The sequence below is a fragment of the Mustela erminea genome, chromosome 17, assembly GCF_009829155.1.
Source record: "Mustela erminea isolate mMusErm1 chromosome 17, mMusErm1.Pri, whole genome shotgun sequence".
Classification (NCBI taxonomy): domain Eukaryota; kingdom Metazoa; phylum Chordata; class Mammalia; order Carnivora; family Mustelidae; genus Mustela; species Mustela erminea.
The window spans coordinates 24,814,222-24,886,310 of record NC_045630.1 but is presented as its reverse complement, the minus strand read 5'-3'; the positions used below and the strand labels follow the sequence as shown (position 1 = coordinate 24,886,310).

Here is a 72,089-nt window from a genome sequence, read left to right as displayed (position 1 = left end):
TCCCTCTCTCTCTCTGTCAACTAAGTAAATAAAACCTTTTTCTAAAAAGAAAGTTTAAAAAAATAAATAAAAAATAAAAAGAGGAAAATACTAAGCACTGTATCATCAAACAACTACCAAAGCTAAAAGTTAACTTCACCAAAAGTATATGAAGACCTCTATAAAGACAACGTAAAACCCAAAGGACATCAAAGACAAGATGCTTACAACAAATAAATGAAGGGATTCCCTGCTCTTGGACAGAATGATTTAATAGTTTATCACTATTATATATTAATATTATATATTATTATTATATATTACATATATTATAATATATATAGATGTTATCTCTGTTATATATATATATAAAGATGTTATCTCTGAATTAATATATAAAGTAAGGCATTTACTTTGTTATCTCTGAATTAAAGATGTTATCTCTGAATTGATATATAAAGTAAGGCAACTGAATTAAAAAATTAAGTCAAATTTCCGTGAAACACAATAATCATACTGTAACATGGATACAGAAAAATAATTCTACTGGGAGATAGGTCATCATGAAAAGAAATGACTAAATGGGAGGGACTTTCTCTGCAAAATAGTTATAATAGTTTTAAAAATGTCCTACACAGAACATAGACACTATGCTTAATATTACTGTCCTGCATATTTGAAAGTTGCTATGAAAGTAAATCTTAAAAGTTAAAAAAAAAATTCCTGGGGTGCCTGAGTGGCTCAGTCGTTAAGCATCTGCCTTTGGCTCAGGTCATGATCCCAGGGTCCTGGGATTGAGCCCTACATTGGGCTCCCTGCAGAACACAAGCCCATGCTTGTGCTCCCTCTCTCTCTGTATCTCTCTCTGTCAAATAAATAAATAAAATCTTTTAAGAAAATTCCTTATGGTAGTACATAAAACAGGAAATAGACCAAAGGAATTAAAACTCAGAAATCTATGACATGATAGAAATATACAGTAAATTAGTACTATAAATCATTGAAGAAAGAGAACTATTTAGTTATTTGCCAGAAATTGATCCATTAGAGTAAAATAAAACTGTATCCCTGATTAATACCACACAGAAGAAATATGGCTGAATATCACAGTGATATAAGAGTGTAGAACTTTCTAAATAAAATTTCCAAGAGAAGTCCTAAGACAATAATAACTCAATGAATTTTATGGCAACCAAATTTATCATTTCTGTGCACTGAATGACACTACAAGTTAGTCAGAAGACAGATATTTTCAAGGTTTAAACCTGTACAAAATTATTATCTAGAATCTAGAAGGACTACAAATTAACATCAATGAGAGCATCTCCATTAGAAAAATGGGCAACTAATATAAACACACAATTCATAAAGAGGAAATCCAAAACCTGAAAAGCATATCAAGAGATGCTCAAACTCATCAGCAGTCAGAAAAATGCAAATTAAAACAACATTGAGACTTCACTCTTAGCAATTAGAATAGCAAAAATTAGAAAACTGGATAATGCCAAGCACTGAAGCAGGGAGTGCAGGTATATTGGAACTGGCATTGTCAGGGGAAACAGTCAGGCACTATCGACACAAACTAAATGTACATACCTTATGACCTAGCATGTCTCTTCCTAGATTACATAGTTAAAGGAAACTTTCACCTAAGTCCAAAGGGGAGGTGTTCAAGATATTTGCTGTAAGGGAGTCTATACAAATGTCAGCTCCTGCAGTGGGATAGGTGACAACCTTGTAGACTATGAATTTGGTCATCCGTCACTGGAAGAGCGTGTCAAATGAGGGGTGGCCCACTATGTGGTATCAGGCAGCATGAGATGCAACAGACATTTATATACACACCAACACGAGGAGATCATAAAGTGTAGTTCTTAGTGGAAAAGTCAGAAATATGATGAGATACATGATGTAATGTAAGACACATGCTTCTTTCAAAAACTAAAACCACATGCACACAAAACAAAAATAAGCATTTTTATAAGAACACACATGTGCTCGACTCTGTCCCTGTAACAACAAAGGAGCTCCAGAGAGCATGTAAAGAACAAGCATGGGTGTGTTCCAATAAAATTTTATTTACCAAAACAGGTGGTAGGCAGGATTTGGCTCATGGACTATAGTTTGCTGCATTAAAGGATTCTTTGTTATGAAGACTTTGTTTACAGATACAAAAATCTTGTTATGTGGCCTGAAAAATTCCAGTGTACTTTAGTGAGCAAGAGAATAAAGAACAAAAACCATCTCAAAAAACCCTTGGGTTTAATGTCTCAGACTCCAGGCAAGAAGAGGAGATAGAGTTGAAATGATCGCTAGGTAGAGTTATTCTTACTGAAACTTCACTAGTTTTTTAAATTGCTACTTCCATGGGAGCTACCAAATCCAAAAAAAGAGGCAGAAGCTGGTCAGAGTTCTATTATTAGAATTCTTATATAAGCAGAAAATGACAGATACCAGGATTCCATATTATAGTCCTACAATCCTATAAATACCATTTTCTTCTTCTGGGAAGCATGTCTGACCAAACATATGAAACAATGTGACAGGCAAGTAAAAGAGAATAGAGGTTTAAATGTCAGCTAAAACAATGTTCATTTCCATAACAAATATAAAATAAAATCATTTGCACAACTCTTTGAGCCACCAAGTGAACCTCTTACAGTTTGAAGTTCATCCAGAAAATACTGTTGCAAAATATTTGCTTAAACACTGTAATATAGGAATTGTAAGAGATTAAGGTTTGTTTGGTTCCTCCTCCCTAACACCTTCCCTGAACCGACTTCCACAGCCTGGTAAACCCATGTGTCTGAGGCCCAGATTTCCAAAATCAACATAACACACTCCCACTCCCACCAAAAACTAAAATGTTACTGAAATGTCTGTCTTATAACTACAGTCTGCTTCGGTGAGAGGCATCTGGGTGGTTCAGTTGGTTAAGCGCCTGCCTTCAGCTCAGGTCATAATCCCAGGGCCCTGGGATCAAGTCCCACATCAGGCTCCCTGCTCAGTGGGGAGCCAACATCTCCCTCTCTCTCTCCCTGCCAACCCCCATGCTTATGCTCTGTCAAATAAACAGGTAAAATCTTTTAAAAAAATAATAATAAAATAAAATAAAATCTGCTTCAATGAGTAGACTATTGGTCTGGCAATTCCGTTTGCCCCCAAACACTCCCAACAGATCCTCTTTTGTCCTTCACTTGTTCTGATATCTGTGAGATCCCTGCACTGTAGTGTTTCAAACACAGTATGTAGCCGGCCCTCAAATCACCACCAAGCTCAGCCACTGGGGCTCACAGAGGGAACAGCTGTGTGGCAATGACCCCCACATACAATGGTTCAAAGAGGGGAGGAAGGAGTGCGGGCGGCAGTGGTCTGGGGACATTCCTGGAAGAAGCCCACCTTTCTGTGGACAGAACGTCCTGGAACAAAGGCATCAAAGTATGAGTAGACGTCTGGAAGGGAAAAAATGGAATGATGGTTTCATTTTAACTACAACAAATTAGAAGGTGCACAATACCCCTGTTTAGGACAAAGAATTTTAAAAGTCTTCAGGATTTCTCACCAGCTACTTACTAACTTTTGTTTTTATCCACTTTTCTCACAACAGAAACCCCTGTCACAAGCATAGATGTTGCAATCATATTATTTACCAGTCAGGTATTTTAAAAGTAAAAAGGATTTCAGCTTTCTTAAACTGCCATGTCATCAAATTTTACAGCCTCACCCCAGCCACTGGATTCCCACTGACACTTATCCTATGTGAAACACACCTGGGTCTTAAAATATATAAACCAAATCTTCTCTACTTCATCCCTTTAGCCTCGGCCACATTGTTTTCCACAAAACTTTTCTCAAATACGTATAATGTATAATGGAGTACCTTTAATGTATAATAGAAACTGCATTCAAATACACCAAGTGTGGAGTTAGATAATGAGTCTACAAACCCAAGTTTTTCCATCCCTGTAACTAGACTTGAAGGTTGCCTCGTGAAAACAGTAGTCATTCATGTGCATATGAATGTGTTGCATGAATGTCTGTGTAACAATATGTAGAATAAGATTCTGCCTTCCTTAATCATCGCCTCAGCCACCTAGATGCCACCTCCATGTCCCAACTGTCTATGAAAGTGGACAACCACGAGGGGAAGTGTGGGAGCAGAGAGAACCACCAGAAACATAGCATGGACACTATCATGGTGGTCACTTGTGCAATCAGTGGAGCATTTCTGGATCTTCTCCCTTTCGGGCATACAGTATGTTTGCACGTCCTGACTCTGTAATCAGGGCAGGACCATGGGACTAGTTGTAGATTATATGGCACTTCTAGGTCAGAGTGGAAAATGGCCAGTGGGGGGCCTCCCAGAGTTTGTTCTCCTCTCTCTAACACAGCAGCCAGCGCCATTCAGAGGGTAGCTTCTACTCACCAATGATAAACGTCCCTACCAACTAGCAATGGACAAGTAAGTTAAACAAGATTTTTTCTGTGTTGTTTTTAGCTCCCAAGACTTAGGGGAATTTGTTACCGCCAAAATGTAGCACATCCTATTACAGTAGAGGAAGGAGTACACTATTTTCTCACTTCCATCTTATGTTCTTATCATCCTCCAAGCCAAAAGTGGGGGCTCAAAGAGAAGTATTTTTAGAGACTGAGAATACTAGCAAAAAGAGAGAATGGCCTCTTTTTCTCTGTTAGATTAACTGCTTATGTAACAGATTTGATGCCCATTTGACCAAGTGAAAAAATGAATGAGAAGTAGACAACAAGGAGGAGTAGAAGTTCAGTAGACTAAACAGCCACAGTAATGCCAAGGATGGGAGAGGTTCCTACTGTTGGGCCAAAGAGAAGACCTTCCAAGTTACCTGGGCTTACTCTACCTAAGTGCAGAATGTCAAGACCTCTGCATAAGCAACTGTTCACCTGGGTGTTCACATATGATGCCAGCTGTCCCTGCATGCAGACTCTCCCAGTTTCTATAATTGATTATTTGGGGCCCTCTCCTCTACTGTCACCAAAATAACTTCATTTGGCTGCATGGGATGGTAAGCAATAGTTAAAAAGGAGACATGTGTGTCCATTTGTTAATCTTGGCCATCTTTCCAACACGCTAGAAGATAAAAGGAATGCTGAAGAGAACCCTGCCTCTTCCTCACAGAAGATCCCTCCACCATGGTCAGTCCAGGAAATGGGACTAGCAAATTAAATAAGAATGTACTGGACCTTAATAATTGAAAGTGACAAAAAAGCTACAGGAAAACATCTATGATATCATTCTAAGAGAGAAGTTGGACAATATTGTCAAAAGCAGCAAGCAGAGAAAGGAAAATTGCTTCATGCTTGTACTGCAATGAGTCTGGAATGTTCACTAATAATTACATATTTAGCTGAAAATAATGATTAATTTTTTCCTAAAGCACTCAAGAACTCATACACCCAAATGAGTACTGTCATTCAAAGTAATCTCCAAGGCTACAACTCTTCATCCAGTAATGTTGCCATTGCTCAAAACATTTTTGAAATTGCCTTCAGAGTCAGTTTATGAACCAAAGAATAAAATATCTCTTTATAGCCACAGCTCAGCCCTCCTTGGATTATTTCTTTATTTGTCCTCTCTCCCTCTCTTCTGACTTTATGCAGCCTAACTCCACAGTTCTCTCTCCTACTCCATCAAATAAGGCAAGCGAATTTCATGCTTACTCTACAAGAGTAGTAGGTTGGGGGGATATAAAGGGTTAGAGAGATGAAGCAAGGAAGCAGAGGCAGTTTTATGAGGAGCAGCCCATTTGGATGTTGCCCACAGGAAAGCAGTAAATTGCTAACAAGGGCATTGCTGGCTGACCATCACAAATGTGATCCCAAAAGTTTAATTCCTCTGATTTTAAAAAAGCATCCAGAGCCATAAAACAAGTCTCAATAAATTTAAAGGGATTCAAATCATACAGAGTATGTTCCACGACCACAGTGGAATTAAATTACAAATCAACAACAGAAAAATATATAGAAAATATCCCCCAAACATTTGGATACTAAATAACACAGTTCTAAACAACCCATGGGTCAAATAAGAAATTAAAAGGGAAATTAGAAAGAATCCTGAACAGAATGAAAATGAAAACCCAACATACCAGAATTTGTGGGATTCTTCTAATATAGTATTTAAAGGAATATTTATGGCAATAAACAAACACCTATATTAGAAAAGAAGAAAAGACATATATCAATGACCTCAGTTTTAAATTCAATAAACTAGAAAGAAAAGAGCAAATTAAGCCCAAAGTAAGCAGAAGAAAGTAAATAATAAAGTGAAAACAGGAATCAATGAAATAGGAAACAGGAAAACAACAGAAAAAAAAAAAAAAAGCAATGAAACCAAAGACTGGGTCTTTGAAAAAAAAGAATCAATAACATTGATAAAACTCTCGTAACACTGATCAGGAAAAAAAAAAAGAAAGAAAGGAAACACTAACTGCCATATTGGGTATGAGAGGTGACATCACTATAAATTATACAGATAACAAAAAAATGATAAGAATATTATCAACATCTGTATGTCCATAAATTCAACAAGTTAGATGAAATGGACAAAATCTTGAAAGATGCAAACTGTGAATCTCACTCAAGAGTAAATATGTAGAGTATAATTCATTAGAATAAAAATGATAAAGCATAAATAAATATGTAACCTGAATAGACATATTATTTTTAAGATTTTATTTATTTATTTGACGGACGGAGATCACAAGTAGGCAGACAAACAGCAGAGAGAGGAGGAAGCAGGCTCCCCGCTGAGCAGAGAGCCTGATGTGGGGCTCAATCCCAGGGCCCAGGGATCATGACCTGAGCCGAAGGTAGAGGCTTTAACCCACCCTTAGACCTATTTCTATTAAAGAAATTGAGTTTATACTTGAAAACCTTCCTACAAAGAAAATTCCAGGCTCAGATAACTCCACTGGAAAATTCTAACAAACACTAAAGAAAGAAATAACATCAATTCTAAGACAAACTTCCTCCAAAAAATTGCAGAAAGGAAATTCTTCTCAATTCAGACTTATGAATCCCAGGATTTTGGCCTTTAAAAAAAAAAAAAGTGTCAAATGTCACAAGAAATTCCAACAAAAGAGACATCAGCCTAGCCATTTAGGTTTGATATTCAGGAGATCATTCATAGATTTTCATAACACTTTCAGTAGACGGATGGGGATAATAGAGCTGATGGGTCAAGAGGGAAACATCACCCAGGAGTAAGAGATCACTGCTATTTCTACACAATCCCCAACCCCAACCACAATCTGTGACAGAAGAGGAATATTTCTACCCCATTTCCTATCTGGATATAAACCGCAGCAGATAAAATATTCTGAGCTTTGAGCCTATATAAATTCAGTCTTGGTCCTACATAAACCTCACCTATACTTATAAAGTAGCTTACTGAAAAATATTCTAAAGAAAGTCTCAGCCACAAATGGTCTCTCAGAACCTAGAGATTAGGGGAAAAGAAAATGTGATGGTCAGGCAGTAGATGCTAGAAAGACTTAATTGACAAATTTAGAAACAAATAAATTACAGAGAGTAGATGGCACCCACCCAAGGGTCTGATGGAACTCAAGGATGAAATTGTGAAGCTGTTGGCCTCGCAGTTACAAATGGCCACATGCCATGGGAGTAGCAGACTGCCAGAGTGACTTCTCTGGGAGGCCTCTGAGGGGACAGAGCGTAGCCCAGGGAAACAAGCAACAGCTAGAAAGTGGGAGAATCATTGTGCTGTCGGTTCTGCCACTACCAAGACTTGTAATAACCCTGTGTCTCATTTTCAACTGCAAAATGGGGATAAAATCTAACCACAGAAAACTGTTAGGAAGTTGAGAGGTGGGAACAGAAATTATTATGCTTTATGTTAAAAAAAAAAAAAAAGACTGTGTCCATCTGTGGCATTCGTGTATTAAGAAGGATAATAACAAGTATTCTGTTCCACTAAATGCCTACAGGAAAGGTGCATCTCCAGTGAGTGCTCCTCTGCCACAACACTGTTAGCCATCTGCTTTTGTCTCTCCTCTCCCCCTGATTGTCATTACCTTGCATGTATCACCCTCCACCCCCTGCTACTCTTTGAGATACCTGTTTTCTACCTGAGACTCAATCCTATGTTCTTTGGTTTTATTCCCAACTTAGTGTCTCCACCACATTTCCTTGTTTCTGCTAGAGGTACAGCAGACTTACCCATGACCCAGACCTTGGACCTTCTTTTCTCCTCCACTAAACTCACAAGTGTGCACACACACACACACACACTAAACTTTTTGCTAATTCTTGTCAATTCACTATCAAGGTGCCTCTGGAAACCACGCCTTCGTATGATTCCTCCTGGGGCTAAACTCATTCAGCTCCTGCTCTCTCAGTCATTCTCTGAGAACTTACTGAGACCCTTCCATACGCCAGGTATCACAAAAGATGCTGAGGATGTGACAGTGAATAAGATGTAAGTCTTGCTCAAAACTCATAGTTGAGAGCTGTTGGTTGAGGCTTTCTATAAAAAGGAGATTGATCACATTATGTGGCAAGTGTAGTGACCAAGGTAAGAAGAGGGAACTGAGGATAACAGAGGAACATAGGAGAGCCAAGACATCTCCTCCAACACAAAGTAGTCAGAAGTCTCCTAGAGGAGGAGCTTCCTGAGCAGAAATCTTCCAAGTGGAGGATGTGGGGCCGTAGGTATGCAGAGGAGACAGGAAGGGGTGTATGATGGAAAGAATTCCTGTCAGAAGCTGCAGAAAACAGCATCAGTAAGGACGAATACCCACCATTTGCATCAACATGGGTGGAACTGGAGGAGAACACGCTGAGTGAGATAAGCCAAGCAGAGAAAGACAATTGTCAATGGTTTCACTTATTTCTGGAACATAAAGAACAAGAGCATGGAGGACACTAGGACAAGGAAAGGGAAAACAAAGGGAGAAAAATTGGGGACGGGGGAGCCAAATCATAAGAGACTATGGACTCCAGGTAACAAACTGAGGGTTGCGGGGGGATGGGTGAGCCTGGTGGTGGGCATTAAGGAGGGCACCGATTGCATGGAGCACTGGGTGTTACGCACAAACAATGAATGATGGAACACTACATCAAAAACTAATAATGTACTATATAGTGACTAACATAACATAATAAAGAAAGGGAAAATATAAAAACTGCAGAAAAAGAATAAGTAAATACATAAATAAGAAGCAAAAAAAAAAAAAACTATAGAAAACGTTCAGAAAACCATAAGCATCTGAGGATGGTTGAAACACACCTTGTGAAGGAAGAGGCAAGACAGAAGTGTTAAGAGGGAAGCAGGAGCCAAATGTCTGGAGGGCTTGTACACTGTGGTATAGTACTTTCACTTTAGGAAGAAGAGAGAGGTTCTGTGCTTGAATGTGGCATGCATTTTTTAATTTTTATTTTTTTAGTGCACTCACCCTGTCAGAGCCAAGCCCCACATCTCGGGGCCTGGAATCCTGCCTCAAATGCTCAGAGCATGTCGCCCACCCACCTCTGTCTCTGCATCCAGAGCATCCCAGCCTGCTGAATGCCTCTCCACCCTGTTGCTGCCCAGAGATGGAGCCTCCCTTTCAGGCCACAGATGAGTCCTGGGGTCCAAGATGCCCCTCTACCTTTAGCAGACTGTCAGGACCTCTTGCCTTGGCAACTGTGCAACCATATGACTCTACCTTCTTCAGTTGAGGGCCTTAAGATGGTTCATCCTCTTCTTTTCCTGTATTTCCGAGGAACTCGGTGTTGCTTCTCCCCTGATCCAGCTTCTGGCACTCCCATTTCTCCTAAATCCTTGCCCCATGTCTCTGAAAGTTCCATTCCTTTGATTTTCCTTGCACCCTCAATTTCATCAAATATCCCTTTACTCCCTTATCTTGACATGCTTGTCTCCTGAGAACAATATTTCCCCTGTAACCATCTCAAGGGGAGGCTTCTTGTTTGTCCAACACCCCATGCCATTCAAGATTGGTAGCCAGGTCCAAAACCCTGTAACCAGCAAGTCCCAGATCATCACTCTATCCTCTTACATAATTAAGCCCAGCTCCCTTCCCTGAAGCAGCTAAGCGGTCCTTAGCCTGGTCATCCACTGCCCTCATGGACACTGCATTTCATTCACTGAAATCTGTAGGACCTCCCCCAAGTCTGCCACCAACCTAACCAGCCCCAAACACCCTGACTCCTGAGTAGTTCTTTGACTTTCTAACCTCCCAAGAACTTCTCTATCTAGTATCTTATCTCCCACCAGAAACTTTTTTATTTCCAAAGAGAGTACCTTATAATCATACAGCATGCCATCCGCCCAGTTCCTCATGCAGCGACTCCCATTCTACCAGTTCCTCTCCCTCACTGGGACGTCTAGTCCACGGACCTTGCTAATCTCTCAACTCCTCCCCACTCCCCATGCATGTTATACTCCATAATCCATTACGTGACTCACTCTTTGGCTGGCATGTTATTTTGAGTCTTTGTAGAATCAATTCTGTTAGCATTCCCATTTTCAGAAACCCACGCCAAAATGCCAAATGGGTTATTCCTCTATTATCAAAAGACTCCTAACCAGTATCTTCTTATCCTAATATTCTTCCCACCCTAAAACATCTAGTACCTCATTTCCTAAATCACTTGTCAATGGCTGAGCTTTGCTTACTCTACTATTCCGCTCACAAATTGTCAAGTGACACCCATTGCCTAGCAAAGTAACTTTACCCATCTGAGACCCATATTCTAGAACCTCCCCCAACCCCCCCCCCCCACCTCTCTGGTCTTCTCCTTCTCCGCTATCCATTTTTAGTATCCTCTAATCACCCTGATCTCACTTCCCACCCATGTCTCCAACACACCACACTTTTCCTCCAAAGGCAGGGGCGTGTGTGTGCACGTGTGTGTGTGTGTGTGTGCACATGCATGTGTGTGCATGTGTGTGTATGTGTCCTGAATTACTGCCATGCAGCCAGCTCAGTGCCATGCCTCCAAAGTCTTTCCAGCTTCCCCTGGAAGAACCCAGGGATACCACGACACCACATGGTACAGCCAGTGCCTAGTCTGCTGTCCTGCCCCAGTTCTGCCCACAATGTTGGCAACGTGCACCACATGCTGACTCCTCCCCCAGCGACACTGCCATTTACCCTGTGTGATCCCACCCAGAGACTTCTTCTGCCTGTACCACTCTGAGCTGCTTCCTCAGCTTCCCTTCTCCCAACATACCCCAGGGAACTGTGATCCAAATTTGTAATCTTATAAGAGAGTTTTTGGGTATTCCCAACATTTCACAGAAGGTTTGTGTGAAATCCACATTTCACTTTCTGCTTGCAATCTCTCTTCATAGGAATCAGCCATAAGGCCATGGAGACTGGCTGACAGAGAAAATCCACACCAAGTTTTTCTCTGAGCCTTTTCCCCACCCCCACTCCCCATCTCTGTCACCACATCTCCCCTGGAGCTGATCACACACCCAGTCAATAAATGGCTTTCTTTTCACGGTAAAGTTTTCTGTGAGGTTTGGCAGAAAACTCTAGTCAGTAATCCAAAGGCCAGGCTTCACCACTGGGGCTCTCAAGAGAGCCACTTGGCTATTCGGAGGGGTGGGCCTCCACTGCCTCGTCTAGACCAGAGCTGTTGTGAGAACCATCCATACGACAGAGTGAAAATAAAGCTGTAAATCGTCAAATGTTACAGAAACGCAAGCCTCTTAAAGGCAGAGATCTTGGTGTCTAGCCTAGAGCAAATTAACTTTCCATACCTCGTTTTTTCCATCTGTAAAATGGGCTAATAATGACCATCCCATAAAGGCCACTTTGAGAATGAAATGTACAGGTGAGGACTAATAGCGTTTCATAAATCTAGATATGGTGTGATGGCCATGGTCATGGTGCTATTCCGTGAGAGAAGATAAAGATGGTAGCCCTACTGCACACCTAATGTAACACCGTATGTTAACCAGACTGGAATTAAAATTAAAAACCTAATTTTAAAAAAGATGATAGCTCTATCTTGAAACTTGAAGGTTTTAGCCTGCTTATATAAAAGTCCAGCTGGCTCTTCACTGATTTGCTGATCTTACCCAAAAGAAACAAAATACCAATTAGTACTAGAAATCCTTCAAAGGGAGATTTCTTGTTACTTAGAAAACATATGAAGACTTCCTAGTAAAGGAGTTTTACAATTCATCTACATTGTAATATTATCCAATATCCATAAAATATCATTATATGTAATGGCATATGTAATTTGAATGTTTCAAAATCTATTTAAGATATTACAAAAATTCTATTGCTATGAAAAATATATCTGCAATGTTGGCGTATTATACAGACATACTTTTATAACATCAGTATAATTGTTCAGGGCCAAGTTTAACTCCTTTTTTGTCTGGTATATTTTTGCCCAAGATTTAATTTGGGGAGGAACGGTCCGATATAAACAGAGCAGAAAAGGCACCACGTGGTAATTTCATATTTTCAGCACATTGTGTCTGGCCATACATTTTTAATATGATAAAATTGGCTTGTTCTGTAATATTTTGATTGGAGATTTATTCATACTGTTGCCATATTCTTTAAACAGATGTGCAGTAAATTTGATGAAAAAAACAAATCTCTTCCTCCTGCAACTAGGGCACTTGCTCATTTAAATAATATAGAACAATAGTCACTGTGGATGTTTTAGAAACACAGGGCATTCTACAAAGTAGAAGGCTTCAAAATGTGTGGTCACGGTTTTATTCCCAATTCACTGCAGGTCTTCGAAACATCCAACTGATGTATACTGCTCTATTTTCTACAGTGGTCACTCCTACTTGTATGGTCTCATGGTCAGTAGCAATACAAAATATCAGGAAGCAAGAACACTGGTCCTCTTAGTCAGTAATGGCAGCCCCACAGAGGGGGCTAAACAGACCATGCCCAGGGCCTAATCGAGGCTGCACAGAACAATGGAGAGGGCCCAGGCTTTGGAATTAGACATCAAGGTTCTGACCCCAGTCCTAGAACTCACTGCCTATGGAGCTCTGTTCTCCTTCAGTTTCCTCAGCTGGAAATAAAACCTACTCTGCTTCATGCTGTAAGAGTTTGATGAATCTGCCATAACGCCTCCAACAATGCAGGGCACACAACAGATTCTCTGTAAATTGTATTCAGTATACTTGGTATTTTGTTACCATTATCTTGCTAGTAGGTGTCCCTGATCTAAATGAGCCTCAAGAGAAAGGTGAAAGGATCTTTACAAATCCCCACCAGGTACTAGAAAAACAACAGTAACCACCACCACAACACGATGCCCATTCCTTAATGGCAACAGATCTTACATGCAGAACAATAACTGTATTAAAAAAGTCTCCCCAAAGGGATGAACAATGAGAGACTGTGGACTCTGAAAAACAATCTGAGGTGTTTGAAGGGGTGGGGGGTGGGAAGTTGGGTCAGCCTGGTGGTGGGTCTTATGGAAGGCACGTATTGCATGGAGCACTGGGTGTGGTGCATAAACAAGGAATTCTGGTACGCTGAAAAGAAATTTTAAAAATTAAAAGTTAAAATAAATAAATAAATAAAAGTCTCCCCAAACCCACCACTGTCATGAAATTTTCTTGCAAGATATAGTTGTAAGTGGGCTTTGCACACCATTCTGAACAACCTTCCTAATTCGAGACCATACACTCTAAAATACTTGAACTAATTTGTATATTCTGTATGATGTTTTTATTCAATGCTCTATCTGTATTAATCCACAACTAATCCCAAACCTCATTTAAATGAGTTGTTTCCAACTCCTCCCCAACTGAGGCTTTTAGTAAATTATTTCTACAACTATCCAAAGGGACTGATTCAAGTTCTTTCTCCTCTGGTGAAGATGTTAATGAACACCGACAGTCAGATGCCAAAACACCAAAGGGAAACCAGGGAGTTTGGATTATCTGCTAAGGATAGATAATTAAGCACAAACTATATTTTAATTTTATATATTACTTGGCCTTAGCAAACTTTACATCTGGAGTGAGTCACTCTGTCAATCAAACCCTCCTTTATCTCACACCCCCTCCAGTGACCACTCCATTTCTCTGCCCGCTTTGTAAGCAAAACTCCAGAGTCCTCTGTCTTCATTATTTTCACTTTCCCCTTCCCTTTCACTCTCAAACCCACTTCAATCTGCTTGCCCAATAAATGCTTCACTGAAAATGCTTTTGTCCTAGTCACAAATGACTTAACATATCGACAAATTCAGCAGTTAAATTATTGTTTTTCTTTTCATTTAGAATTTCTTAGGCAATATTTACACTATGCAAAAAATATAAATAATTCAGTGATTATCTGTGTACCTACCACCCACCTTAAAAAGCAAAATATTACCGATATTGCTGAATGCCTCCTGTGCCTCCCTCCTGAATCACTTTCTCTTCTCTCACTCTTAAAATAACTAGTATCCTAAATTTCCTACATTTTATTTCCATGTATTTCTTTGTACTTTGACTACATAAGCTCCTCTAAGCAATGTTTGTTCTGGATACTTTAAAGTCTAAGTAGCATTGAACTGCTCATATTCCTCAACATCTTTCCTCACTACCATGTTCATGGGATTCATCCACATGATTCTAGCTCATTCATTTTTCAGCAGAATAAAATTCCACTGTGCAAACATAGCACAGTGTGTTTACTCATTCTCCTGTTGATAGACATTTGGGAATGCTTCCAATATTTTGCTAAAAATAAACAGTGCTTCTATGAGCACTCTTGTATGGTTCTCGTATTGACCCCAATAGTCAATTCTCATTGCTCTCCTTACTTGACCTCCTAGAGACATGTGATGTGGAGATCACTCCCTCCTTAAAATGGACTTCTAGGGGCGCCTGAGTGGCTCAGTGGGTTAAAAGCCTCTGCCTTCAGCTCAGGTCACGATCTCAGGGTCCTGGGATCGAGCCCCGCATCAGGCTCTCTGCTCAGGGGGGAGCCTGCTTCCCTTCCTCTCTGCCTGCCTCTCTGCCTGCTTGTGATCTCTCTCACTGTCAAATAAATAAATATTTTTTAAAAATGTATTTCTAACAGAATTTAACCTTAACTTGACTTTTAATTTGACACCACATTCTTTTCTTCCAACATCACTGCCGTTTCTTAGTCTCCTTCATTGGCTCCATCTCTTTCCAACCTCTAAACACTGAGGTGCCTCAGGACTGAGGCTTTATCACTCTTCCTTTCTTTTCACTCTCTAATCACATCCACTCCTACTGCTTTAAATCCCATTTCTGGATGATGATTCCAAAATGTAGATCATTAGCCCTGTCCTCCTCCATGACCCTCAGGCTTCTTTATTCAACTTCTTATTCAATACCTTGGGGTATTCATTACCTTGAGATATCTAAATTTAACATATCCAAAATTGATGGATTTCTATCAGTTGTCTCCTCAAACCTTTTTCCTTTCTGGGTTTTCTCCATTTCACTGAATTAAATCATTCAATCAGTTGCTGCAGTAGAGGAGAGGAAAAGCTCTCTTCTTTTCTTCCTGGACACCATTTCAAACACTTCAAATCCACCCAAAACTCCTATGGAATCTACCATCAAAATATAAACCAGTTCTAATCACTGCCACCTCTACCAAACCACCATACCCTTTTACCCAGACTATGTAATAGCTTCCTGCTCTGCTTACTTTCACTTGGGTCACCCTGCAAGCCACAAAAAAGCTTTAAGAAAATTAAATGATCTTTAAGAAAAGTAAATGATATAAATCATGTCTTTCCTGTGCTTGGAACTCCCCAGCGACTGCCCATAATCCAAAAGCCCTGCCATAGTGGAGTTCTAGGAGATCTGGCCCCCTAAATTCTTAGCTTCCTAATCGCCAACCACTTCCCTTGGCTCCTATCACCCGGGCCTCTTCGCTGTTTTTCAAACATACTTAACATTCCATACCTCAGGTCCTTTGCATTTGCTATTCCTTCTGCCTGGCTGCTTTTCCTCCACGTGGATTAGCAAAACTTGGTTTCTCATATTCACATCTCTGCTCAAATGACTCTCCCTGATCATTCTATAGAATATTTCTCCTCTATTACTCTCTATTCTCTTATCCACACCACTCTTGTGAATATAGTCTAGATTCTTTTGGAATTCCAAGTGCTCTGACTGCATTTCAGGTGTTTGGGAATCAAGGTCAAAGCAGAATTTTTCAGTATTTCATTTGACATTTGCATTACTATGATTCTTCTCATGGGTTAAAAAAAAAAAAAAAAAAATGCCTGACAAGAGCTTGAAGGAATGTGCTGAGGGATACATTTTCACTCTGTTTTCAGGCCACTTGCACTACTGTTTCCCAACCCAAGATTCCCTAGAATATTGGTGTAGACAAAAACTGCCAAGTCTGTCAGCTGGAACTTGCCTCAGACTTTCACGGAAGCATGATGGAAGATCTGGCGACACAGAGCTCTCCTGTGGGAGCTGTGGGAATAAATTCATTTAAATACTGAACAACCATAAGACACAAAGCACCACTATCATGCTATTCAAGAATACAAAAGTGTAAGTCATGTTTTCTATCCATCCCCACTCCCCAGACACCCATCATGGGGTCAGTGACGTACTGTGGTATCTGAGGAGTGATATACTGGGTAGAGGAAGGAAGGTCAGCAAGGAAAAACAGCAAGCATTTGTTGAGCAATTAGTGTCCAAGGCTCAAAGCTAAATGATATACATATATTATTTTGGTTCAACTTAAAAATAATTCTGGGAAATAGACATTTCCCATTATCCCCATTATGCAGACAGAAAAACTGAAGTCCAACATCACATCAGTAGGAAGACCTGAGTCTGTTCCACAGCAAAGTCTTGAGTTCCTGACCCTTATCCCTAAAAGAGAGGGTGAGTTCAATGTCTCCCAACAAAACTTCTGCCCTCTGAGCCTTCAGGGTGTACCTCAGTCACAGTAGAGCTTGGAAAAGGAGAGAACTAGAATGCATTCTATTCACAAACATGTATTTAGTATCAGCATTGTGCCACAAACTGGGGGAATAAAGATGGAGAAGGGGAGCCACCATCTGCATAGAGATCAAAGCTGAGTCAGGAAACAGGCATCATTAAAGGCTGTGTTGTGGGATTAGATCATCCAGACTAAAATCCTGGCTCTTTGACTTACTTACTGAGTGGCTTAGACAAGTTACATCACCTCTCTATGCTTCAATCTCCTACTCTATAAAATGTTGCCTTGTTCGGTGCTTTGGTGAGTGCTGTGAAGTGTGTAAACCTGGTGATTCACAGACCTGTACCCCTGGGGATAAAAATATATGTTTATAAAAAATAAAAAAATTTTAAATAAAATAAAATAAATAAATTTAAAAAAATGTTGCCTTGTTCGTGCATTCATTTGGCAAATCATTTTCGAGTATATATTATTTGTTCGAGCTATTGGGAAACAAAACTGAGCAAGACCAACAAAATCCAAGCTTTGTGGATCCTTCCATCTAGAAAAAGATCAGATTCTACCCCACAGGTTTTAACAAATATAAAAGGAAACAGTAAGCATTTAATATATGTTACCTATTAATATGTTTTCAACACATTCATTTATTCAACAAATGTTTCTTGGTTGCCTCTAATGTGCCAGCCCCTGATTTATGTGCTGAGGATATAAAGGTGACCAAAACAGATGACATCTCTTGCCCCCATGAAGTTTACCCTCTAGATGAAGAAACAGAAAATGAATAGATAAATGCACAATACAATGTCAGGTGAGAACCTTGAAGAAATACAAAACAGTAATAAACCAGAGGATGACATGGACAAGGGGGATTAATAATGTAGGAGAAGAAATAGAACAGGGAAGACCTCCCTGAGGAGGTGTCATTTGAATATGGACATCTGAGAGGAGAGCATTCCTCTTCTCACTCTCTAGAGCAGAGAAAAGGGTTGAGGTACAGGGATACGCCATCCGTGTTTAAAGAACATCAAGGAGGTCAGAATGGTTGGAACACAGGGACAGAGAAGAGAGACAGTCAGAGACTATTCATTCATGTAGGACCAAGTGGAAACATGAGGAGAACCAAGTGACATGACCTGATGATTAATTTAATCTGTCAAGTTGGAGGGTGTTTTTGGATTAGTGAATTAGTGAATGCTGAGTAAGCAGACTGCCCTCCACAATGTGAGTGGGCCTCATCCAATCAGTTGAAAGTCTGACGAGAACAAGAAGACCAGCCTCCACAAGCAAGAGGGAATTCTCCAGCAGCATGCCTTCAGACTTCTTCTGTCATCTCTCCTGGGTCTCTGGGCCTTCGGGATGGAACTGCTCCATCAACTCTCTTTGGTCTCCAGAGCTCAGGCCCACACTGCAATTCTGGACTTGCCAGCCTCTATAATCATGTGAGCCATCCCTTATGATGAATCTTCTTCTATACACAGATACATCCTATTGGTTCTGTTACTCTGGAGAATCCTAATACACACGGGAAGCACTAATGGTTGTGAGCAAAGAACTATACAATTTAATTCATCTTTCATATTTAGCTTCTGCGTGGAAGATACACTGCACTGAGGCAGACATGGAAGCAAGGAGACGAGGTCAAACAGAGCTCAGTAATCATGATGAGAAATGACAGTGGTCTGCACTGGAGTGGTAGAGGTGGATGTGGTGGGAAGTAATCGAACTTGGGATACATTCTGAAGATAGTGCTGACAGGATTTGCTGATGGAATAATTATTATAATCATTGTAGAAATAAATTATGACAGAATGTGGTAAGAGCCATAATTAAGGGACACAGAAGGTTATGTAGGATCAAAGATTAAGGAGAAATCAGTTCCTCCAGGAAGGTGAAGGTTACTGGTCAGAGGAGCACTGAGACACATTAAAGTGACCTTTGGGGTGAGCTTTGAAGAGCAAGTCCCATGAACAGGGTGGGGCAAAGGGAAATTCCAGGCTGACAGAGAGACATACCCAGAAGCAGGTGGGCAAGAACACACAGGGCATATCCAGAGAAAGTCCAAGTAGCCTCATGAGACCTGAGCAGAGGTTCTAATGGGGAAATGCCTGGAAAGGAGTTTGAATGGGAGATTGGGAAGGTAGACAGGGTGTCAGCAGGCACTTTATCCTATTCTAATCAAATGATGGTACATGAGAAGATGCCTTTGAAGAGGTTGATAATGGACTTCTGGGGCCTCCCAGGCCAATGGAAGAAACTGAAATGCGTCTCCAAGCTCAGCTGAAAGTGGCCAGTGACCTGAGCAGCTCACGCTGCCTAGGTACCCTCCGCAAGACCAGCACTTTCAGAATCAAGTCCACAGGAACAGATTTATATTCATCGTCCAATGCCTAAGAAAAAGTTATTTCAGTCTAAAATGAGAAAAGCAGCTAGGCTGTTCATTCCTACAGCTTAAATTTGCCCTCCGCTCCAGCTAAACAAAACACATTTTTTACCATCTGACAGCAACCTTTGCCTATTAAGCATCTCTGACCACAAAGAAGTGATATTGATTTATTTTTATGGCCAGAGGTATTTATTCCCATTTGCACCCACGCTTCATTATTCCAGCTTTAAAAATATCTATGGTGGTGGCAGATCCTAAAGCTGATGATTCATAACTAGGGACATTTGGAGGAAGAGACACTGAAGAAGAATGGGTGTTCATCATGACTTCTACCTGGAGACAAAGCAAGCATGCTCTGGTCTGGCTAGACAAAGTTGAAAAGGACTCAAAATCAGTGCAAAAAGAAGGGTCCATGGATTCCAACCAGTTATCTCATTCTTCTAGATCCAACATAATGCCAATTGCTGTGCTCAGAGCTGAAGGTACAGAGGTGGAGGTAGGCAGGGCCTATGGCCACAGAGTTTACAGCGGGAGTCAGATGTGCCAATAAAGCAAACCGTTATGACAGAAGATGGGCATTGCTTTAATGGATATGCGAACACTATTAAGGGTAATAGGAACCCCAAAGAAAGAGCACTCAGATCATGCCAGGGAGGTGAACAATGGGCTCACTGGGAGGTGACCTGCCGCTGAGATGTGAGGATAGCACTTATGAGACACGGAGGAGAAGGGCTTTCTGAACACAGACAACCATGGTAGAGCAAAGGATGCTTCGAATACAGGCTAACAAGAAAATCCCTGCAGTCACTCTGCTCAGTAAAACTTTACCAAGGACAAAAGTGCAGCCGCTCATTTCACACTGGCTTTCACATCTTTGAAAAGATGTTAGGACATTGGTTTTGTAAATAAATATACAGCAAACACTTTGTATTTTCAGTTTTAATCAAAATACATCCACAATTGTCTTAAATTCTGCCAGTGCTGGGACTGTGGCCCTCCCTCCTTCCATGATGCTCTCACTGGGATCAGAAATTACTTCAATGGCACCAGCGAAGTGGGGCAGGTCGAGGGAAGCCACTGGCTACTCCACTGACAGACAAAACCACAGGGAGGAGAGAGAGTAAAAGAGAAGGGATTAAAAGAAGCAGAACAGGAGAAAGACAAATAGGGAGGAAGACAGGCCAAGAGAAAAGAGGCAGCTTCATTTGAGAGCTGGGGAAAGGTCTCACCAACAATTGCCAAAGGTTACTACCCCGGCACAGGACCTAAATCTACCATGGTGTGGCTCACTCATAGTCTTTAGGGGTCCTCAAGTTTGAGACAAGGGGTGGGAGCTAGGAGCTGGCCAGAGGAAGATGCCTGCTGCTGCCCCAAGGGGCCTCCCATCTGAAAGCTTCCCAGGTATCTTACAAATATCTTAGACCTAAAAAAACAAAAATAAAAACAAAAACAAAATAAAACAAAACAACAAAAAAAAAGGAAGTGGCTTCAAATAAAAAAAAGTGTAGAACTGAAATTAAGTGTTTAATTGAATGTCTACAAGATGTAATACTATGTCAACTCCATTAATTGTTCAATTTAGTATTCATCAAAAAAGTCATTATATTAGAAAATCATTTAATACTTCTCATCCCATGAGAATTCTTGAATATGGATGTAATTTCTAAAAATCCCCCATTGTAAATAATTTTAAAACCAAAATTAGAAAATAATTTTAAATTTAATAACAAAAAAAGAGAGAGATAAATTTGCAGGGGTCTATGGAGGTATTTCAGGTGCTATCATATACTTGGGATGTTTCAGAAGATCTGGGCTGTGTCTTCATGGGTAAGAGGGCCCAGGGCCTACAAAATCCTCAGAAGAGCTCTTAACTATCTACAGGGTCCCTCTTGATCCTCTTCTGGGACTTCCTACCAGTATCTTTCACCAAGACAACAACAACTCTCTGGAACCACTTTTGAATGATTCCGAATATCCTCTAGTAATAAATAATGCTCACTTGCAGCTGTGTGTGATTAGACTGCCAGCGTAGGCTCAGATTCTCGGAATGTTTTCTGGACTTCCCAATAAGTAACAGAATGCCTTTCCAAGATGTCACTTTTCCTGAGGGTAGGATTTACTTGAAGAGTAAATAACTTGATGAATGCCTATCACAGGGTTTAGCACATAGTTAGTGCTTAATAAATATTTATCTAATGGGCAAAATGTCCTTCTAGGACTCCACAATGCTTTAAAAATCTCCACCTCCAACGCAGCATATGTCTACTGCACTGTGATTCTGGGTGTGTTTTTCTTCTTTGGGCATGAGTGTCTCCTCTGCTTAGCTGTACACTCCAAGTGGATAGGGACTATACTTTGTTCACACCTGGAGAGCAAGCACCTAACACAGTGCATCCTAGGTGCTCAGAAAGTAGCTGTTGAGTGAATGAGAAGTTAAAGGGTAGAGAGATAATAAATTTAAAAGATAGAGCTAGGTTCTCTCCTAATGGGTCATCTCGTGCTAATTCCAGTTCCAATAATTCCACCTGCCAGTTTTTGAATGGTTAGTGCGCCCCTGCATGCCACACGCTTTTCAGCGCACGTGTACGAAGGCAGTGGTAAGATAAGGAGGAGACAGAGAGTCAGGAAGCAAGTCACCGCGGTCACATACCTAGAAGCAGTGAAGACAGCATTCGAACTGGTAACACTGACATCCGCATGAAAAACAAGCTCTCTTTTTCTCTATTCTATACTATCGCTTGCACTTTCCAGAAGACTCAAGATCTCATGGACACAAAGTGGGTCAGAATTCCTGCCCTGAAGAAACATACTCAGATGGAACAGCTCCCCACATTGATTGTCCTGATTTCCCAGGCCCAGATTCTGACCACACCCTTCAGGAGGGGGTCACCGCCCACTAACCGTGCAGCGAGCAAGGACGGGAGTGGAGAAGAAGGCAAGAAACGAGAGTCCGCAGCAACCTTCCAGTGTGTGGCCACCCGCTGGAGGGGTGGCCACACACTGTGAGGGAGAGGGCGCTGGCTCGGGACCAGGAAGCGGGGGCTCAGGGCTCCACCTCAACGTGGCGTGTGACCTCAGTCAAGCTCCCTACCTTCCCTGGATCAGCACGGCCTCCTCTGCGCTACTGTCTTCTCTGTCTACAGGCCCAATCTCACCTCCACTTTTTTTTGCATCCCAGGGGATGTGGCTCTTCTCAACCTGGCTGTCATGTCATGTCGTACCGCAGAGGATGAATTACCTCAGGAACTGCAGGCTTAACCAGTGTAACTGCCAAAACGGCTGTTATGCTTCCAGCCATCGGAAAGCCCAGCTAACGGCTTGCCTCAGTTAATAGCGAGCAGGTTGGGTTCCTTCGCAGGTTAATTACACATTGAGTGGAGAGCGCTTCCTTTCATCAGTTCTAAATTTGCTCCCTTTTAATTTTGTCAAGTGCGGCCTCTTTCTCCTCTTAGGGGAAAGGGCAAGAGGAGCCTGCAATTGGCTTGCTGCCCCCATTCATTACACTTGCCACCTCAGGAAGTGCTCACCCCTTTCCTCTGCTCCTTTCAGAAGGAAATGTGTCATCTTTTTTGGTGTGAAGTTGCCCCGTCCCCCATATCCATCTGTTCTGCCCTTCCGGGACCTTTTCTATTTCTGCTGTGTCCTATCCGAGATGAGGTGAGCCGCAAAGTGAAGCTGGTAGTCAAGGTGAGGAGAGAGTGCAAATTTACCGGATGGAATAACAATTCTTTCCCAGTTGTGCTCTGGTTCTTTCTTAATGCCGACTAATGCCTCACTCACCTTTTGACTTACTCTTTCCCTTTAGAAAAGAAATCCAATAGCGTATTCAAGATAACTAGTAGATCCTTTTTTACCCAAAAGGGTGCCAGTAATTTAAGACTCAAACTCAGAAGTTTAAATTTCTCTCTCCAGCAGTACCTGGGACCTTTGCTACTTTGTTCTTTGTCAATACATATAGTCATCTTGCCAAGGAAGAGAAAAGTTTGTTCCTTGAAGTAAAACACATTCTACTCTCAGGCCCAGGGATCCCAGGCCCAGAAGGCATCTGTGCAATTGGCACAGATTCCCTCGATCTGGATCTGGATGTGGCATTCAAGGCCATCTAGCAGCACCCCCCCCCATTACAGGTATCAAGCCCAAAAAGTTTAGTGGGTTGTCCCAAGTGTGCCATTCTCCATCTGACTACTTGATATTTCTTGAGCACTCACTATAAGCGGACACCATCATAGGAACTGAAAACACAGAGATGAATAAAACAGATCTAATCATAACAGCTACCAGTTTCTGAGAACTTGCCAGGCATTCTATAAATCACTTCATATGGTATCACATGTCATCCTATGCACAGCCATGAGGAGAACATGGCTATTCTCATGCTCATTTTTCATGTCAAGACACCAAGGCTTAGAAAGGTTACAAGCTTTGTCCAAGGTCCCACAGCCAGAAAGTTGTGAAGCCAAGAGTCAAACCAAGAAGATGTGACATCAGATCGTTGCCCTGCCTTGGCAGGCTCGGCCTGCTATCCAGGAGCCTGCCGCGGCCTTCCTTTAAAGCTGGGCTGGGACTTTTCCTCTCACTGCGGGATACCGATTATTTTTTCCAGCTCTCATCGCTCCACCATGTCTCAACCCATCAAGGGCTTTTTGGCTATACCTAAGTCCCATATTAATATCCAAGCCCTGGATTATACCCAAGCAGAGGTCTTCAGGCTTCACAAATGACACCAATAGTTCCAAGGTTCAGGACTTCACTCCACCCTAGCCTGACTCACAATGCTATTCCCAAAGCAGATGCTAGAACCCAGAGCAGGGAGCATCGGGACATTCCTGAAGGAGGGTGCTTACCAGCCCTGCTCCTGGAAGGAGCTTCTGCTGGGCTGCTTGAGGCACATGGGAGAGGAGCGACAGTCATACGTGTATGCGTATGTCTGGGTTCTGGATGATGGTGATGAGAATGGGTAACATCCAGTGAGCGGCCACTATAGGTCTGGCACGGTGCCAAGTACTTCCCCCACATTACCTCATTTAAGACCCACAGCTGCCCTATGGAGTAAGTACTATTACTTTCTTTAATAGAAAAGGCTGAGACACAGAAAGGTTAATTAACTTGCCCAAGATTGCGCAGCCGGGTAGGATTCAAATCTGAGCTGTCTGATTCCAACAGAGGAATTTAGAGGGAAAGTCTTAGTGACGCTTGAAGAAAAAGAAACTCATAGATAACCATGGAGGTCAGTGGCCCATCAACACAGGCTCTTGGCTCTCCTACCAGAACCAGCATACGGATTTTCTCTCCTGAGCTCAGGCCAGCCATGTGACTGGAATCCAGGAGCAGAAAGAGAAGCCTCTGCCCTTCCCCAGTAGCTTATTTCTGCTTAAAGCTGTGGCTGTTTATTACTGACGTCTCCTGATCTAATGGGAGTTGAAATTTCCATTAATTAAGAATATAAATAAATAAATGGGTAGGAAAGAAAGCGAGATAGTGGCGTGGTGCCCAGAAGGCTCTGCTGAAAGCAGCCAGTTCACGCTTCATTAGCATCTTTGCTTCCTCTCCAAACCTGTTAGCGCAGCCTTTCTCCGAGACACACTCCAGGAGCTCCAGTTTGGAGGGAATGCTTGGGTTTCAGCCTTTGCAGCTCCTGTGCGTTTCTCATTGGCCTTTCATGGTCTTTAAAGATCAGCCTGCCCCAATCCCAGGGTACCTCCTCTGCTCAGTTTCCCTCTTTCCCACAGTGCCTTCAACATGAAAGCGATTTCTACAGGTCCCCCCATGGGGTCCTCAATGTAGTCACAATGGAATGTTGTGACGGCGACTAGCTGGTTATTAACGTTTTCTTGGTCAACGTTTCCCCTCAGCTAGGTCTTTATGCTTCTCGGGTTAAATCTCTTCTCACCAGTTTGGGGGGAAACAGCATTGCTAGAAGTGAGTATTTTATCATCAGGCTGCTGCTGATAAAACCAGAAGCAAGAGGGAGAATTGAAGAAGGTGGGACAATGTGGGAAGTCCATTCCACCAGCGAACATGTCCAGCTCAGCTGATTACCTGGGCTTTTGGTCCGAAAGAGGTTGGAGCAAGTTCTCTGCCCTCCTCGTGCAGCCACTGCAGGAAGAAGACACAATAAGACAGCAGACAGCACTTAACAAGGACAAAACCATGTGCTGTAGACTTCATACAATGGAGTTCAGGAGAGACAATGGGAGTGGCAGAGGTAGGAAGAAGATCCAGAATGTCTACGTGGCAGAAGCATGGAGGAAGGACCTAGGCTATGACTTGCTTCACAGCTGCCTTGCCAGCATGAGTGCACTGCCATCCTTTGCTACAGCATAAATGGAGATCCTGGAGAGAAGGGTACCATCAGCACCTCCCAACAAGTTGTCCCATGGTGTTGCTACTCCCATTGAGGGCTGTGCCATCCTGGAAGCTGGGGCTCACGCTCAGCCAAGAAAGCATTCTGCTTCTTCAGGAAAAATAGGATTAGCAGCTAAAATGGGGGAGTGGAGCTGGAATCAATGGAGAATTGTTTCCAAGGCAGAGTCAGAAAACTCGGTCACATGCCAAACAATGCAAGAGTACCGCTGTCTTACCCCATCCACAAAAATTAACTCAAAATGAAAAGGCAGCCTACTGAATGGGAGAAAATATTTGTAAATCATATATCTGATGAAGAGCTCATATCAAAATTATATAAAGAACTCACAGAACTCAATAGCAAACAATCTGACTAGAAAAGGGGGCAGAGGATCTGAAGAGAGATTTTTCCAAAGAAGACATACGTATGGGCCAGCACGTAGAGGAGAAGATGCTCAACATCACTCATCCTCAGGGAAATGCAAATAAAACCACCATGAGACATTATTTCACACCCATTAGAATGGTCACTACCAAAAAGACAACAATAATAATTTTTGGTGAAGATGTGAAGAAAAGTGAACACTTGTACACTATTGGTTGGAATGTAAATTGGTCCAGTCACTACTGGGAAATAGTATGGAGGTTTCTCAAAAAACTAGAAATAAACTTGATCTCAGGGTCCTGGCATCCAGCCCCAGATCGGACTCCCTCTTTGGCAGGGAGTCTGCTTCTACCTCTGCCCCTCTCTACTGCTCATGTGCTATCTTAAATAAATAATTTTTTTTTTTTAACTACCATATGATCCAGCAATTCCACTTCTGGGCATTTACCTAAAGAAAAAAAAATTCAAAACAATATATGCACTCCCATGTTCACTGGAGCATGATTTACAATAGCCAAAATATGAAACTAACTTAAGTGTCTACCACAGATGAACACATAAAGAAAACATTTTCATATGAAAATATGAAACTAACTTAAGTGTCTACCACAGATGAACACATAAAGAAAACAGGGCATATATACACAATGGAATTCAGCCATAAAAAATAATGAAATCTTGCCATTTACAACAACGTGGATGGACCTCGAGGGCACAATGCAAAGTGAAGTAAGTCATAGAGAGGCAAATATCATACAATCTCATCTATATACGGAATCTTAAAAAAAAAAAAAAAAAAAAACCACAAGCTCATAGACACAAACAACAGACTAGTGTTTGCCCAAGGGTGGGGAGTGGGAGAAATGAGTGAAGTGGGTCAACAGGTACAAATTTCCAGTTATAAAATAAATAAGTCATGGGATGTAACACAAAGCATGACAACTGTAGTTAATAATGCCGTAATGCACACTTGAAAGTTGCTAAGAGATTATGTCCTACAAGTTCTCATCATGTGAGGGATGGAGCACAGATCTGAGAGTGACTTACCCACAGCCCTGCCTTGGTAACAAGAAGGAGAGAACAGTGAACCCAAAGCGTTCAGGGGGCGCCTTGCCTGTATGTCTTGTCCCCAAGACCATTCGTAGCCAGCTTCAGATCCCACTCTTCATGGACAAAAACTATTAAAAGAGGAGGAAACAATTCAGGTGATACAAACAAACTTTAACACTTGCCGAAGTGAAGTCTCCTTTAAGAGAACTGCAAAATCGGGGGTGGAAGGAAAAGAAGCTTTTATGGGATCAAAAATTTAAAAGGAAGAGAAAAATAGGCATATAAAAAAAAAAAAATACTCGACTGGCTGGGGCCACACAGTCGACCTTGTTTGGGATGAGAAGCCCCAGAGTTGGCTTGGCATTTGGGGACTGACTGCTGGATACACAGCCTTTCCAGTCACGCAGAACATTTATAGGAACAAGAAAGTTACGAAATTCCTATCTGCTGAGACGGCACCCTGGGCAGGAGCGGCTCCATCTTGGAACAGAAATGTATTTCAGTAGACCCCAACCCTGCTCTTATCCCTGCCTTCCATACTTTGCTTAGCTTCCTTACTTTTTTTCCTAAAAGGAAAGGTTAAGGCAGCAGCTGCTGGTCCACTGGACCTGTCTCTGGCTTCTCCAGAGTTTGGACGGCACCGACCCAGGGACACCCCTTCTTCCCGCCTCCCACCAGCCTCCAACCTCTTCCCCAGGCGCAGCCTCCAGAACCCCCTTCTCCACCATTCTCTGCCCCCCGCGAGCAGCCAGCAGAGCATCTTCAGCTTCCGCCTCGTCGCCATGGACCACGAGCTCCCGGGTTCACCGGAAGGGCCCCACCGCCCGCTCCCCAGCACCTGCGGGCCTCGCACCCACCTGTCTCAGGGCTTCCACTCCGCAGCGACGAGGTGGCTCCCGAGGGCGTGGGTCACACCCTGCAGGCCAGGGCAAGTGCGGCCCCGGGGCAGGACTGAACCAGACCCTCTGGACCTGCAGGCCCCGAGCCGCCGACTTCCGGAAGGCCACTTCCGGCACGAGCAGGTGCTGCTCATCAGGAAGATGCCCCGCACCTGACCCCTCTTCCGCCTGCGTGGGCGGATTTCTCCTCCAGAGGCCCCCTTCCAGCACTGCTAGGAGCCCCAGAGCCCAGCAGCCTCGGGGCGGGGGAGGGGAGTCTCTTTCCGGAGCCAGGGCTTCTGCCTGAGCCTCTCCCTGTCCCCGCTGGGCAGCTGTGTGACCACCCTGCACCCTCTCCCACGCGGTGGGCCAAATGGAAACAAACAAGCTTTTTGCACGAATTAAAAAAAAAAAAAAAAAAAAGTAACAGATTTCCCACAGTTGGCCTGCTTCATAGGTTAGCCTCATCAAAAGAGGTTCACAGTGTAATTATTATATAAATATTGTCCTATTTTCGATTCTTGGAGGTTAGGGTTAAACTTCAGAGTCATTAACTTAGTAATTTGGGGGATGTTGGGTGTGAATAAGGACAGGGACACATTTTAGGGCATTAGAAAGAGCTCATCCAGCATTTCTAGCTTTCTTCCAAATTAAAGTGCAAATCATGTCCTGTTTCATTTCTACTGCCTCTCAGTCCCTGCCTAGTCCTCTCAGAGTTTCCAGAGAATAAGCTCACCCACCTTGATTGTTTAAATGAGAAAGGAACTGCTATTCTTAGCCAGGGAGATTCACTTGTGTTGCTCTAACAACCTGCCTTTCTATCCTTTCCCCTGAGAGCGGGTGTCTTTCTCTAATGCAGGGGTTCTCAGCCCAGTTACAATTAGAATCACCTGGGGGTGCTCTTGAAAAACATACCAATACCTAGGCGCCACCCCCAGTGATTCTGACTTAATTGCTCTGCAGAATGTTTCTAATATTCAGCCAGGTTGAGGATAATTGCTGTAACTGTATGAAATAAATTTATCATCCATTTTCCTACCCTCATCAAACAATGGGCTTTCCCCTCCTCTGTTAGGGTGAGAGCCTGATTCTACTTATGATTTGCGTAGCTTTGGATGGATTGAGATTTTTTACATTAGTTTTTGGGAAGGTTCTTAGTGAATTAGAGAATTAAGATCTTTGTCTTTTGGAGAACCATGAGGATATTACATGAACAAACTCACCCCTCCTTTGGCCAAAATGAAAGAGGACAAAAATATTTTTTTTTTGACAAAAATATTTTTAAAATAAGACTCTATGGGGGCACCTGGGTGGCTCAGTGGGCTAAGCCTCAGCCTTCAGCTCGGGTCATGATCTCAGGGCCCTGGGATTGAGTCCCACATTGGGCTCTCTGCTCTGCAGGGAGCCTGCTTCCTCCTCTCTCTCTCTGCTTGCCTCTCTGCCCACTTGTAATCTTTCTCTGTCAAATAAATAAAAAATCTTTAAAATAAAAAAAAAAAAGACTCTATTATGGGCGTTAAGTAGGCACGTGATGTGATGAGCACTGGGTATTACACACAACTGATAAATTGTGGAACGTTACATCTGATACTAATGATGTACTGTATGTTGGTTAATTGAATTTAAAGAATAATAATAATAAAGACTCCGTGAGACTTCTAATTCAGTATAACACTTTGACAGATACCAGGATCACTTAGTCCTGTATTTCTCAACTACAGGATGCCTCCAAATCACCTGTGCCTTACTCAATGCCCCTATTTTATTCCAAATACCAGGCCCCACGCACAGAAATTCTGATTCAGGACATATGAAGTAGGGACCAGGAATCTGAAGCTAAAACTAGTTCCCCAGAATATTCTGATATATCACTAATTTAGGGAAGCACTTATTTTGACAATTTGTCTCTTGCATCAATTGATGTGAAGGCTTTAGTTTCTACTATTGTATCCTTCAACCATCCACTTTCAAAATGGTGTCCAAACTTTGAACTGTTGATGCCTCATCCCTAGCATCCCTCTTAGTGGTATATGTAGCATGTCCTGTTTACAGTTAGAGAAAATTTGTGTTCAAGATTCTGATAATTTAGGGCTAGGGGTGTGGTTGAATTAGGATCACAGAACTCCCTTGGGAAATAACACCAGACAGGTATACTGCAGTGAAAACACACTTGAATCTGGAATAAAGTGGAAGGAGAAAAAACATTTGAATAAGAACTTAGCCTTCTCCCTATTCAAAGACCATGAAAGAGTCCTTTCCTGGGTGTTGATAAGGGTCTATCCCTTCTGCCAACCCTGTGCATACTCTTCAATGCAAAGGAAATGAAATAGGAGACTTAGAAGAGAAACTAGAAAAACGCTAATATAGAAGACAGTATGGGAAAAGATCCTGTAAGTAACAGTATTGGGAAGCCTCTAAGTAGAGTTTGACAATGGGGGAGAAAAAACTCAGAGAGGGAGAAAACTGGATATGCCACATACTTCAAGCGCAGACACTCTGACTCCAAGTCTTCAGGACGTCCACGGATCACTCCCATCTCTGGACACACAAAACCTGTTGTGGCACCATTTTTCCACAGGGCAGTATCCACCATACTGATGTGAAATGGGGCTCCAGCTTTTCCACCATACTTCTTTATCAAATTACAACATCGCTATATTGCTTCCTGCCTGCAGGAATCTTGGAAAAGTGGAGGGGAGCCAGCCTGCAGGTGGAGTTACACAAATACAAGTTGAAGTTGAGACCCAGGGAGGCAGTGCTTTGGGCACAAGTTATCAAATCTCTTTGACTTTCTCTTTTTTAAAAAGAATCATTGAGTACTTATTAGGTATCCTGCATTTACCCACACATGATCTCATTTAATCTTCAGTAGGGCTCTAAGAAGCAGGACTACCATTTACATTTTACAGAGAAGGAAACTGAAGCTTTAGGAAGTGGCATGAAGCATGACTGATTCAAAGAAGTAGAGCCAAGTTCAAACCCAGATCTTCCATTACCAAGAACGGTGTTCTTTCCACTGTCCCCAGCTGCTCCAGGTTTTGGCCCAATAGAACTAGAATGTCTTTTTTTTTTTCCTATTAACTGCTACATTTGGAATATGAAAAAGCTGTTCATGTTAGGGGTATCAGTAAAATTAAGGAGACAAATGCATCAGAGGGAAACACTTTGTTACTTTCTGATTCTTTCCCTAAATTTTCCTCACTCTGTTGATTTCCTCACAATTTCCCCCAGTTCTCCAGGATTCTTCTCATCCAGCTATGTTCAGGGTCATCTGTAAATGATAGAATAGTTATTATAACCATCATTTATTTATTTTATTTTTAGCCATCATTTATTTTTAGTGAGTGCTCACCATGTCAAGAAAGTAAACTAAGAACTTCATAGACATTATCTCACTTAATCCATACAATAAACTCTTGTGACCAATTCATTTAGTATCTCCATTTTATACATGACATAACTAAAGCGTAGAACTCATGTAATTTACCCAAGATTTCATAGCCATTGAGTGGTTACTCAAGAGATTCAGACTCATGCCAGACTACAGAGTTCACATGACTAAACCAACCTAGATGAGCCAAGAGAACCATGAAGCTCTCAGGCCAGATCATTCAGAAGAAATGTAAAGCCCACACCAGAATTTCACAAATGGAACGAGCATGATATTAAAATATTAAGCAATAATTTGAACCCTAAAGTTAATAGGGAACTACAAAAGACTCCAAAAAGCCAAAGCAATCTTGAGAAAGAAGAACAAAGCTAGAGACATCATGTTTCCTGCTTTCAAACTGTATTATAAAGCATAATAATAAAAACAATATGATATTGGCATAAAAACAAACACATAGATTAATGAAACAGAATAAAGAGCCCAGAAATAAACCCATGCACATATGGTCAATTGATTTATGACAAAGGAAGCAAGAATATACAATAGGAAGAGGATAATGCCGTCAATAAGTGGTGTTGGGAAAATTGGGCAGACATGCAAAAGAGTGAAACTGGACCTCATATCATACACAAAAAATAAATCGAAACAGATTAAAGACATGAGCATAAGACCTGAAACCATAAAATTCCTACAAGAAAATATAAGCACTAAGCTACATCAGTCTTGACAGTAATGATTTTCTGGATTTGACACCAAAAGTAAAGGCAACAAAAACAAAAATAACCAAGTGGGATTACATCAAACTAAAAAGCTTCTACACAGCAAAAAGAAACCTTTAACAAAGCAAAAGAAACACTCAACCTATGAGTGGAAGAAAATATTTGCAAATCATATATATGATGAGGGGTTAATATCCAATTTATATAAAGAACTCATACAACTCAATAGCAAATAAGTAATATGATTTTTAAAAAGAATAGAGGGGGGTGCCTGGGTAGCTCAGTGGGTTAAGCCTCTGCCTTTGGCTCAGGTCATGATCCCAGGGTAATGAGATCAAGCCCTGCATCAGGCTCTCTGCTCAGCGCTCAGCGGAGAGCCTGCCTCCCCCCACCCTTTCTGCCTGCCTCTCTGCCTACTTGTGATCTGTGTCAAATAAATAAATAAGATCTTTAAAAAAAAACAAAACAAAACAAAAAAAGAACTTTGTACAGCTTTAAAAAAAAAAAAAAAAAGGACAGAGGATCTGTAGAGACAGATTTCCAAAGAAAACCTACATACTGGTCAATAGGTACATGAGAAAATGTTCAACATCACTCATCATTGGGGAAATGCAAATCAAAACCACAAGAAGATATCACCATTAGAATGGCCATTATCAAAAAGACAAAAAACAACAATTTTTGGTAAAGATATGGAGAAAAAGGAACACTTGTGCACTGTTGGTTGGAATGTAAATTGGCACAACCACTCGTGGAAACAATTCCACTTCTGGGTATTTATGTGAAGAAAATGAAAACACCACTTTGAAAATATATGCACCCCCATTTTTCATTGCATTATTTATGTTAGCCAAAATACAGAAACAGCCTAAGTGTCCATCAATAGATAAATGGATGAAGAAATGTGATATATACATAAAATGAAATATTATTCAGCTATAAAAAAGAAAGAAATCCTGTCATTTATGACAACATAGATGACAAATACTGTATGATGTTACTTACATGTGGAAACTAAAAAAAAAAAAAGAAAGAAAAAGAATTCATAGAACAAACTTCTTGTTGCCAGAAGCAGTTGGTGGAGGGTAGGGGGGACAGAGAATTGGATGAGAGAATCAAAAGGCATAAACTTCCAATTATAAATAACTTCTGGAGATGTAGTGTGACATTGTGACTACAGCTAATAATACTGAACTATGTATTTGAAAATTTCTTTTTTTTTTAATATTTTATTTATTTATTTGACAGAGAGAGAGAGAGAGATATCACAAGTAGGCAGAGAGGTAGGCAGAGAGAGAGAGGGGGGAAGCAGGCTCCCCGTTGAGCAGAGAGCCTGATGCGGGACTCGATCCCAGGACCCTGAGATCATGACCTGAGCCAAAGGCAGAGGATTAACCCACTCAGCCACACAGGCACCCCTGTATTTGAAAATTTCTAAAAAAGTAAAACTTCTCATAACAAGAAAAAAGAATTTGTAACTTTGTGTGGTGACAGATATTAACTAGACTTGCTCTGGCAATAAAAATTAAATTAAAAAGCAGCTAACAAATATAGAGAATGGAACAAGAGATTTCTTTCTTTAAAAAAAAAGGGGGGGGGTTATTTTTTTATTTCAGAGAGAGAAAGTGCATGAGCCAGGGCCGGGGACAGAGGGAGAAAGAGAGAATCTCAAGCAGACTCCCTGCTAAGCACAGAGCCCAACACGGGGGCTGGATCTCATTACCCTGAGATCATGACCCAAGCCAAAATCAAGACCTGAATGCTTAACCGACTGAGCTACCAAGCACTCCTGGAATGAGAGATTTCTAATGCTGTTCCAGAAGAGATAAGAACTAAGAATTTTCCAAAATGAGTAATACAAGAATCACCAAGTCAAGACTGCCCTCTGACTGCTAAACAAGAAAAATAAAGATAAATCCATATCTGACACTAGTAAGCCTGACAACATCAGGGAGAAAAGAGAAAAATATTTCAAAGCTACCAGAAGAAAAGCCAGATTGCCTACAAAGGAATGACATTTGGAATGACAGAAGACTTTTCCAAGCAACAAAGAAGATAGATGACAATGGGGTTATGTCTTTGAAAAGTTGAGGAAAAAAATGTTAGCCTAGAATTACAGACCCAGTTAAGATACTGTTCAAGAGTGGGAACAAAACAAAAGCAAGTTTAGTCACAAAAAGGCAAAAAATATATTATCTAAATCTCCTTACTAAAAGATACACAAAAGGATGTACTTCAGCAAAAAGAGAAATGAATACAGAAGAGAATCATGGCAGCACAGGAAATTAAAAATGAGAACAGAAAACCATTTAAGCCAATAAATTTAATTAGCTACTAGCTAATTACAAATTATAAATTATAATTATAAATTATAATATAAAATATAAATTATAATTAATATAATATAAAATATAAAATATAAATTATAAATTATAATTATAAATTACATTTATAACATTTTTCTGTTTAAATAATAAAACAAAACAGGTAAAGTCACACTTTAAACAATAATGAGATGGGAATGTAAGAGTTGTACCCATTGGAAAAGAGCACTAGGTCCACATTGTGTTCAAAAAAAGGAAAAAATTAGTTAGCAACTTGAAATTATTTATAAATACTTATAATCAAAGTGTATTTTTTAAAGGGCAGGGAAAGCTACCAATTTAAAAAAGTAGTACCACAGTCTTTATCTTCCAAGCCAACAGAAGAAATGTAAGAGGTCTGTGGTGGAAATACAGAAAATTGATCAATCCACAGAAGGCAAGAAGGGAAAAAATAAAAGAAGGGGGAAAGATGATAAAAACACAAAACAAAAATATTAAAATAAGTCCAAATATACCACTATATGTGTATACAGATTAAATTTTCAACAAAACATCAAAGAAAACATATTGAAATTTATTTTAAATATATCTATTACTGCTTAAAAGGAACACACCTAAAGCAAAACACCCAGAAAATTTAAAATAAAGAGTATATCACTTAGCAGAACAAGTTATCAATATCTAGGTAAAGTCGAAGATGACCAAAAGTCTCACTTCTTGGTAATGTATCACAGACCAGTGTTTTCCAAACTGCATTCTGTGACCCATTCTCCATCACAGAATCAATTTTGTAAGACACGCATATGCATGTGTGCACATGTCCAAGCACACACATGCATATGCGCACATACACAGAGTAGGAAAAGGAATAATAAATTAGAAAGGATAGGCTATGACAAAAGGATAGATATCCATGTATATATCACAATGCTTCATTGATATAAGGATGTATTGTTTTCATAAAACTTTTACTTGTAGTGTGTGTGTATGATTATGCAAATACGTATGTTACCACATTGCAACATAAAATGCAACATAAAACACTTCCTTTTTTAAGTTTGAGAAACCCTAGCCTAGAGAAATTCTTGCAAGTGTATACAAGAAAACATATATAGGGAAGTTTACTGTGGTATTGTTTGTAATCAGGAAAAACTGAAAATATCTTGAAAGTTCAACAGGCGAATGGACATATTGAGGCAAATATGTGTACAAGAAAGAAAATAAACTAAACCTGATTATGTCAACATGGAAAAATCTCAAAAATAAAATACTGCATAAATAAAGGAAGTTGCAGACATATATATACTATATGCTAAAATTTATACAAAGCTTGGGAGCAAGCAATACCTTGCACTGCTAGGAATGCATGCATGTGGTATGTAGAATAATGGTATAAAAACCGGTAAGGGCAGAGGAGTCAAGATGGCGGAGAAGTAGCAGGCTGAGACTATTTCAGCTAGCCGGAGATCAGCTAGATAGCTTATCTAAAGATTGAAAACACTTGAAAATCCATCGGCAGATCGAAGAGAAGAAGAACAGCAATTCTGGAAACAGAAAAACAACCACTTTCTGAAAGGCAGGACCGGCGGAGAAGTGAATCCAAAGCGACGGGAAGATAGACCCCGGGGGGAGGGGCCGGCTCCTGGCAAGCGGCGGAGCAACGGAGCACAAAATCAGGACTTTTAAAAGTCTGTTCCGCTGAGGGACATAGCTCCAGAGGCTAAACCGGGGCGAAGCCCACGCGGGGTCAGCGTGGCCTCAGGTCCCGCAGGGTCACAGAAGGAGCAGGGGTGTCTGAGTGTCGCAGACCTTGCGGGTATTGGAACGGGAAAGCCGGCTACAGAGACAGAGCCGACAGTAAGCTCACAGCTCGGTGTTACCTTGAACCGGTAGCAGGCTCGGTGAGCTCGGAGCGCGGCCAGAGGTCAGGCAGACGGGAGTAACTGGGCGCTGTTCTCTGAGGGCACACTGAGGAGTGGGGCCCTGGGCTCTCGGCTCCTCCAGGCCGGAGACCAGGAGGCCGCCATTTGTATTCCCGACCTCCGGAACTCTACGGAAAGCGCTCAGGGAACAAAAGCTCGTGAAAGCAAACCCGAGCGGATTACTCACCCCAGCCCCTGGTAAGGGCGGTACAATTCCGCCTGGGGCAAAGACACTTGAGAATCACTACAACAGGCCCCTCCCCCAGAAGATCAACAAGAAATCCAGCCGAGACCAAGTTCACCTACCAAGGAGTGCGGTTTCAATACCAAGGAGAGCAGCAGAATTCCAGAGGAGGAGAAAGCAAAGCACGGATCTCATGGCTTTTTCCCTGTGATTTTTTTTAGTCTTGCAGTTAATTTAATTTTTTTTTTCATTTTTTGGTTTTTTTCTCGCCTTCTGGTAAATTTTTTTTTTAACTTTTACCTTTTTCTTTTTTAACGTTTTTTAACTAGTTTATCCAATATATATATTTTTTCTTTTTTATATTTTTCTTATTTGTTTTCTTTTTTTAAATTCTTTTCTTTTCTTTTTTTTTCTTTTTTCTTTTTTTTTTCTTTCTTCCTTTTTGAACCTCTTTTTATCCCCTTTCTCCCCCCTCACGATTTGGGATCTCTTCTAATTTGGTTAAAGCATATTTTCCTGGGGTTGTTGCCACCTTTTTAGTATTTTCCTTGCTCCTTCATATACTCTTATCTGGACAAAATGACAAGACGGAAAAATTCAACACAAAAAAAAGAACAAGAGGCAGTACCGAAGGCTAGGGACCTAATCAATACAGACATTGGTAATATGTCAGATCTAGAGTTCAGAATGACAATTCTCAAGGTTCTAGCCGGGCTCGAAAAAGGCATGGAAGATATTAGAGAAACACTCTCGAGAGATATAAAAGCCCTTTCTGGAGAAATAAAAGAACTAAAATCTAACCAAGTTGAAATCAAAAAAGCTATTAATGAGGTGCAATCAAAAATGGAGGCTCTCACTGCTAGGATAAATGAGGCAGAAGAAAGAATTAGTGATATAGAAGACCAAATGAGAGAGAATAAGAAGCTGAGCAAAAGAGGGACAAACAGCTACTGGACCACGAGGGGAGATTTCGAGAGATAAGTGACACCATAAGACGAAACAACATTAGAATAATTGGGATTCCAGAAGAAGAAGAAAGAGAGAGGGGAGCAGAAGGTATACTGGAGAGAATTATTGGGGAGAATTTCCCCAATATGGCAAAGGGAACGAGCATCAAAATTCAGGAGGTTCAGAGAACGCCCCTCAAAATCAGTAAGAATAGGCCCACACCCCGTCACCTAATAGTAAAATTTACAAGTCACAGTGACAAAGAGAAAATCCTGAAAGCAGCCCAGGAAAAGAAGTCTGTAACATACAATGGTAAAAATATTAGATTGGCAGCTGACTTATCCACAGAGACCTGGCAGGCCAGAAAGAGCTGGCATGATATTCTCAGAGCACTAAATGAGAAAAACATGCAGCCCAGAGTACTATATCCAGCTAGGCTATCATTGAAAATAGAAGGAGAGATTAAAAGCTTCCAGGACAAACAACAACTGAAAGAATTTGCAAACACCAAACCAGCTCTACAGGAAATATTGAAAGGGGTCCTCTAAGCAAAGAGGGAGCCTACAAGTGGTAGATCAGAAAGGAACAGAGACCATATACAGTAACAGTCACCTTACAGGCAATACAATGGTACTAAATTCATATCTCTCAATAGTTACCTTGAATGTTAATGGGCTAAATGCCCCTGTCAAAAGACACAGGGTATCAGAATGGATAAAAAAACAAAACCCATCTATATGTTGCCTCCAAGAAACATATTTTAAGCCCGAAGACACCTCCAGATTTAAAGTGAGGGGGTGGAAAAGAATTTACCATGCTAATGGACATCAGAAGAAAGCAGGAGTGGCAATCCTTCTGTCATTTCAATTAGACTTTAAGCCAAAGACTATAATAAGAGATGAGGAAGGACACTATATCATACTCAAAGGGTCTGTCCAACAAGAAGATCTAACAATTTTAAATATCTATGCCCCCAACGTGGGAGCAGCCAACTATATAAACCAATTAATAACAAAATCAAAGAAACACATCAACAATAATACAATAATAGTAGGGGACTTTAACACTCCCCTCACTGAAATGGACAGATCATCCAAGCAAAAGATCAACAAGGAAATAAAGGCCTTAAATGACACACTGGACCAGATGGACATCACAGATATATTCAGAACATTTCATCCCAAAACAACAGAATACACATTCTTCTCTAGTGCACATGGAACATTCTCCAGAATAGATCACATCCTCGGTCCTAAATCAGGACTCAACCGGTATCAAAAGATTGGGATCATTCCCTGCATATTTTCAGACCACAATGCTCTAAAGCTAGAACTCAACCACAAGAGGAAGTTTGAAAAGAACCCAAATACATGGAGACTAAACAGCATCCTTCTAAAGAATGAATGGGTCAACCAGGAAATTAAAGAAGAATTGAAAAAAATCATGGAAACAAATGATAATGAAAATACAACGGTTCAAAATCTGTGGGACACAACAAAGGCAGTCCTGAGAGGAAAATATATAGCGGTACAAGCCTTTCTCAAGAAACAAGAAAGGTCTCAGGTACACAACCTAACCCTACACCTAAAGGAGCTGGACAAAGAACAAGAAAGAAACCCTAAGCCCAGCAGGAGAAGAGAAATCATAAAGATCAGAGCAGAAATCAATGAAATAGAAACCAAGAAAAAAATAGAACAAATCAATGAAACTAGGAGCTGGTTCTTTGAAAGAATTAATAAAATTGATAAACCCTTGGCCGACTTATCAAAAAGAAAAGAGAAAGGACCCAAATAAAAAAAATCATGAATGAAAGAGGAGAGATCACAACTAACACCAAAGAAATACAAACTATTATAAGAACATACTATGAGCAACTCTACGCCAATAAATTTGACAATCTGGAAGAAATGGATGCATTCCTAGAAACATATAAACTACCACAACTGAACCAGGAAGAAATAGAAAGCCTGAACAGACCCATAACCAGTAAGGAGATTGAAACAGTCATTAAAAATCTCCAAACAAACAAAAGCCCAGGGCCAGACGGCTTCCCGGGGGAATTCTACCAAACATTTAAAGAAGAACTAATTCCTATTCTCCTGAAACTGTTCCAAAAAATAGAAATGGAAGGAAAACTTCCAAACTCATTTTATGAGGCCAGCATCACCTTGATCCCAAAACCAGACAAGGATCCCATCAAAAAAGAGAGCTATAGACCAATATCCTTGATGAACACAGATGCGAAAATACTCAACAAAATACTAGCCAATAGGATTCAACAGTACATTAAAAGGATTATTCACCACGACCAAGTGGGATTTATTCCAGTGCTGCAAGGTTGGTTCAACATCCGCAAATCAGTCAATGTGATACAACACATCAATAAAAGAACAAGAACCATATGATACTCTCAATAGATGCTGAAAAAGCATTTGACAAAGTACAGCATCCCTTCCTGATCAAAACTCTTCAAAGTGTAGGGATAGAGGGCACATACCTCAATATCATCAAAGCCATCTATGAAAAACCCACCACAAATATCATTCTCAATGGAGAAAAACTGAAAGCTTTTCCACTAAGGTCAGGAACATGGCAGGGATGTCCATTATCACCACTGCTATTCAACATAGTACTAGAGGTCCTAGCCTCAGCAATCAGACAACAAAAGGAAATTAAAGGCATCCAAATCGGCAAAGAAGAAGTCAAATTATCACTCTTCACAGATGATATGATACTATATGTGGAAAACCCAAAAGACTCCACTCCAAAACTGCTAGAACTTGTACAGGAATTCAGTAAAGTGTCAGGATATAAAATCAATGCACAGAAATCAGTTGCATTTCTCTACACCAACAGCAAGACAGAAGAAAGAGAAATTAAGGAGTCAATCCCATTTACAATTGCACCCAAAACCATAAGATACCTAGGAATAAACCTAACCAAAGAGGCACAGAATCTATACTCAGAAAACTATAAAGTACTCATGAAAGAAATTGAGGAAGACACAAAGAAATGGAAAAATGTTCCATGCTCCTGGATTGGAAGAATAAATATTGTGAAAATGTCTATGCTACCTAAAGCAATCTACACATTTAATGCAATTCCTATCAAAGTACCACCCATCTTTTTCAAAGAAATGGAACAAATAATTCTAAAATTTATATGGAACCAGAAAAGACCTCGAATAGCCAAAGGGATATTGAAAAAGAAAGCCAACGTTGGTGGCATCACAATTCCGGACTTCAAACTCTATTACAAAGCTGTCATCATCAAGACAGCATGGTACTGGCACAAAAACAGACACATAGATCAATGTAACAGAATAGAAAGCCCAGAAATAGACCCTCAACTCTACTGTCAACTAATCTTCAACAAAGCAGGAAAGAATGTCCAATGGAAAAAAGACAGCCTCTTCAATAAATGGTGCTGGGAAAATTGGACAGCCACATGCAGAAAAATGAAATTGGACCATTTCCTTACACCACACACAAAAATAGACTCAAAATGGATGAAGGACCTCAATGTGCGAAAGGAATCCATCAAAATCCTTGAGGAGAACACAGGCAGCAACCTCTTTGACCTCAACCGCAGCAACATCTTCCTAGGAACAACGCAAAAGGCAAGGGAAGCAAGGGCAAAAATGAACTATTGGGATTTCATCAAGATCAAAAGCTTTTGCACAGCAAAGGAAACAGTTAACAAAATCAAAAGACAACTGACAGAATGGGAGAAGATATTTGCAAACGACATATCAGATAAAGAACTAGTGTCCAGAATCTATAAAGAACTTAGCAAAAGAACTTAGCAAAGAACAAATAATCCAATCAAGAAATGGGCAGAGGACATGAACAGACATTTCTGCAAAGAAGACATCCAGATGGCCAACAGACACATGAAAAAGTGCTCCATATCACTCGGCATCAGGGAAATACAAATCAAAACCACAATGAGATATCACCTCACACCAGTCAGAATGGCTAAAATAAACAAGTCAGGAAATGACAGATGCTGGCGAGGATGTGGAGAAAGGGGAACCCTCCTACACTGTTGGTGGGAATGCAAGCTGGTGCAGCCACTCTGGAAAACAGCATGGAGGTTCCTCAAAATGTTGAAAATAGAACTGCCCTATGACCCAGCAATTGCACTACTGGGTATTTACCCTAAAGATACAAACGTAGTGATCCAAAGGGGCACATGCACCCGAATGTTTATAGCAGCAATGTCCACAATAGCCAAACTATGGAAAGAACCTAGATGTCCATCAACAGATGAATGGATCAAGAAGATGTGGTATATATACACAATAGAATACTATGCAGCCATCAAAAGAAATGAAATCTTGCCATTTGCGACAACGTGGATGGAACTAGAGCGTATCATGCTTAGCGAAATAAGTCAAGCAGAGAAAGACAACTATCATATGATCTCCCTGATATGAGGAAGTGGTGATGCAACATGGGGGCTTAAGTGGGTGGGAGAAGAATCAATGAAACAAGATGGGATTGGGAGGGAGACAAACCATAAGTGACTCTTAATCTCACAAAACAAACTGAGGGTTGCTGGGGGGAGGGGGTTTGGGAGAAGGGGGTGGGATTATGGACATTGGGGAGGGTATGTGCTTTGGTGAGTGCTGTGAAGTGTGTAAACCTGGTGATTCACAGACCTGTACCCCTGGGGATAAAAATATATGTTTATAAAAAATAAAAAATTTTTAAAAAAAAACCGGTAAGGGCAGATAAATACCAAATTCAGGAGAGTAGTTAACTCTTGAGAATGAGGTGGGGGCAGGAAGTGGCGTAGGGAGGATTACATAAGAGGCTTCAACTATATCCATAATGCTAAGCAAAAAATGGAAGCAAATATAGGAGAAATGTTAAAATTTGATAAGGCTGGGAGGGTAGAGGAGTGTTAACAATTTACTTCTCATATTTTTCTCTATAATTGAAAAATTTTAGATCCAAAATTTACAAAGTTTATAAAATCTGTGATTTTAGTCTCTGAGCTAATCCCAGGGTCTGACATGAGCTTCCACCCTCCCAAACTTCACATTTGGCTCATTGATATTCCAAATATTGACCCACTATCTTACTCCTAAGCATGCAGACGTGTTTAGTTTCCCCATGATCACATGAAGTAAAGGAAACTTCTCTACACTGAGTGCGAACCTCACGCATTTATTTTGACCTGCAACAGGAGCAGAGTTAGAACTCAGCTCTGTGTATAAAGAAGAGGCTGCCACCTTAACCTTGTGTGCAACACAGGTCCCATTGTGCTTCTGATGAGCGAAAGATGACTGTATCACTTTACTCCACCTAATGAACATTTCAATCTTCTAATAAACACCCTAATAAAGAAAAATTGAGACTTAACTCACTTTTATTATCCCAACTGACATGTCGCAAGGTCTTAATTGGGCTGAAAACAGCTTCCAATAATAATACCCTCCTTAATTGATTCATTAAAGGGGCCCCTACTGAGACAGAAGTGCTAGTTCCAGGAAAAGGAATGAAATAGAGCCCCAATTTCCCACTGAGTGGCTATGATCCCTCTGCCATCAACTCCCCGGGCTACTGAAGAGGATGTTAAGTGTCCAATGCCTGGAATCATTCTTCTAGTCCCAAAGTGGGCACACACTCACCACTCCCTTAGTGAGGTAACAAAAGAAAGCAATGGAATTTCATGGAATTCTTAGTATCAGATGAATTGGCACATTTTAAAAACCAGGTAATGGTAACTACACCCACCATGGTGAAAACTGAGTATAGAATTGTCAAATCACTATGCTGTACATCAAACTAATATAATGTTGTATGCCAACTGCAATATTAAAAAAAAATTTAATTGGGGTGCCTGGGTGGCTCAGTGGGTTAAGCCGCTGCCATCGGCTCAGGTCATGATCTCAGGGTCCTGGGATCGAGTCCCGCATCAGGCTCTCTGCTCGGCAGGGAGCCTGCTTCCCTCTCTCTCTCTCTCTCTGCCTGCCTCTCCATCTACTTGTGATCTCTGTCAAATAAATAAATTTAAAAAAAATTAATTAAAAAAATAGGCGAGGGGATGCATTAATAGCAAGAGATTAAAGCCTTTTACAAGACTGAACCAAAAATTACCATAGCCCAAAATGGCTAGGCAAGGAGAGGAGGGACAGAGTAGCAGAGAGAAAACATGAGAATTAAAAGAAAATTACCTGTTTGCAAGAAAAAGTGGTTTTGATCCTATTAACAGATAAGACAGTCCAGTCATTAAAGGCATGGGATTTGAGGTCAGGCAGACTTGGGGGTATGTCCTGTTCTTCCTTCCACTTACAAGCTCTGTCACCCTGGACAGGTTACCAAGCCCATCTACATCCCCATTTCCTCAACTGTAAAACAGGAATGATTAACTAAGAACCAACCCCAACAGCCAGAATAAGTCATAGCATAACATTCTTTTGCTCACAGTCTCCAATGTCTCCTCATTGCATTCTCACACTATCTGTGCCCTCCGTCACCTCTCCCACACCATCTTCTACTCCCCCCATTCACTTCCTAGTGCTCTGCCCTCCACCCACCCACCCACCCTCGTTCCTTGAAAGTACCCAGCAGACTCTCATTTCTGGCCTCTGCTAGAGGTGCCCTCCCCTTCAGCTCTCTGTACCGCTCACTCTTTCACTTATGTCAAGTCTTTGATCCAACATGACCATTCTATTTAAAATCGAAAACTGTCCCTCTGCTTATTCCAATATACCTTTCTCTGTTCTACTTTTTTTTTTTTTTTGCATAGCACTTATCACCTTCTAGCAAACCAAACTCATTTGTTATGTCTATTGTTTATTCTCTCCTGCTGTTTTGTTCACTGATGTATCCCAAATGCCTAAAATACTAAAGAGCATATAGCAGGTGCTTAATTTTTGTTACATGAAAACCTCATAAGATTGTTTTGATGACTAAATTAGATAATGCATGCAAAGCACTTAGCTCTATGTAGGCATAGAGAAGCATTCAGTAAATATTACCTCTTATTACCATAGTGGTTACTATTATTGTGATTATTCTTATTTCCCATTCAACGGGAGGGATATTATTAACAAATGGGGTCATGGTTCTTTCAGCCATTGGTTCCTGGAGATGGAAGTCCTAGATTAATTTAATTAAGTACAGTTTTCTAACACTATATGCCATCTTGTTATATATACATCACTGGCCAAGGATTAAAGGTGTCAGGTCACCTATAGACACCACCCCATCCTATCCACTCTGCCAGCACACATAGGGCTGAGGGTAGCTGCTAAGCCAAGAATGTATATCAAAGTACATCTAGGAACTCTTGTCCTTTTATGACTATACTGCATATAAATACCAACTTGACAGCAGGAGGGTAGAAAGGGTTTTATTTTACATTTAGCAAAGGGTAAGAAAGGAAACAGGGAAAGGGATTATCTCACTGGCTTGCTGAGCCCCCAGAATTTACGCTTCTGTCACACTCTCTGAGACATTTGTGCTTCTGCCCAAGAAAAGAAGAAAACAGTAACCATCTGCCTACCTCATAACCTCCTAGGCACTAATGAGATGCTTTATTCTTTGTCAAACACTTAGGAGCTTCCATGATAAAATGGTGTTCTGGGAAAATAATGAATGGAACGGACCCATTAGCTCAAAGTTCAACTGCATCTTCTGTTTCCTGAACATGAAGGAAGACAGGAGCAGCCTAGTCAATGAGCCGTTCAGCACTCAAGAGCCAAATCTCGCTCTCCAGTTCTGAACTGATAAACCATGTGATGAGTACACACCAGCCAAGATGCCAAATGCAAGTTTCTGTGTGTTTTCTTTCCCATAATGCCCAGCTCCCTAGGCATGCTGCAGATGGCACCTGCAAAGGAAACACAGTTGGTGCACGCTAGCGTGCTGATGGAGCCATCGGCTTGGCCATCTATGCAGACACCGGGGGGTAGGGACAGGGCAGCAGTTCAACAGCACAAACACCTGAACACACTGTATTCAATTCTGAATCCGTCAATTAGCATCTGTATGACTTCCCGCCAGTTACTTTATCCTTTGGAACCTCAGTTTCCCCATCTGTAAAATGTGATGTCAGCAAACTCATAAAGTTTGTAAAGGACTAAATCATCCATTAACGTTGAGTTTGGAGGATATTAAGTGCTCAGTAAATACTACCCTTTCTATGGAAGGCAGAGGGTCTGCAAGGAAAAAAAGCTTATGCCAATCAACTATTCATTCAACAAATATTTATTGGGGAGCCTAGGTGGCTCAGTTGGTTAAGCAACTGCCTTTGGCTCAGGTCATGATCCCAGGGTCCTAGGATCAGGCCCACATCAGGCTCCATGCTCAGTGGGGAGCCTGCTTCTCCCTCTCCCTCTGCTGCTCTGCCTGCTTGTGCTCTCCCACTCTCTCTGTCAAATAAATAAAGAAAATCTTTAAAACACACACTCACACACACATACACACAAATATTTATTGAGTATTTACAAGTTCAGTCAAATATATACTGAATGCCTGCTGGTACCAAGTCCTAAGTCCAACTCCCAAAGACACAGCAGTGAGCAAAGCAGAGAAGATACTCTGATCTCACAGAGCCTATATCTCAGTGGATAATGATGGCCACACAAAAGAGGTACTTACTATGTGCCAGGCAGTGTTCTAAATGCTTTAGCTGTATGAACTTATTTAATACTTACAACCACCCTATGAAGTACATTAACCCTTATTATCTCTATATGACAGAAGAAGCAACAGAGGCACAAATCTGTGAAATAAATTGCGCAAGGTCATAAGGCTACTAAGCATCAAAGCCAGGGCTTGAAGCCAATTAGACGGACTCTCATGGCCCACTCTCTTAAGCATTATATATACTGCCTTCTCGCAACTGCTAGCTAGTGAGCTCTTCATAGATAGGAAACATGTCCCACTCATTTCTGTATCCCCAGTGAAGCCCCTGGTTTGTGGGAGTGCTCAGTAAGTGCTCGCTGAAGGAAGGAAGAATGGTTCTTCTTTGAGACACCAGAGCCACTCTTTTTGCCAGTCTCATGACATCTCCCTATAAACCTGAATATGTAATGAAAATATACTATTCTTCCTCTGAATAGAGAACATTATTGATCTTCTGTCCATGGGCTATTAAATGTAAGGCTGTTTTTCCAGAAATGGTGATGAATTTTCTTTGAACCACCTACATGCATTTGAGAGGGGTCTGGCAGGGAGTGAGCTGTATTTTAAAAGTCCAGAAAATGTGGTGCCAACAGGACAGAATATTTAACATTTCTCCTTTATTTTGGAAACCAGTTAAATACCCCAACCACACTCAACACATATTGCTCAAGGCCTGAGATCTCCCACTCAAACACCTCTAACTCTTCACTCTTCTCAGGATTATTTATGAACATACTAGTTGAAATCTGAGTGGGCCATAACTGAAGGAGATGACAGAAGTAACTACTACTACATTGCGGGGGTTGGAGGCAGAAAAAAGAGGAGCTCCCAGGGACTAAGATTGATAGTTCAAGAGAGCTAGCTAACCTACACTGAATATGGCCAGTACTTGATCAATAATAATTATAATAAGTATTATCATATTCTATGAATTTAATTGAATTGACTGTCCTATATTACATTAATGCTTATGTTTAGTATCAATTATACTACTAACATAGTATATTATTACTATTATAATTATCATTACAAGTGCCATTTATTCAGAAAGTCTGCTAGGTTCCTTCTTTTTTTATACTATCTCACTTAATCCCTTCAACAACCATCACTAGTAGCAGTATAATTTCTGTGAAGGAACAAAGTAAGTTCCTTTAACAAAGGCACCCAAAAAGCAGTGGTTTAAACGCAGCTTTCCCTCTATTGTGTAACAATCTAGACGAAGTATTGTGTACACTCTAAGTTGCTGTAACAAAGATAGAAAAAACATGATTTAAACAAGATCTAAGTTTCTCTTCCACATAACAATCCAGGAGTAGGAAGGCAGCCGGCCCTCACCAACACATGGCTTCCATTTTGGGGATCCAAGTGGCTCTCTGATGGCCCCTGTCACGTTCCAGCATAGGTGGAAGGAGCAGTGGGAGAGCACGTCCATTTATTTTAAGGGTAAATCCAGAAGTAGCACACATCACTGTCATCTCATTGGCTAGAATTTGGTCACAAAGTTGTGGTGAGGAGGAAATCGAAAAACCAGATGCCTTGAGTAAGGAATTGGATAAACATCTACTTCTTTTCCTTGTCTTTTAAACATCAGTATCTTGAAAGGGAATCCTACTATGATCATTTGATTGTTACTCAGCGAAAAGCTCACTCCCTTCCCCTCTCCACTGAGGACAGTGTATACTTCCCTGCTCCGCTAACCTTAGGCTTGGCACATAATTTGCTCTGTCCACTGGAAAATCAGTAAATATGATGTAAGCACAAGCTTTAAGTGTGTTGTGTGATTCAACTTAGAGTGCTATACTGATATGCTATAAGAGGGGCTTATGCCCAACGTAATCCTGAACTGAAAGCAAACTCCTATGAAAAAGACCTGAACCCTGAACAGCCTGGACCCAATCCCAATTACATGCAAACTGAAACAAGACCCCTTGCTGAACTCAGGATGGCAATCCAACAGCAGACCTTCAAAGGTGAGATTAAGTACTTGTGTTCGCAAGTCATGAGTTTTGGGCTAGTTTATGACAGAGCATTATTGCAGCAATAGCTGGCCAACAGAGAAATTGGTTATCAGAAGTGGAGTACTGTCATGACGAGAACCTAAAATATGTGACTACGGTTTGGTGATTAGGCAGCAGATGATGAGGAAAGCGTTCTAGAAAGCTGGAAACATGCCACTCATATTATGTAGTGACGATGCACTTGGCCAAACTCATCTGTGGTAACGTGGAGGACAGAAATCTGCCTAATAACTTGAAGCACTGGACAAGAAAGTGTCCAGGCAGAATGCTGATAAGGCAATTTGATTGTTAGATAGATAAGGTATTGCAAGACAAAGTTGTTTGTAGAGGAAGCTGACCAGTATGCAAGCAATACTGAGAGAAAATATAGAAAGCCCAGAAATTCCAAGACTTGTAGGTTTGAAAAGTTAAACTATCTTTATCTTACCATCTTATCAGCCTCAGGACAAAGACCAAATCAACATGTGATTGTCACATCCTTTGTCACAACTTCTTTTGAAAGGACTGAAGTGGTGCCTATCAGTACTTTTCAGCTGCTCCTAGAAATATAAAAGGCATGATCCCGCAGAGGCCTGATAAATCCTAGGTAGCCAAAATTAAGTCTTAAGAGAAAGATTCCTCTCAAAATGAATCCTAGATGTAACAAACATGGAGTTGACTGAAATCAAATGTAGGAAACTCATAAAAATTTTGATATACCTGTATTGGTAAAATGCCATCAACCTGAGACAATAACTGTCTGACATGTAAAAAGATCTCTGGCTGCCAGATTTCTATAAGCAGAAAGCAGTTTGAAAAAGTTGCTGATCCAGAAACAAAGGCTTACTCTTCAAAGTTCTCTTCAGAAGTGGCCATGCATGGTGCTGAAAAACACTGGAGCCAAAGACATGAAGAACAATGGATCAGTGAGCTGTACCCCAGAGCGATCTAGGGCCGCCTAGTCCGAGGGGTCAGTGAAGCATGGCCCAGAGATTAAACCCTATGTCACCCAATTTAAATAAAATTTTACTGGAACACAACCCTACATGTATATTTTTATATTGTCTACTGATGCTTTTGCCATAACACAAAATTGAGATATTGCAACACATAAATGGTCTGCAAAGCCTAAAATATTTAGTATCTGGCCCTGTACAGATACTGGTCTTTGTGAAAGAAGACTTTATACCTAGACAATAAGGAAATCTGGTTATACTATACACAGCTAGGTTTCAGAATGGCTGGAGTCAGTGACAGCAATCTGCTACCATTCTTACTTTTTTTCATGTTTTATTTATTCATTTTATGAGAGAGAGAGAGAGAGAGAGCAGGGGGAAGGGCAGAGGGGGTGAAGGGAGCGGATCCCAAGCAGACTCCACCCTCAGGAAAGCCCAATGCAGGGCTGGATCCCACATCCCTGAGATCATGATCTGAGCCAAAACCAAGAGTTGGAGGCTTAACTGTCTGCGCCACCCAGGTGCCTCTCTTCCCTTTTGCAATTAAGAGTATTTATTTCAGTTATTCTGTCCCTATTAATATTTATATCAGGTGGTTGGAAAGCAAATAATTTGTCTCTTTATTTTGTAAGTGAATAGAAGCCATATCAAGATTTGCTTTAATTTCAAGATCTTAGACATCAAGCCTGATACTGACTGGACGACACTGAAGGGTACTGAGATGGGAGTAAATATATTTGGCATGCACAAAACAATGAATTAAAAACCAGATTGTGATGGCTTATATCATTATTTACTCCCCTTCCCCTCCCATTAGGTAGTATACCCTTCCTCATTGCATGGGTGTGGCCACATGACATGCTCCAGCCAATGGAACTTCCCCAGGTATGGTGGGAAGAGGGACTTTCCCTATGTGCTTATGTGGTTCATCATAGATCTCGTATTCCAGGGACTGGCCATGAGAAGAGCATCCTCTTCTATCCGGTCTTCAGAATAAAAGAATAAATACACATGAAATAAATGGATCCAGCTGGATCCAGCCTGCCTGAAACCTGAAACAGGACCACCCAGTTGAGGCCTGGCTAGATGAGCTAACTTCAGTCTATCTGTGGACCCATGGGTGAGAGCATGAAGACTTGTTGTGAGCTACTGAATTTTGAGGTGGTTCATTATAGAGCATTACTGTAACTGACCAATCACTGATTGATACACAGGGCTCCCATAAAATGATAAGGTGGCTGGAACCTGGTAAATTACACTTTAGTTCTGAAAACCAAAGACCTCAGTTCAAGTCCCAACTCTGCCACTTAGATGTTATTTAATTGGAGGAAGTCACTATACCTTTCTGAATCTCAGTTTTGGATTCTTTTTAAATTACAAATGAGAGCATTCACAAACTAAATGAGAAGATCATTAAAGATTAAATAAGATGATATATCTTAAATGTTTTATAAACATAATACAGTATATATAGGCAAGATATTTTCATTATTAACTTCAGTTCACATAAAGCAGCCCCAGTTATTTTTTTTTAAGATTTTATTTTTAAGGATATCTCTACATCCAATGTGGGGCTTGAACTCACAACCCTGAGATCAGGAGCTGCATGTTCTTTTGACTAATCCAGCCAAAGTGCCCCAGCCCTGGTTACTTTTAATTGTTGATGGAGAAGGAGTTATGCCACTTCTATCCTCTGACCCTGAACGCTGGACATGCTAAGTCTGGAAAGTTAAACATCTGTAAGCTGTTAGCCTTGCTTCGGTGTTTTAATGATCTTTCTTGATTTTGTTTAATCTGACTGCTGAATTTTTTTTCTCTAATAAACATGTACAATCTCATGATAAAAATCCAAAACAATATAAGGATTATTCTTTTTATAACTGATTATGCTACCCAAGCCTGACACTTCCCTGCACTTTCTGCTTCCCCAAACCTCCCACATGAGGAGCACACAGTGCCCCCAACAGCAGTAACCTAAGTACTAGAGTGAAAAGAAAATTCTCTGAGCCTGCATTCCTCTCTCATTGCAGAATAAAAGAAAAATCAGAATGTTCCCCTTCCTATACCACCCACAAATCACTGAAAAGCCCAGCCAGTTAGCTGGATTCCCAGCAGACAAGGAACCTCCATTAGAAATAAAAGCCCACATTATTCCACCACAGTATTTTCCATGCACCCCAGTGTACCACACAACCAGAGTTGTGTCTGGGGCATTGCAACACCATTATTTTGTGCTCATGTCAAAAATCTTTTTTCATGTTATACACATGAAACTAATATAATATGGTATGTTGATTATACTTCCAAAAAAAAATGTTTTTCTTTCTCCAAAATGCCAAAGGGAAGAGTGGGTTTCCTAGAAATGGTTCTAAATTGTCTCGCTGCACCCAAGAGAATGGAGCAGTGAGGGCATAGACACTGCCCACCAGGAGAGGGGAAAAGGTCAGATCAATAACACTGATGATACCCATTTTTTCCACAAAGTCAGCCAACACAGATTTCTAGGGAAGGTTATTTGAGGAATAAATCTACCCACACAGTTCCTCTCAATCCTGCAGCCAAAGTAGCAGAACCCACTAGAAATCAGATCACACCTCTCAGCTTGCTTCCTAACGGAGCAGCCAACCTGGGCAATAACATGACAAAATGGAATCACTGATCAGATTAGCATAGTCCTGAGCACAGTGGGCATGGGGTGCAGGACACAAGGGCTTTGGTGGAAAAGAGGGAGGGGCCCCTGGGGAGACGTCAGATATTTTGGAGTACAGTCCTCCCTAAGGCAAAGCAATTATAGTGCCCACCGCAGGGCTAACTTCTGAGGAGCGCTGCCCTGCTGTGGGCCCCCCCAGGCACAGAACAAGAAAGCAACAAGCAGCAGAAGAAGGAGAAACAGAGACAGGGGTGTGGGTGCTGCCAAATAGTCCTCATGATGACCTCCAGACTAACAAAAGAAGATAAAACCCCAGTCACTCATTACCCCTAGGAATATCTGATGCCTATCTATCACACGCTTGCACTATTCTAGGTGCTGGGTATGCAAAGATACATCAGAGACCATTCCTGCTCTCACATTGTGTATGCCCCGTCACACCTAGCACATAACAGGACCCCACTATGTGCTCACTGTTACCCTACCATTCAGCTTTATGGGGCCTCTTTTCTCTGCCTTCCATGGCACTTTTGTGAATCCTTATTTAATGAATACTTACAGTGCCCTGAATTTTAGTTATTGGTGCATATTTTATTTCCCCTAAAAGACAGCAGGATTGCTCTGTATAGGATCTGTGTGCTCTTGTCACTACGTTTGCTCAATAAATATTTACTGAATGAGTGACTGTAATTGTAACTACTGTGTCACGACCTACTACCATCATCAAAACAGGATGGGAGGTCTAGGGTCTGCAACTGAGGGAAAAAGCAAGCTGGGTGAGGAGTCAGGAGACCTGCCTTCTAACAGAAGCTGTCGGCTTCCACTGGTGGCGTGACGGTGGACGCTCCTGAGTGCCTCATGCTCAGCTGTAAGAGGAAGGAGTGGGTAGATGATCATTAAGGTACCTTCCAGCCTTATGATTCATCATTTTAATTGTACATTACAGATGACATTCTCTGAGCACTTGGTTTAGTTAGGCACTGGGTTAAGAACTTTGCCTGTGTTATCTCACGTGATCCTCAGAATAACTTTTTGAGGTATGATGACTATGCCTATTTTACATAAAGAAAGGAGGCCTAGAGAGGCTGAGAAACTTTCCTGATGCCACACAGGCCAACTTGCAAACCCATACTCTCAACTACTGAGCCGTATGATGTCTCTCGCTCTGCCACACATTGGGTACCTTTTGAACCATCACTTCTCCTGAAGAGCCTCAGTTTCCATCATAGAAAATTTTTTTTATTTGAAAGAGAGAGAGTGAGAGAGATCATGAGCAGATGGGGGGGGGGAGAAGCAAGGGGGAGAAAGAGAGAGGAGGAAGCAGGCTCCCTGCTGAGCAAGGAGCCTGATACAGGACTCAATCCCAGGACTCTGGGATCATGACCTGAGGCTAAGGCAGGCACTTAACTGACTGAGCCACCCAGGCACCTCCATTACAGCCAATTTTTTAAAAATTGTTAGAAAAGCCTTTATCAGAGAGGCACAGCAGTCAAGCTGTGCAAACGTCACTGAGCTGGGTGGGGAGTTTTCTTACGTTTTTTTGAGGCTCTGGAGCACCAGTCAAATTGCAAGGATCCCTACGACAGCAAGAGAAATTCAACAATGAGTCACAGGGGGTGCCAGCCATGGCCCAGGCATAAGGCAGTTTGAGCCTCATTGAGAAACCATCTGAGAAGGCAAGAAAAAGAAAAGCAAGGTAATATTTTGTTCAAGGAGCTTTGGGGGACTATAAAGACTTTGACCATATTCCAGATCCAGCTGACAGATGCTTCTATTCATTCTCCCCCCATATTTAAAGCATAGAGGGGAGAGATGTTTACTCTCCAACAGACAACTGGCAGAATCTGCTGGGAATCCAACAGCCAGCACTTCAAGGCTCTCGCCGGTTTCAGGAGAACAGGGCAACTCACACATGGGCCTCAAAACACCCAGAGGTGGCAGAACTCAATGACACTGATGAAACAATTTGGGGCAATATAGGGAAAAAGAAAAAAAGATTTCTCCAAAGGAACATGTTTATATATAAGGAGATAGAAAATTCAAGTAAGGCTCTAAACCTCTTAGAGTTATATCCAAATTAAAAAACAAATGATAAAAACCTACAGTGAATTCTTTAGAACTGAAGGATAAATGCATGGCCCCCAAAAGTGAGGGTCATAAACACGTGCTTCTTGAAGGAGAAAAGAATGGAAAACATGGCTCCTGTTTAGAAAGCAAAGATATTGAGAAATTTGGCAGGAGGAAAGGGTCTGATTAATTAGCCACATGCAAGTGAAAAGACCTCCCTTCCAAATCAAATGACCTTGAACCCAAGGCAGGGACAGAATACGAGTATGGAATTTGGAGGAGGATGAATGCATTTTAATTGTCTCAAAGAGAAATGTGTGAGTAGAAATCCAGGAGTTCTTTGTTTTATGCATGTGTGTGTGTGTGTGTGTGAGAGAGAGAGAGAGAGAGAGAGAGAGAAATAGAGAGTTTCTCTTGGTGACAGAAAAATAGAAACCAGTAGTGCTAGGTGGCTGCTGCTCCCACAGTGAGAGGAGGTCCCATTATATCTCATAACAAATGAGCACAGTGAGCCTTCCTATTAGTATTGGGCAAATGATCTTCCAGATATGCCTAAATCCAAACCACACAAAAGGAGCCAGGGCAAAGAAAGGCAGTTTGCTCTGAGGCAAAATGACATTTTTCATGCTTAAATTACCAATTCCCTCCTCCACCATCTTCCTTTAAAATGCTGAATTGTTAGAGCAGTGGGCATTCTGGAAAAATAGGCAGGTGGAAATTTAGATTTGTTACCAGAGAGCAAAACCCGACTGCATTCCCCTGCCTTTGTGGGAGCCCGCTGTGTCCACCCTGCTTGGCCCTGCTGCCCTCTCCGTCCCTCTCTCCTCGTAGTGGGCTCCCAGCAAACTTAGCCACCCTCCTCCTCCTGAGTGGAATGAAAACATCCCCTGTTGATGCAGCCTCTCATCCCCTCCCTAAACCTGGTCTACAAGTCAGTTTTCAGCCCCGCGCCCCAGAGCCAAGTGCTCGAGGCTGAGCCCCGACACCCAGAAAGATAGGTCCAGGAGTAGAGGTAGATAGGCAGATGGGCCATGAGGCCATTTTGAATTATTTACTTGGCTTCTGCTAAAAGCAACTGGTTCCTATCTCCCCTTCTCTGAAGATCATAATCCCCATACCTCCAAAGTTTGAACGGGATCTATTAGAAACATTAAAATTTACAATTCTACACGAAGGGTGTGAGGGAGAAGGCATGGTCTCCAGCCAGCCTTGTAGGTTTTCCTCAGGGCTTACAATTATGTTTTGGTGTTTTTAAAAAATCTGTGAAAAGAGTTAATAGAGGAAGAGAAACAGAGGCGGGACGAGTGGGCGGGGAGAAGAAAGGAGAAAGTGAGGGTAAAAGGGAGGATGAAAAGACAGAGGGAGGAAGAGGAGACAGGAAGGCAGGTATCCTAGCGGGCTGATACAATTTCCTGGCCAACAGAGCAACTCCCTCCCTTTGAGCACAGTAACACTGCCACCTAGAGGCTAAAAGTGCCTTCCTGAACTTGTACAATCGTGCGCAAGATACATTTGTGTAACTCAGCTGTTAAGGATCTTTGAAAAGGGGGTGGTAGATGATGGTGGGAGTGCCATCAAGAACTATAACATTTCATGGGGCACCTGGGTGGCTCAGTGGGTTAAGCCTCCACCTTCGGCTCCGGTCGTTATCCCAGGGTCCTGGGATCGAGCCCCGTATCAGGCTCTCTGCTAAGCAGGGAGATTGCTTCCCGCCCTCTCCTGCCTACTTGTGATCTCACTCTCTCTCTGTCAAATAAATAAAATATTTTTTTAAAAAAAAGAGAACTATAACATTTCAGAGTGGTTAATATTTATCAGGTGCCTACTATGTGCCAGGGACTGAGCAAAGGGCTGTGAACACAAACACAGGCAAGACGTCCCTCTACTCAAAGACCTCAGTGTGTGGGAGGGTGGGGGGTACAAATGTACAAAGAATGCAGGTGGTGATAATAACCATAACATACGAAAACACTGTGTTCACAGTACCACTGAGATTAATTCTGACTAGATCTGGAAAGAATTCAGGGCTGAGATGCAGGTGAGCTGGGTCACAGGAAATCTGGATGGGGGAGCAGAGCTCCAGGTGATGGTAACCACACAACTAAGCATGAAGAAAGGACACTGAGAGTGCTCAGTATGACCGGACAACAAGGAATGTGGGTTATCACCCACAGATGTGCAGAAACACCAAAAAGGCCAGAAAAATGAGTTACGCCAAAGTATAGATGACATTGAATTTTGGCTGAAGAGCGTGTGCTTTTAAGTGGTTCTGTAACTGCTTTGTTCACTCGGGGATGCCCAGCAAGTAGAAGAGTGCTTGGCACTTAGCAGTTGCTCAGTTAGCATCAGAGGAAGGAATGACTGTAACAGAAAGAGGATGAAGATTTTAGAGAAAGGGAACAATTGGATAAAACCAATGTTTCTGGACAATATAACTTGAGATAATCTGTAGGAATAGAAGAGAAGTAGAAAGTCTCAGACAGACACCGCCAAAGTCAGGTCGTATGAGTCTGATCTAAGGCACAGTAGTGGGGGAACTGAAAGGCTGGAATGGCCATGAGTAGTCTTGTTGAAGTCCAGTCCAGAAGTCTTCAATACTGACACAACCTATATGAGTTGAGCCGGAGTCACGGTACTGGGACAAGATAGAGAATGCAAAAGGAGGCACAGTGCTGGGAAGGAGACTGGGAATTTAGTTTAAGAGGGAGCATTTCAGTTTCCAGGAATATAACCAAAGGGAGATGACCAGGAGGCAGTTAGAGATACAGTGTGGAGCTCTGGGTGAGCTCTTGGCACCCACATTCTCTGCGTTCACCCAGACATGCACATCCTCCCATGTTAAATGCTACTGACATTTTTTTTTCATCTTATTGTCAAAGATATTGTAAGCCTGTAACAATCTTGAGATTCAATTGTAGTCTATGTTTTGGTAGCTCTAGAAGCTAGAGAAAACATTCTCAGCTTCCAAATCTGGAAAATGGGAGTGCTGTAACCCATGTAAAGTGCTTAGTGCAAAGTCTGACATAAGAGAAAAATACACAATACGTGCTGGTTTACAATCTAATCTCTCATTATGATGTGATAGTGAGACTGTAAGGTTAAAGTTCAAAGTCCAGCTTATCCACCTAGGACCTGCATGGCCTTGGACAGGAAACACTGCATCTCCAAGTCTTAGTTTGCTCATCTGGTCAATGGGAAAAGTATTACTTACCACAACTGCCTCACAAGATAAAATGAGATAATGCACATAAAAGAGTCTACAAACTTAAAATCAATTTACAAATATTATGTATGATTTATCAAATGGAAGAACAAAGCAGAAAAACCTGAATTCCTTCAAGATACTGGGGTTCTAGATAAGCATGTATCTTTTTAACACCCTTCAGGCCAAAGAGAGAGATTCTTTTCTGCCCCCATTAAGAAATTTCTCATTTGCCACCGTTCTATGTTCCAGACATGCTTTCATCACAGCACATTTCCTTCATCCCATCTTCAATTGAGATTTAAAAAGAAATCTTTGAAATTCCCTAGCTGGTAGAACCACTAGGGAATCAAAGCACATTTGTTCTCTCTTCTACGTTTTCCGCACATGGTTGACCAATCAAACTCATGCTGTTAATCTCAACTGACAGAAGTAGAGTATTATTTAAAGGAGACAAAGATGACCATAGCAGAGGAATAGAAACAAATAAGATTATTCAACTTCTGACCTACAAAGCGTTTTTTTTGTTCTTTGTGCTGTTGAGTCCCTCTAGAACATACCTGGAATGAAAGGCCAAGAATCTGGACAGCTGCTGCTTTTAGCCTTGTGGCCATCCACCCACCTCTGTTCCTGTGTTGAGGCAAGAGGAAAATCATAGAATCACTGGGCTGGAACTAAAGGAAATAGAATATGATGTGACTTTCGTCAGCCCAATTTACAGCACAATGCAGGAAGTCTTTTTATAGTCAGTGACCAGCAAGCATTTAACTTCAACTTAATCCCATTCAGGATGAGGCATTCATCACTCGGTAAGAAGCTCATCCCACCAATAGGCAGATGGAAACAAGCATCAGCCGCTGTCTCCATCATCAGTTGAAGCCTTGCCTCCTCCACTCATGGCTCTCGAGCTGCCCTCTGGTGTGGCACAGAATGAACCTCCTTTTCTCCTCAGCCTTCTCTTCTCTAAGTAGCCTTCATTCCTTCACATTGTCCTTGTATGATGTGTTTTACCACCTCAGCTCCTTGCTAAATAAAAACCATGAGTGCAAGAGGAAAATCTCCTTGTCCAGCTCCCCCCCAGGTGGTCACTTCCGCTTCCCCCATCCTCTGATGGCTTGCTCTGCCTCCTGTTGTTCAATTCCAATGGGAAACCTCGGGGCCAGGGAGTCCCTGTGATGGAACCACAGATGTCAGCTTCCTGGGGCACAGAGCAGGGATGAGAAAGGTAAAGAATAGATAGATATCAGGGGCATCTAGAGAATAACCCAGAAGTTCCCGCCCTATATGGCCCTATCTCGCCGTATCCTATCTTCTGTCAAATGCACAAGCTCACTATTTCCTAATCACATACACAATTTCCTGATCTTACGCCTTTGTTCCCACCGCCTCCTCTCTTTGCAATGCCCTTCCCCTGCAGGAGAGATTTGCTCGGGGTCATCTGAGAGCCACGGAGGGTAACACATTCACTCAGGGGATCCTTGCTGCAAGCCTCGTTCACAATAATATAGCTAGTAGAATGAAGGATAGAGGAGGGGGGCAGTACTTGCAGGCAAAGCCCCAAAGGTGGGGTTCATCAGCTAGGAGGGGTGCTCAAACAAATCTCTGTAGACCCTCAATATACTCTGTTCATTAAAAAAGGGGGGGGGGGCGGGCACCTGCGTGGCTCAGTGGGTTAAAGCCTCTGCCTTCGGCTCAGGTCATGATCCTGGAGTCCTAGGATCGAGCCCCACGTCGGGCTCTCTGCTCGGTGGGGAGCCTGCTTCCTCCCTCTTTCTCCGTCTGCTTGTGATCTCTGTCAAATAAATGAATAAAATCTTTAAAAGAGAGAGAGAGAGAGAGAAGCAGGTACTGGAAGTGAAAATGCAGACCTCTGCGTGATGACATCTGTCATTGGCAACTGGAAAGCAAAGCCTATCTCTCTGCAGCACCTCTTACTCCCCAGGTCAGGTGCTGATGGCAGGACCACTGGCTTCAGATCCTGGGTCTTCTTAAGCCCAGCCCCCTGCCCCAGCTGCCAGGCTCCTGAGTCCCCTGAATTGCTCCATAGAATAGTACGGCTGGTCCTGCAGTTAGCAATTCTTTTCAGAGTAAAGGTTTTCCTTCCTGCATAGTTCTTGCCTTTTGTCAAGGAAAAGAAAAGAAGAATCAACCAGAGTGAATTCCTTGTAGCTGGATGTTTGTAGGCAGCAGATGCTGCCAGAAGCACACACAGCGTATTTGTCTGAAACTGGCTCCCGCTGCACAAAGATGGGAGGCCCCTGCCTCCATCTCATCAAGGCCACCCTGGGGGTTAGAGCTCAGTTTCTAGCCTTCAGGGGACCAAAGGAGCCACACTTCCCTCCAAGTAGGGTAAGTGGGGCAAGGTGGGGGGTATCTAGGCATTCTAGATAGATCTGGAAAGCTGTCAAGCTCTTCTGCTATCATGCAGAACACTAAAAGAAAAATCAGGAAAGCTGATGAGGAAGCTTCTCATTTATGTACTCAATGAACATTTGATCTTAGCCTGGCAAGGCAGTAAAGAGCATGGGCTCCGAAGCCAAACTGAATGGGTTCAAATTGTGTCTACACCATTAACAAGCTGTGTGCCCTTGGGCAATTTAGGTAATCTCTCTGTGCCCCTCTGCTGGGAGGCCTAAATCAATCCATGTTAAATAATTAGCACAGTATCAGGCATCAAGTAATAATAGCTCTCAAGAAAAACATCTCCATTTTCAGATGAGGTTATTTGGGTGAAAGTTGGTTATATAATTTGCCTAAGGTCATTCAGCCAGTAAGTGCCACACCTTAGATTTGACGAGTAGCAATGAACCAAAAAGTAAATTCGTAATTAGAGCTGGTAAGAAATGCTATGAAGAAAATGTAAAGCAAACAGTGATAGAGCACAGGGAAGGACCCACTAGTGAGGTTGGTCACATGAGTATCCCATGCTGAGACCTGGAGAGAAAGAAGAAACCAGCTGTGTAAAAAGCAGAGAGAGAATTCTAGGCACAGGGAATGGCAGCGAGGAGAAACTCAAGTGGGGAAGAGATCAGAATCTAAAAGAATAAGGCGGAAGAAGGCTGACATGGCTGGAATGGGGTGATTAAAAAAGAAAGGGAAGTGGGATGTGTCTGGAATGGAGGGCAGGATCCAGATTACAGCAAGAACTCATAGATTATTACAGAGACTTCAGATCCAAATGCAGCTGGAAACTGCTGGAGGGCCTTAAAATGAAGAGGAACCTGATCTGAATGTTTCCATGGCATGAGCCAAGAAGGAAAGTATGGGGAGTCTTAGAAGGAAACTGTGATCAGGTTTAGTGATTCAGACTGGGGACATGTCAAGGTTATTATGAATAAAGGAAGTGCCTTGTGACCAGTATAGAATAAAGACATCACCCACATCCTCAGCCTGGACTAGATACAAATCAAACATTTTATGCATGTTTTTCCATCATTACTATTAAATCATGGGTGGATTTTGGAGGGAAGATGGCAGCAGGGAAAGAGGACCCTAGGCTCATCATGTCCCAGGAGCACAACTATCAAATCATGGGCAAAGATCAAAATGGCCCCAAGCTAGTGAGGACTCCATTCAGGCTCCAGGCATGGGGTCTCCCCTCTGGGATGACCGCAGACTGCACTGTGCCCACCTGCTATGCATATGCAAGCACCTGAAGAAAACTGGAAACATAAAAAGCCCAAAAAAGAGTATGTGCCATCAGCCTCAAGCATACACGGAAGGACAAAGACTTAGGGCAATCATGGGAGTTGCCTGTCAGATACAACTGTCCTTTTGGCTGTATCATCAATGAGGGGCCATAAGTGCCTACCACCCCATTTTCTCAGTGCCTATTTGATACACTTCTGCAGAATATTAGGATGCTTATGCATTCATTCATACACCAAAAATGATTGAAAAAAACATGCTGTACCCCCTATACTAGGTGTTGGGAAAATACTAAGACAAATAAAACACCATCTTTGCCCTCAAGAATCATTAAGTTTCCTTACTCCACAGACAAGTAAAAGGGCAACTATAGGGAAATATGACTGGAGCTCAGATGAGGGGAAGGACAGGACACATTCCTGTGGAAGTACTTAAGATGGCCATTAACCCAGGGACAGGAGCAGAGTCTCAGAGAAGGGTACAGGGAAGACAAAAGAGGGGTCGGGCAGCATGCAGGAGACTGGAGGCTCCTCCGGGACACAGAGGGACGGAGGCACTTAATGTGATTTAAGCCTAACATCCAAGAGGTGATAAAGGGACATGGGAAGAGCCTTTAGGTTATGTTCAGAAATTGGGACTTTTTCTAGATACTACGGGAAGCCATTAAACATCTTAAAGGAATGCACAATGGTTGTATTTCCTTCTGTGTGTGATATGAAGAATAATGAGGAGGGGAAAGGACCTGAGGCAGGAAAACCAGGAACAAGTCTTCTGTCATAATTCCATAATCAAGAGGGTGTGAGTTAAGGCAGGAGCAAAGAAAGTAGACAGAAAGAGGGCCAGTCAGTGGCATAAAAGCAGGGTGAATCAACAGGAGACTGTGACTAATTGGATTTGGTGAGAAGACAGAAAGAGAAGGGTTAAAGTTTCCTCCCTCATATGTGAAATGAAGCCATACCTAAAGGTTCTACCTGCCAGCCTAGGATGTCTGGGTTTGACATGGTGGGCAGTGAGAAGACACTAAATGCTTTTCAGCAGAGGAGTGAGAGATCATGGCTGTTACTTAATATGATTAATAGGCCAATAATATGTAAAAAACAGGCTGGAGGAGAAACACCGGAGGAGAGACGATAAGTAAGAACTCTTCTTATGACAATCTACTACTAAGTGGGAGGAATCAAAGATCATAAACTAAGAGGCATGCACAGGGACAGGAAAAACTAAGTGGTAACTTTTTATCAACATGGAGGGGACTGGAAGAGATTATGCTGAGTGAAATAAGTCAAGCAGAGAAAGTCAATTATCATATGGTTTCACTTACTTGTGGAGCATAAGGAATAACAGGGAGGACATGGGGAGATGGAGAGGAGAAGTGAGTTGGGGGAAATTGGAGGGGGAGACAAACAAAGACAGACTGTGGACTCTGAGAAACAAGCTGAGGGTGTTGGAGGGGAGTTGGGAGGGGGGTTGGGTGAGCCTGTGGTAAGTATTAAGGAGGGCACATACTGCAAGGAGCATGGGGTGTGGTGCATAAACAATGAATCTTGGAACACTGGAAAAAATAAAATAAAATTAAGATGTTAAAAAAAAGAGAAAAAGGGGGGAGGAGTCAAGATGGCAGAGAAGTAGGAGGCTGAGACTACTTCAGCTAGCAGGAGATCAGCTAGATAGCTTATCTAAAGATTGCAAACACCTGCAAATCCATCGGCACATCAAAGAGAAGAACAGCAATTCTATAAATAGAGAAAACAACCACTTTCTGAAAGGTAGGACTGGCGGAGAAGTGAATCCAAAGCGACGGGAAGATAGACCCCAGGGGGAGGGGCCGGCTCCCGGCAAGTGGGGGAGCAATGGAGCACAAAATCAGGACTTTTAAAAGTCTGTTCCGCTGAGGGACATAGCTCCAGAGGCTAAACCGGGGCGAAACCCATGCGGGGTCACGTGGCCTCAGGTCTCGCAGGGTCACAGAAGGATCAGGGGTGTCTGAGTGTCGCAGAGCTTGCGGGTATTCAACGGGAAAGCCGGCTACAGAAACAGAGCCGACAGTAAACAAACAGCTCGGGGTTACCTTGAACCAGCCGCAGGCTGGGTGAGCTCGGAGCGCGGCCGGAGGTCAGGCAGATGGGAGTTACTGGGCATTGTTCTCTGAGGGCGCACTGAGGAGTGGGGCCCCGGGCTCGCGGCTCCTCCGGGCTGGAGACCAGGAGGCCGCCATTTGTATTCCCGTCCTCGGGAACTCTACGGAAAGCGCTCAGGGAACAAAAGCTCCTGAAAGCAAACCCGAGCGGATTACTCAGCCCGGTCACTGGTAAGGGAAGTGCAATTCCACCTTGGACAAAGACACTTGAGAATCACTACACCAGGCCCTCCCCCAGAAGATCAACAAGAAATCCAGCCAAGAACAAGTTCACCTACCAAGGAGTGCGGTTTCAATACCAAGGAGAGCAGCAGAGTTCGAGAGGAGGAGAAAGCAAAGCACAAACTCATGGCTTTCTCCCTGTGATTTTTTAGTATTGCAGTTAATTTAATTTTTTTTCTTTTTCATTTTTTTTCCCTTCTTCTGCTAAAATTTTTTTTAACTTTGAACCTTTTCTTTTTTAATGTTTTTAAATTAGTTTATCTAATATATATATTTTTTCTTTTTCATACTTTTCTTTATTCATTTTCTTTTTTTTAATTCTTTTCTTTTCTTTATTTATTTTTTTCTTTTTCTTTCTTTCTTTCTGAACCTCTTTTTATCCCCTTTCTCCCCCCTCATGTTTGGGGTCTCTTCTGACTTGGTTAAAGCATATTTTCCTGGGGTTGCCACCTTTTTAATATTTTACTTGTTCCTTCATATACTCTTATCTGGACAAAATGACAAGGCGGAAAAATTCACCACAAAAAAAGAACAATAGGCAGTACCGAAGGCTAGGGACCTAATCAATACAGACATTGGTAATATGTCAGATCTAGAGTTCAGAATGACAATTCTTAAGGTTCTATCCGGGCTCGAAAAAGGCATGGAAGATATTAGAGAAACCCTCTTGGGAGATATAAAAGCGCTTTGTGAAGAAATAAAAGAATAAAAATCTAACCAAGTTGAAATCAAAAAAGCTATTAATGAGGTGCAATCAAAAATGGTAGCTCTCACTGCTAGGATAAATGAGGCAGAAGAAAGAATTAGCGATATAGAAAACCAAATGACAGAGAATAAAGAAGCTGAGCAAAAGAGGGACAAACAGCTATTGGACCACGAGGGGAGAATTCGAGAGATAAGTGACACCATAAGACTAAAGAACATTAGAATAATTAGGATTCCAGAAGAAGAAGAAAGAGAGAGGGGAGCAGAAGGTATACTGGAGAGAATTATTGAGGAGAATTTCCCCAATATGGCAAAGGGAACAAGCATCAAAATTCAGGAGGTTCAGAGAACACCCCTCAAAATCAGTAAGAATAGGCCCACACCCCATCACCTAATAGTAAATATACAAGTCTTAGTGACAAAGAGAAAATCCTGAAAGCAGCCCAGGAAATGAAGTCTGTAACATACAATGGTAAAAATATTAGATGGGCAGCAGACTTATCCACAGAGACCTGGCAGGCCAGAAAGAGCTGGCATGATATATTCAGAGCACTAAATGAGAAAAACATGCAGCCAAGAATACTATATCCAGTGAGGCTATCATTGAAAATAGAAGGAGAGATTAAAAGCTTCCAGGACAAACAAAAACAAAGAATTTGCAAACACCAAACCAGCTCTACCAGAAACATTGAAAGGGGTCCTCTAAGCAAAGAGAAAGCCTACAAGTGGTAGATCAGAAAGGAACAGAGACAATATACAGTAACAGTCACCTTATAGGCAATACAATGGCACTAAATTCATATCTTCAATAGTTACCCTGAATGTTAATGGGCTAAATGCCCCAATCAAAAGACACAGGGTATCAGAATGGATAAAAAAACAAAACCCATCTATATGTTGCCTCCAAGAAACACATTTTAAGCCCGAAGACACCTCCAGATTTAAAGTGAGGGGGTGGAAAAGAATTTACCATGCTAATGGACATCAGAAGAAAGCAGGAGTGGCAATCCTTCTGTCAGATCAATTAGATTTTAAGCCAAAGACTATAATAAGAGATGAGGAAGGACACTATATCATAGTCAAAGGGTCTGTCCAACAAGAAGATCTAACAATTTTAAATATCTATGCCCCCAATGTGGGAGCAGCCAACTATATAAACCAATTAATAACAAAATCAAAGAAACACATCAACAATAATACAATAATAGTAGGGGACTTTAACACTCCCCTCACTGAAATGGACAGATCATCCACGCAAAAGATCAACAAGGAAATAAAGGCCTTAAACGACACACTGGACCAGATGGACATCACAGATATATTCAGAACATTTCATCCCAAAGCAACAGAATACACATTCTTCTCTAGTGCACATGGAACATTCTCCAGAATAGATCACATCCTCGGTCCTAAATCAGGACTCAACCAGTATCAAAAGATTGGGATCATCCCTGCATATTTTCAGACCACAATGCTCTGAAGCTAGAACTCAACCACAAGAGGAAGTTTGGAAAGAACCCAAATACATGGAGACTAAACAGCATCCTTCTAAAGAATGAATGGGTCAACCAGGAAATTAAAGAAGAATTGAAAAAAATCATGGAAACAAATGATAATGAAAATACAACGGTTCAGAATCTGTGGGACACAACAAAGGCAGTCCTGAGAGGAAAATATATAGCGGTACAAGCCTTTCTCAAGAAACAAGAAAGGTCTCAGGTACGCAACCTAACCCTACAGCTAAAGGAGCTGGAAAAAGAACAAGAAAGAAACCCTAAGCCCAGCAGGAGAAGAGAAATCATAAAGATCAGAGCAGAAATCAATGAAATAGAAACCAAAAAAAATAGAACAAATCAACAAAACTAGGAGCTGGTTCTTTGGAAGAATTAATAAAATTGATAAACCCCTGGCCAGTCTTATCAAAAAGAAAAGAGAAAGGACCCAAATTAATAAAATCATGAATGAAAGAGGAGAGATCACAACTAACACCAAAGAAATACAAACTATTATAAGAACATACTATGAGCAACTCTATGCCAACAAATTTGACAATCTGGAAGAAATGGATGCATTCCTAGAAACATATGAACTACCACAACTGAACCAGGAAGAAATAGAAAGCCTGAACAGACCCATAACCAGTAAGGAGATTGAAACAGTCATTAAAAATCTCCAAACAAACAAAAGCCCAGGGCCAGACGGCTTCCCGGGGGAATTCTACCAAACATTTAAAGAAGAACTAATTCCTATTCTCCTGAAACTGTTCCAAAAAATAGAAATGGAAGGAAAACTTCCAAACTCATTTTATGAGGCCAGCATCACCTTGATCCCAAAACCAGACAAGGATCCCATCAAAAAAGAGAGCTATAGACCAATATCCTTGATGAACACAGATGCGAAAATTCTCACCAAAATACTAGCCAATAGGATTCAACAGTACATTAAAAGGATTATTCACCACGACCAAGTGGGATTTATTCCAGGGCTGCAAGGTTGGTTCAACATCCGCAAATCAATCAATGTGATACAACACATCAATAAAAGAACAAGAACCATATGATACTCTCAATAGATGCTGAAAAAGCATTTGACAAAGTACAGCATCCCTTCCTGATCAAAACTCTTCAAAGTGTAGGGATAGAGGGCACATACCTTAATATTATCAAAGCCATCTATGAAAAACCCACCGCAAATACCATTCTCAATGGAGAAACACTGAAAGCTTTTCCGCTAAGGTCAGGAACACCGCAGGGATGTCCATTATCACCATTGCTATTCAACATAGTACTAGAAGTCCTAGCCTCAGCAATCAGACAACAAAAGGAAATTAAAGGCATCCAAATCAGCAAAGAAGAAGTCAAACTATCACTCTTCACAGATGATATGATACTATATGTGGAAAACCCAAAAGACTCCACTCCAAAACTGCTAGAACTTGTACAGGAATTCAGTAAAGTGTCAGGATATAAAATCAATGCACAGAAATCAGTTGCATTTCTCTACACCAACAACAAGACAGAAGAAAGAGAAATTAAGGAGTCAATCCCATTTACAATTGCACCCAAAACCATAAGATACCTAGGAATAAACCTAACCAAAGAGGCACAGAATCTATACTCAGAAAACTATAAAGTACTCATGAAAGAAATTGAGGAAGACACAAAGAAATGGAAAAATGTTCCATGCTCCTGGATTGGAAGAATAAATATTGTGAAAATGTCTATGCTACCTAAAGCAATCTACACATTTAATGCAATTCCTATCAAAGTACCATCCATCTTTTTCAAAGAAATGGAACAAATAATTCTAAAATTTATATGGAACCAGAAAAGACCTCGAATAGCCAAAGGGATATTGAAAAAGAAAGTCAAAGTTGGTAGCATCACAATTCCCGACTTCAAGCTCTATTACAAAGCTGTCATCATCAAGACAGCATGGTACTGGCACAAAAACAGACACATAGATCAATGGAACAGAATAGAAAGTCCAGAAATAGACCCTCAACTCTATGGTCAACTAATCTTTGACAAAGCAGGAAATAATGCCCAATGGAAAAAGACAGCCTCTTCAATAAATGGTGTTGGGAAAATTGGACAGCCACATGCAGAAAAATGAAATTGGACCATTTCCTTACACCACACACGAAAATAGACTCAAAATGGATGAAGGACCTCAATGTGAGAAAGGAATCCATCAAAATCCTTGAGGAGAACACAGGCAGCAACCTCTTCGACCTCAGCCGCAGCAACATCTTCCTAGGAACATCGCCAAAGGCAAGGGAAGCAAGGGCAAAAATGAACTATTGGGATTTTATCAAGATCAAAAGCTTTTGCACAGCAAAGGAAACAGTTAACAAAACCAAAAGACAACTGACAGAATGGGAGAAGATATTTGCAAAGGACGTATCAGATAAAGGGCTAGTGTCCAAAATCTATAAAGAACTTAGCAAACTCAACACCCAAAGAACAAATAATCCAATCAAGAAATGGGCAGAGAACATGAACAGACATTTCTGCAAAGAAGATATCCAGATGGCCAACAGACACATGAAAAAGTGCTCCATATCACTCGGCATCAGGGAAATACAAATCAAAACCACAATGAGATATCACCTCACACCAGTCAGAATGGCTAAAATAAACAAGTCAGGAAATGACAGATGCTGGCGAGGATGTGGAGAAAGGGGAACCCTCCTACACTGTTGGTGGGAATGCAAGCTGGTGCAGCCACTCTGGAAAACAGCATGGAGGTTCCTCAAAATGTTGAAAATAGAACTGCCCTATGACCCAGCAATTGCACTATTGGGTATTTACCCTAAAGATACAAACGTAGTGATCCAAAGGGGCACATGTACCCGAATGTTTATAGCAGCAATGTCCACAATAGCCAAACTATGGAAAGAACCTAGATGTCCATCAACAGATGAATGGATAAAGAAGATGTGGTATATATACACAATAGAATACTATGCAGCCATCAAAAGAAATGAAATCTTGCCATTTGCGACAACATGGATGGAACTAGAGTGTATCATGCTTAGCGAAATAAGTCAAGCGGAGAAAGACAACTATCATATGATCTCCCTGATATGAGGAAGTGGTGATGCAACATGGGGGCTTAAGTGGGTAGGAGAAGAATAAATGAAACAAGATGGGATTGGGAGGGAGACAAACCATAAGTGACTCTTAATCTCACAAAACAAACTGAGGGTTGGTTGGTGGAGGGGGGTTGGGAGAAGGGGGGTGGGGTTATGGACATTGGAGAGGGTATGTGCTTTGGTGAGTGCTGTGAAGTGTGTAAACCTGGCGATTCACAGACCTGTACCCCTGGGGATAAAAATATATTATAAGTTTATAAAAAATTAAAAATTAAAAAAAAAGAAAACCTAAGTGGTAAAGGCAAGGCCAAGCAAGTTTCTTGAAGGGAAGGCAATCAAGAGCAAGGGTGGAAACACTTGCCTTGGCAAGGACATAGGACTCATCAAACCCTGAGATGGGACAAAGCAGAGGGAGAGAGGTTCCACACAGAGAAGAGCAAAGCTGGTGAAACTGTATCTGCCCCCAAGCTTCTCAGGGGCATCGACAGCCAGGAAGAACCAGCTAAGAGTGCTGGGTATACATTAAAAGTTATGCTGAAGGCAAATATTGAAGACATATAAAAATATTCAGAATTTACGGGTGGCTCAGTGGGTTAAGCCTCTGCATTTGGCTCAGGTTGTGATCTCAGGGTCCTGGGATCGAGCCCATGTTGGGGCTCTCTGCTCAGCAGAGAGCCTGCTTCCCCCTCTCTCTCTGCCTGCTTCTATGCCTACTTGTGATCTCTCTCTCTGTCAAATAATAAATAAAACCTTTTTAAAAAATATTCAGAATTTATTGTTAAGTAAAAAAACAAGTTACAAAATGGCCTAGGTGTTATAATCCTGTTTGTTGGAAGCATATGTGTGGACTGCAAATCTCCATGCCAGAATGTTAACAGTGGTCATTTCTCAGAAGGGGAGATCTAGGTGATTTTTATTTTTTCTTCTAGATGCTTTTTTTAATATTTTCTACAATGAACAAGCATGACTTTTGTAATCAGAAACCCAGCAGAGTTTAAAATATATTTGTTAAGCTTATATAGCATGGCTGTCTCCTAGAATTGAAGAGAGGGACCTGTTTGTTAATTCCTTTTTCCAGTGCATTTATGGTTCTTGAGATACAGAGTAACTTAAATGCTCCTGAAAGGAAAATTTGTGGGTTCCATTTATAGCATACAGGGTCCTCCCTCATCCCCCTGAAGGACTCTCGCTGCTCACCAGGGGGTCTTCAAACCCCTCTCTCCCCCAACTCACAGGGGGAAGGGCTTCAGGCCTCCCTCCCAGGAACTCCATGCTGGAACAGCCAGGCCCAGGAGGCTCCCACCCCTCATCCATAGTCCCCACTCCCCCTGCTTCATCCTTTGGCTGCTTTCTTCCTCCCAAAACACAGTACTGATCTTTTTTTCCCCAAGGCTCAACTCTAAAAGCTCCAATTCTGATGACCAACTTGCTTCTCTCTTCTCCCTGATCCCAAATTCTTTCTTTCTGAAATTATTAAACATGTTATTCCAATCTAAATCCCAATGGGAGCCAGAGACAGAATAAAATAAAAGAACTCAAGTTTCTTTGAAGGGGAAGGGAGGGTTGGGGGAATCAGAAACTTCCAGGCTATGTATCCCCACTAAGGCCAACTCTGTTCACAGAAGCTTCTTATATAGTCTGCATACAGTAGCTCCCCTATCCACAGGGGACACATTCCAAGACCCTTAGTGGGTGCTCGAAACACAGATGGTATTAAACCCTATATGTAATGTGTTTTTCCTTATATATATGTAGCTATAATAAAGTTTAATTTATAAATTAGGCATGGTAAGAGAGTTACAGTAACTAATACCAAAAAAGAACAATTAGAACAATATACTGTAATAAAAGTTATGTGAGTATGGTCTCTCTCTCTCTCTCTCTCTCAATCTCTGTACTGTAGTTAACCTCCTCATGATGATGTGAAACGATAAAGCACCTACAGTATGAGATGAAATGATGTGAACGCAAGCCTTGTGACACAAGCAGGATGCTATTGACCTGACAATTCAGCAAGAGAGAATCATCTGCTTCCAGACCTCAGATGAAGGTGGATAAATGAAACCAGAGGAGAGAAACAACAGATGAACAGCACTACTATACCTACGGGTGTCTTGGAGCCTGGTGATAAGCAGTTGTTTTTTAGAGGATCTCCAAAGAAATGAAGGCTCAGACCTTTTCAGCAGGATGAATTCTACCTGGTGGTGATGTAGAAATACAGAGGGATGAAAACAGGAATTTTCCCAGAAATTTGCGAGTGCCAGGAACAGGCATGACTGGAGCTTCTCCACACCCCCATGAATGGCAAACAGTAACAATAGTCCCATATCATTTACTCCTCCAGATAGCCTGAGGTCAATGAAAAAGGGGATGTAATCTCTTCTTACACCACCCACTCCTCAAGAGCCGGGGCACTTTGTGTCTTGGGTCCCACCCAGAGCCCAGCCCTGAATTTTCTGAGTTAATGAAATAAGAGATGGGGAAGTGAAACAAGGTGCCCAAGGTCATCCAGTTATTTCGTTTTATTATTCTATTTATTACACTTTCTTTTATTTATTATTAGATATTTGTTATATTTATGAACACAACAGGCAGTAGGGATTCAGTCCAGGTGCTCTCTTGGGAGCTAAGGAAACAGAGCCCTGCCCTCAAGGAGCTTAGAGTCTAATTACGACAGAGCTGGGATGTGAACCCAGGACCTCTGACTCTGGCCTGGTATATTTTATCCTCTAGGACATCACTTTCCCTGTATTTGATCTCCTTACTTATGAAAAAGGAATCATTTTAATTTTACCAAAAATTTTTGAACATCTTATAAAAACTTTTAACTGCAAAAAACATTTATTTATAACTCTAAGTATACAGAATGAAAAAGAATATCTCTAAATTCTGGGGGAAGCATTTCCTAGAGACTCTAAAAACAAACTACTCTTTTGTTACATCAGAGAAATCTTAAAATACTTATAATTATAGCTTAGATTTATAATAACTTTCCTATTGGTTCATGAAACACTCAAAGACTTTCCATTGAAGGTATCCCATTTCTTCTCACAATACTGCTAAGACTTTTAACAGAAGATTCTATGAGAGAAAAAAATAAGATGTAGAATTTGAAATCATGTGATTAATGAAAATTCTAGCCTATATACCAATTGCCTGATTTCCTGCCTATATATTGTTTTTGGCTCCATGAATCTGAAGTAGAACCTAAAACCAACATTTATAGAATCACAGAAAGTTAGTACCAAAAGGACCAAATGTCTTTTAGAACAGCCTCATGCTTCTGCAGATAGGGAAACTAAGGCCATTCAGTAAAGTGGTGATCCCCAGTTCCAAAGTAGCTGTTCAACATCATATCCACCATTAAAATTCGGCCCATACTTGGCTGCTGGAAATCAAGTCACAGAGACCACATTTAAGTAATTAAAGATAAGAGGGGGTGTCAGAGGTCTATGACAAACTGGGCAGAGGAATTAGGAGTGGAATAGTTCAAAAGAGCACAATTTTGGGGACTATATTCTCCTGACACTCCCAAGTTCAAAACCCAAGGGAAGGGGGTCCACTTAGAAGGGTTACAGAAGCATGGCTGCCAAGCTACCTTCCCAGGCCATAGCTGAAGGTCCAGATAACAAGCAGCAGGGAAACCCACAAGGATTTCTGGCAAAGGAAAGCTTGCACACTCCAAGAAGAATGCTGTATAGCTACAGAGGGTTTTAAAATATAACCAGAATGAGAGGAAATGTTTGACACATTCTGATTTTTAGCCTTGTGTTTTTCTGATTCAGGTCAGCCCAGGGCCACCACCTTGCACAAATCCAGGTCTCCTTAAACAA

At 41.5% G+C, this 72,089-nt stretch overlaps 2 long non-coding RNA genes across 3 annotated transcripts; both read right to left on the bottom strand.

Annotated features, from left to right (window-relative positions):
* Positions 1 to 21,034: 21,034 nt before the first annotated feature.
* Positions 21,035 to 31,176, bottom strand: LOC116576431. The gene is made up of 3 exons (XR_004280154.1): positions 30,426 to 31,176; positions 27,065 to 27,195; positions 21,035 to 25,383 (listed from the first exon to the last, which is right to left on the bottom strand). It is a non-coding gene; the product is annotated as an uncharacterized LOC116576431 (long non-coding RNA).
* LOC116576432 lies at positions 31,174 to 70,594 on the bottom strand. 2 transcript variants are annotated; one of them, XR_004280156.1, is made up of 3 exons: positions 70,360 to 70,594; positions 57,508 to 57,577; positions 31,174 to 31,216 (listed from the first exon to the last, which is right to left on the bottom strand). It is a non-coding gene; the product is annotated as an uncharacterized LOC116576432 (long non-coding RNA). The 2 variants fall into 2 exon arrangements; XR_004280155.1 differs by lacking the exon at positions 70,360 to 70,594 and adding an exon at positions 58,603 to 58,641.
* Positions 70,595 to 72,089: the final 1,495 nt, after the last annotated feature.